The sequence below is a fragment of the Argopecten irradians genome, chromosome 12, assembly GCF_041381155.1.
Source record: "Argopecten irradians isolate NY chromosome 12, Ai_NY, whole genome shotgun sequence".
In the NCBI taxonomy this organism is placed as follows: domain Eukaryota; kingdom Metazoa; phylum Mollusca; class Bivalvia; order Pectinida; family Pectinidae; genus Argopecten; species Argopecten irradians.
The window spans coordinates 32,822,998-32,895,086 of NC_091145.1; the positions used below are offsets into that span (position 1 = coordinate 32,822,998).

The 72,089-nt window shown below is 34.9% G+C and overlaps 5 protein-coding genes across 7 annotated transcripts in view; 2 read left to right on the top strand and 3 right to left on the bottom strand.

The window, feature by feature from the left end:
• Positions 1-293: 293 nt before the first annotated feature.
• LOC138304641 (NXPE family member 4-like) lies at positions 294-8,619 on the bottom strand. Its single transcript, XM_069244816.1, has 4 exons — positions 8,493-8,619; positions 6,217-6,936; positions 5,608-5,657; positions 294-5,239 (listed from the first exon to the last, which is right to left on the bottom strand). Exons 1-4 carry the CDS (start codon positions 8,573-8,575, stop codon positions 4,461-4,463), a joined length of 1,632 nt encoding a protein of 543 aa, XP_069100917.1. The 5' UTR covers positions 8,576-8,619; the 3' UTR covers positions 294-4,460.
• A 2,093-nt stretch (positions 8,620-10,712) lies between these two features.
• LOC138305066 (uncharacterized) lies at positions 10,713-14,879 on the bottom strand. Its single transcript, XM_069245469.1, has 2 exons — positions 13,512-14,879; positions 10,713-10,760 (listed from the first exon to the last, which is right to left on the bottom strand). The coding sequence occupies exons 1-2, from the start codon at positions 14,877-14,879 to the stop codon at positions 10,713-10,715; spliced, it is 1,416 nt and encodes a 471-aa protein (XP_069101570.1).
• Positions 14,880-24,554: 9,675 nt separating this feature from the next.
• LOC138304644 (uncharacterized) lies at positions 24,555-31,145 on the top strand. The gene is made up of 3 exons (XM_069244824.1): positions 24,555-24,902; positions 27,616-27,837; positions 30,405-31,145. Exons 1-3 carry the CDS (start codon positions 24,569-24,571, stop codon positions 31,031-31,033), a joined length of 1,185 nt encoding a protein of 394 aa, XP_069100925.1. The 5' UTR covers positions 24,555-24,568; the 3' UTR covers positions 31,034-31,145.
• A 25,630-nt stretch (positions 31,146-56,775) lies between these two features.
• On the top strand, positions 56,776-71,083 carry LOC138304646 (metalloproteinase inhibitor 4-like). 3 transcript variants are annotated; one of them, XM_069244828.1, is made up of 6 exons: positions 56,776-56,926; positions 64,700-64,843; positions 65,265-65,359; positions 65,998-66,103; positions 67,296-67,415; positions 67,740-67,840. In XM_069244828.1, exons 2-6 carry the CDS (start codon positions 64,714-64,716, stop codon positions 67,751-67,753), a joined length of 465 nt encoding a protein of 154 aa, XP_069100929.1. In that variant the 5' UTR covers positions 56,776-56,926; positions 64,700-64,713; the 3' UTR covers positions 67,754-67,840. The 3 variants fall into 3 exon arrangements, with proteins under 3 accessions (XP_069100929.1, XP_069100928.1, XP_069100927.1); XM_069244827.1 differs by lacking the exons at positions 56,776-56,926; positions 67,740-67,840 and adding exons at positions 64,082-64,268; positions 70,984-71,083; XM_069244826.1 differs by lacking the exon at positions 56,776-56,926 and adding an exon at positions 64,098-64,268.
• Positions 71,084-71,864: 781 nt separating this feature from the next.
• The window catches only part of LOC138304647 (uncharacterized), a 5,653-nt gene continuing 5,428 nt past the window's right edge, over positions 71,865-72,089 (bottom strand). The window contains exon 6 of the mRNA XM_069244829.1: positions 71,865-72,089. This exon is cut by the window's right edge and continues 546 nt beyond it. The gene's annotated coding sequence lies outside the window, so the exon portion shown is untranslated.

Below are 72,089 nucleotides of genomic sequence, written 5' to 3' on the forward strand. Positions count from 1 at the left end.
CCAATTTTCAAGTTTAATAGATAATCTAACACGAAATATTGGTAAACACCGATTAATTAAGATTGGAGGAAAATGCTTGAACTAAACTGCAAAATAAGCAATACATTAAAATAATGTAACAGCAGAAGGGTCTTGATATTGTTACTCACCATTGCATTTCGTATTATACCGTTATAAATCATCATATGACGTAGTAAATTGTTACAAACCGTCATATGACATTGTTACACTCTGTAATATTGAGTTTTTTTGTATAAATGTATCTGGTGTAAAATGTAGAACTCCAACGCAGATTGAGTGGATGGTACGTTTATTGGAGTCTTAGGAATCGACCCTGTACAGAGATTATTGGCGAGTTAATATAGCAGTACACCGGGATAACAAATGTCAATATTTGGGTATGATATCCAATACCTGGAACAGTTGATATCAATGTAGCTGCTGTATAACATAGGGAAACATGGTTACACATTAGAACTTATCGTGTATTATAATTAACAACATGGTTATGTAATTAGTAGTTATACAATGACCCTAACAGAAGTTGGTTTCCAATAGACTCAACAGTCAAAACTGTTTTTCCGAGGTGTTGGGACAAACTTGAGGAACTGTTTCCCGAGGCCGCTTTTTATATAATATTTAAGGATTAACTTGAATAGATTTTTTATGTTATGGAGATATAACACAAAAATCTTAGTGTACTCTAAATAAACCGCGAAGCGGTTTATGATGAGAGTACACTCAGATTTTTGTGTTATATCTCCATAACATAAAAAATATATTCAAATTAATCCTTATAATTCAATTTACTAAAAAGATAATCTCTTCAATATTCAAAATTCATTTTGGGACTCTTTTGTCTATGAAATCATTACGCCGTCATCTCAGCCAATCAGAAGCAACGTTATAAACGGCGACGCCATTTTTTCCTTTATGGGCTGATAAAGTAAATTTTTAAGCCAATGAAAATGCTCGTAACAAGCAAAATAGAATTATTCTAGGCTAAACATCCTAATAGTAAACAACGAAACAAGAGTACATTTAGCTCCTCTTTTTACGCACTTTCGAACTCGAAAATCCGTTTGTCCTTGGCCTGGCAATACGACTCCAAAATCCTTACTGCCCCCTTAATCACATTTTTGGTATTCAATAAAACTCTTTTTTCAATCAGATCGAAAAATCCTTGATCGAAAATTTCTGGTTCTGACGCCATTTTACGTCCGTCAAAACTGCCGATCTCAAAGGCGGCGCGACAACTGAAAATTTGGCGCGGGGGCTCTCGTTTTCGTGACGTCAACAATTAAACGCGTGCAAACATTTTCAGCCGGTCAACAGTCAAAATAATGACCGGTCAATATTTTCTCAGGATTTGTTCCTTCCGGTGAAAACAGTCGAAATTACTTCATTTACATTTATATAGAGAGTCAGGTAGCATTTTGTCAATTGTTACACTCCGTCATATGACGTAGTAAATTATTACACTTCGTCGTATTCTGTAGTAAATTGTTACACTCCATCATATGACTGAGTGTAACAGACGTCGAATGGATCAATATGAAAGAAGTAGATATTAATTTGCGAATTTCGCGAATTAACTTGGGTCGCGACATTTAAACGCACTCAAAAAAAGCTGGTTTACTTACGTTGGAATACATTAAATTGTCTTTTCATGGTTTCTGTGCTCCATACTATATAAGTACAAATGTATGTAGTTATGGAGGATAGGGATACTATAAATCAACTGCCTTTCGCGGCTACTCAATTTCGCGATTTTAATTTCAAAACAAGTTCGGGAAGATTAACTTAAGCAAATTTCAATGCAATAAAAGTAAATCGACCGTGAAAAAAGTTGATATACAGAGGGTAAAATACGAAGTAAAATATAAAAAAAAATCAACAAAAAGATAAATATGGTTCTTTCTGTTCAATATTAATTTTTATTTACTTATAACTTTTATCTCGTTCATATCATTTTTATTTCATATTAAACCAATTCGGTTTTCTGGTTATTTTAGAACATTGACCGTCTTTATATCGGATGTTTCAACTTGTTTTATGTCAACAATGTGGTTCTCTTTACAGCTGAAAAATGTCTGATGTGACAGCCTTAAATAATTCACCTGGCTTAATGCAAAATATTGATTATAATTTTATTATATTGTTTGTTCTTTCCTTTTCGATGCAAAAATGAAAGGCGATCCGAAATACAAGTACCATTCATGGGTGCTTGGTCTATAAAATAACGTTGTGAATACGTCTATACGGATACTTAACCACATGATTGTTTGTGTATGAACACCGTACCGTTGCTTCCCCTTGCATTACCCTGCAAATGGAGTACAGCAGGCTTCTAAATAATAAATTGATAAAGTTCATTATAATTAGTAACACAATTGAAATACATGAATATCTCCCGAACAGTTATATTATGGAGTGTATATACGCGGAAGCATGCCAATAAATATCAATTTCATACATGACAAAACTTTTCCCATAACTATACTTGTTTCATAATTTCATAAGAAATGATAAATTCCATAGAATTTGGTTATCGTTTATGTTTGGTGTGTAAACATATAGGGCGCATATCACTGGTCAGTCTCCAATCTCACTTGATTCCGATTGATTTTCAGCTTTAGATTACTTTTCATCGCGCATTTTTTTAACGGAATAGTAAGGCACTATATTTTATAGCGGAGAGATACATGTACATGGTATTATTTAAGCATTGATGTCACTATTTTTTAATTTTATCGGGGTATGAAAAAAAAATTGTTTGCAAACTGTGTGAATCCGCGTAGCGGATTCTCGCAAAAGTTTGCAAACAATTTTTTTTTCATAACCCGATAAAATTAAAAAATAGTGACATCAATACTTATAATTAATTTTATACTCTATTTGATAAAATGAAGTATGTTTAAATGTAACATTATAGTGGTTTTTCAAGGGATTCTTTTTTCCGAATCAATACGCAACGTCAATGTCTCTATTGTGACGTCACGTTAACGTCGGGGTTTCGCGCCATTCTCGGATTTTTTTTTTTCATAGTGGTATGCAAAAAAAAATATTGGCCAATCAGAAAGCCAGATTTGGTATGAAAACAAAGAAAAATTAATTATAATGTGATATGTCGCAGTTAGCTTAGTTGAATATGACTAGAAACCACTGATCATCACGGCATAAATATATATGATGTTAGTTAAAGTTTATGGAATGAACAAGTTCTCCGACGCGTTACTGTTTATTATGTTTATCTAAGTTTCGTTAGTTAATTTTCAAATTTTAAAACCACTCTCGTTAAATCTATTGTCTTTTCAATATTTGAAAATTGATTAACTCTAGTTTGATCATCTGTCGGGGAACCTTTATAATCTAAACCACCACCAATGCAATAGATAAGAGACATGTGTACAATTATAACAAAATATGAAAATAAACGTGTCGTTCAATATGATATTTCAGAAGCATCTGTCTCACTTGACCTGATAGTTGTTAATCAGCTGGTCATAGATCAGACATAATCGATACAATACTCCCGGAGTTACTTTTACTGTCGTACATACTGACCAATCACAAGCAATCCAAAGAGACTTCTTTTGAAGATTATATAGAGCGACACCCGTCATCAAAGCCATGTCATACATCGTTAATCGAGTTTTTATAAATATCCAAGAACCAAACCTGTGTCTTCTCTTACCCTCAGATTTGCTAGGCCATATGCAGTGGGTAAACGCAGTGATAGTAACCTCTGTATTATCGAGGATACTTTAGGGGTAGATATAACAACAGTGATAGTAACCTCTGTATTATCGAGGATGATCCAGTGGTGGATATAACGACAGTGATAATAACCTCGGTATTATCGAGGATGATCCAGGGTTGGATATAAGGACAGTGATAGTAACCACTGTATTATCTAGGATGATCTAGGGGTGGATATAACGACAGTGATAGTAACCTCTGTATTATCGAGGATGATCCAGTGGTGGATATAACGACAGTGATAATAACCTCGGTATTATCGAGGATGATCCAGGGTTGGATATAAGGACAGTGATAGTAACCTCTGTATTATCTAGGATGATTCAGGGGTGGATATAACGACAGTGATAGTAACCTCTGTATTATCAAGGATGATCTAGGGGTGGATATAACGACAGTGATAGTAACCTCTGTATTATCGAGGATGACCCAGGGGTGGATATAAGGACAGTGGTAGTAACCTCTGTATTATCAAGGATGATTCAGGGGTGGATATAACGACAGTGATAATAACCTCTGTATTATCGAGGATGATTCAGGAGTTGATATAACGACAGTGACAGTAACACCTGGAATATTGAGGATAGGGAACAGACAACCCAGTGTATCGTAGCCCGGTTCAAATGCACGTTGGCTCTAAGGCTAATGGTTGATATTCGTACATAGTCTACCTAGCTGAATTGGCTATATATCGAAACCTAACTTCTACACAAATACCCAAATAAATCGTGGACCATATCGTTCACTGTTTTGTCACTTGGGTGAAGGTTGATATTCTCAATACCTGTCGTCAAATCCCATCCATTCAAATACACGATTTTATTTTGTAGCTCCTGCAGTTCCTCATACAAGATTTGTTCCAAACCTTTCCTTGCGTAATCAACAGGTAGATACGGCAAACGCGAGTTAATTGAAGAGTGAGGTCCTTTTATAAAAACCCTAGATTTCAAGTTGCGCTCAAACAATTTCATTAATCCTTGCTTAAGACTTCGAACATGCGCACGAAATGCCCTAGGCATGATTCTGATCACGTGGTAGGTGTAGTGAATCAAGACTATGACGTTTTTATGCGGAGGAATTTCATCTAGATGCCAGGCATTAGACTTAATATCTTTCCGAAAATAAACCTTGAGCCCACTATAGTATGGAATTTCGTGAGCGGCCCATGTCATTGTAATATTTAGATCTACACGTTCGGCCATCTTCCAAAAAACAGTTGAGTTCGCAAAAGTTTTTGATCTAGTTAGTTGTTGAACTCGCCAAAACCACGAACGTATGTTGGAATCTCCTAAGAATAGGAGATGACGGTTACGAAGGCAGTCCTCGTAGGATTTCCGGGAAGGCACGAAGGTGTTGTTACATGCACGGAGCTGCCATTTATTCCGGTAATAGAATCCAGCCGGAGATTCTCCAGTCCATGTGTCCTTGCTTGACCTTTTGTGGCATGGTAGAGTAGGAGATGGAACAACACCATATTCTGTTAACAGTAAAATTAAAATATGCTACACCGCCGACGAATGGTAAGTTTTAGCAGTTAACAGCAGGAGCAGATGCATTTTCTCAACAACATATCTTACTTATTTTTCACTATTACAATCATTAAAAAATGAACTTCTTATTGCACTTATAAAAATATTTAAACCAAATATTTGCATTCCAAAAAAATCCATGACACTACGCCCTAACAAGGTGGAAAGATTCATGAAATACCATATTTTTGTTTTTTAAAAACAAAAATGTTTTCCCGCCAAAACTAGATTTTTTTGTTCGGGTGAAAAACACAATATATTTTTCCACCACTAAACCTTATATCTCACTGCGAAAATGTTACAAGTGAACTCTTACCTCCAGTGATGTTCACGACAAGACTCTTTAGTGGTTGATGAACAAATGGCCTGTAAAAAAACCAGATAATCGTTTAAGAATTATATCCCATCAAATTCATCCAGTGAGTCCATTGTAGTTTTAAAATCCTCGGACTGTTAAATAAAAAGGTTATATAAAAACTGAACAAGCACTCATACAACACAATATATTTTGGGGAAAAGTTCGATCTAATAACTAATCAAATAAACATTTAAAACGGATGCATTCAAATAGGAAAACAGATATTCTGTATTTGCATATTACAGAATTGTCTGCCCGTGTGGGTAGGTATTGACTGTTACGACGAGTGTAACGTCATACTTTTCTGAGAAAACGAAGTGAATTTTGCTCACAAATCATAATGGATACCAACATACAAGGGCGGTAACTCTTTGTAAAGACGGGATAGAGTTTGGGTAAAGCGATACGGCGATTGATGTTCAGGATAATCTGATACGCTAATATTAAGTTTGTGTACACAATGTTGAAATGAATTGAATGTTAAAACACTCGGATGTTTCATGTAATGAATATTTTATGATAAACAAAAAACATAAGCAATTTGAAAAATAGTAATTATACCTTTACCTGACATTTTTGATTTCGTTGGGATTAATATCGTGCGTTATGATATCGTGCATTGTTATCCAGTCTGTACAGGTGAGGTTAGGGTTGGTGGGTCTCCCACAGTACAACTCATTGTCATAGTTTGCCTTAGTTAAGTTACACATATCTGTCAATCCATACACATCCGGCTTTACACTGCATGTCGTTTTCTCTACAACTTTATCATGTTTCCCGAATCCTCCAAGCATGGCGTACACCTGTCCGTGTTTCTCAATATGATTTTGAACGAGTGAAATTTGTTGTTTCGTATTTGCAATCGACGTTTTAATAACACTTTCACCAGTCCATAATGCCATCACGTGACCTGTGTATGACCCGTTAGCGTGATCTGTGACGTAACCATTCACGCTTGCGTTCTGGGATAGACCTGTCATCCAGATCCTGAGAACATCCCCTCCGATAGAAATGTGTTTACCGTATCCGTCACAGAGTTCGATTCTTACATGGATCATTTCTCCAAGTGGATATTTAGACCGATTAAACGTCAGATATATTTTCGAAAAAGCAGATGTTGCCACGGTTTTATAATCGTTAACATCTGCTCGTACGCAACAATTGTTATGTGTGTATAAATCTGGTTTGGAAAAAGACACAACGTCCTTTCCATCAAACTTATCATTTACACTATGAGTTGTTTTCTGTTTGATCGTGTTAGCACTGGTGACGAGGAAGTTGATATTGCTGAAAGAAATAAAATATGGAATAAACGATACAATAGAGCATACGATATATTTGTTATAATTGTGTGAGCGATGACGGAGTTACTTTATGTTAAATTGCTGTACATGTATTTACAATGTTACTGTGACATTAAATCAAGTAGTCTTATTACTTGTTTAAAGGGACAATTCATTCTACGAGAACATTAAAGTGAATAAGTCGGGCAAAGAAAACCAGTCTAAATGTGTTCATTGGCCTTCCAAAAGTTCTCACATATTAATACGATGGTCAAGTTCTGCTTACGTTTCCCAACTCTGACCATTGAAATAAAGAAAAGTTGAAATCATTGAAAGCGAGGCTGCGTGGAAATGCAACCACGGACATAGTCAGCTGGGAGGACGATTTAGGATTCCTATACTTTAAATTAATTTCTTCGTACGCAGACAGATTTTGACGAGAGAATTTATTTTTTCTATTTCATATGAAATTATACTGGATACATTCACACCATTTTTACCGACTTTAGCCATCATTGCCCGACTGTTCACTTTAAAATTTGCATATATATCAGAAAACCCCCAGTTCTAATGGAAATAAGATCAGTCGGTTTTACTGTGATATTTCAGAAAATCCCATGGTGGTGAAATGCGTGTGAAATGTTCAAACTCACTCGCTGTCCGCCATTACACATTGTGGTCGAATATCTTGTATGCCGAACCCTGTCCCTTGCTCGTAGAGTAATGCTACTTTTGTCTAGAACAGCTCAAATTGCTCTGACAGAAGTGTGTTTACCTTATTAGGTGAATTGTCTTGCCTAAAAAATCATTATATCACCTCCACAGTGGTTATGTAGTTCATTTGTTTAACATGCGTGACTTTGGCTCGGATATGGGTACAGCGTACATATTGTACCTGCTTAATCGTATTGATCAACGATTTGTAATTACAACGGTATCAATTAAAATACAGAACAATGACGAGGAATTTGTTAATATCTTATGTTATATATTTCATAAGAAATGTAGAACAATACATTTATGCCATATTTTGCTTCTTGGTTATGTAAAAGAATTAGCCTGAGTGAATTGTCCCTTTAATACGAATACGAAACAAGTTAAAAAAATCAATTTAGGTATTATTAAGATTTAAGTCTGCTATTGAATTATTTCATTATGTATTTAATGAAACATGATTGCAAGACATTAAAAAAGTATACCCCTTCACAGTTCAACTAGAATGCCTTTTTAATCACCAAATGCAGTATACAACCAAACAAGTTTACAGGAACGTATCGACTCGACAATGCAATATTAAACATATTGTTCGAATACTCATTCATCTGAAAACAAATGGGATAGGCAAAACATACTTCAAAATGTAAAATCTTAAGTATATTAGGTTTAATAGCTAACTAAATCATAGCTTGATATTGTCAAAACAATGACAGTAACACACTGTAAAAACAATTGATAGTACAAAACTGTAAAAAAAAACCTTTTATATTTGGATATTTTATATCATATCTTGAAAAAGTCAATACTGCATATTGTTTCAATATTCATATGCAATATACATACCTTTCAGGCGAAAGTGTAATACAAATAATCAATACATAAACTGTGCAAACAAGAAATCCCATAATACAGTATCGTTTACCCATGTTGGTAAAACATTCCCCTATACTCGTTACAGGTTTACCACGAAATAAGACAATGCGATTTGTCATTGTTGAAGCCATTGTTATGCCTGTTTTATTATGCTTAAACACACGTATTGGTTGAGTGGATCTATAATGCGACATTTAAACCACAGACACTATAATACAGCCATAACAAAACCTAATAGTTTAACAAAGGTAATCCTTTATATACCGTAAAGCTGACAATACAACTGTAAAAACATTCAACTGAGATAGAAAATGACTCTTAAATTCATGTTTTTTCAACTTGTATTGTCAGTTTTAACTGTGTCAGTTAATCTTGTCCGTTGCGTTAACAATTACCATTGTTTTCTTTTATAACATACCGCATTATCAAATATATAGAAATATATTTTGTTTCGATACATACACATACCTGATGTCGCAGAAACAACGAAATTCATTTTGAGACAAATAATCTCTCCAAGAACATGATATTTTAGTACATTTCTTTTAACTATTCCATACTGACTATCATTCCCTTGCTTTTTTATTGATTTTATTAATGAATGCATGTTTTTTATCGCCAAACTGATCATTAATTAATGAAGCGCAAATTATGGTCGTGGTTTAGAGAATTGTTTAGATTTACTGAAATAAAGAGAGGAAGCTTGAATCAACGCTGACGGCAATACAAGAACAAAACAACACAAACAGCATCGTTTGACCTTTAAGTCTTCTTATCTTATATTTTGAAGATCAAAAAACGTACAGCTCATCCTAAGATATGTTCATACAATATGAGGTTTATTATTTAGAGACCCAGAATGTCTGCATGAAATTGATGTCTTTTCAAAATATACCGACATATCCTGTTTATATCCTGTAAATATTTCTAAATATGAATATTAATTTCAGTATACTAACCTGCCTTGACCAGCCGTTGCTACTTATTTGATATAGTTTAACTGTTACTGTTACAGATGTACTCTTGTTGTATTAATTTATACCTATGTAGTTATTCTTATGATAGTATATGGATACACTATACATGTACAGTAATTTTATAACTATCATCATATAATTTATGCTTCATTCATCTAAGTGTAACATTTATATCAACACAACATGCATTACAGCTGCAATAGTTTCCATATACATTGCCACCAGACCCTATAAGTTGTTCATTAGACTGTCTCAGCTAAGTTCTTTACTAGTTTATCTCCCTTTAGATTGAAACTTAAAATGAGACATGTAGTAGAGACAAAAATAATCAAGCCAAATTTTAATATTTTTTTTTCAATATTTTTGAGATTGATGGCCAGTCTAAAGTAATCTACATGTAGTTTCAATACTATATACAGTGTCAATAGGCTTTCTTAAATGAAATAGTAAACAAAAATTATCATTTTAATGTTTATACAGTATACCTCGTGTTGTATTACTTATATTGTTGATAACCTCTTGTCTATATACCTCATTAATTCTATTCTCAATAATATTAAATGTATAACAGTCAACGTATCTATCATTCCAGAGGTATGCTAATCCAATTTTTGCTAGTTCATTTTTAATGCTGATTGACCACTCATCATTAGTTTCAATTCTAGTATCTAAACATTTTTTTAAAATACAGTTAGAAGTACCTTTTAGTTTTATTCAATACTTCAAAATTTTTAATTTTTCTGGTTATATACAAAGGCAACCTTCCTAGTTCTAAATAGACAAAATCATTACAAGTTGTTTTATTTACTCCAAGAACATTTTTGCAAAAGTTAGTGTGCACCTTTTCTACATCAGGAGCCTTATGATGTCCCCAAATTTCACTTGCATATCCCAGTATACTATTAATATATGTATCAAAAATTGAACACTGAGTCGAAATATTAGATGCATGATTTTTCAACTTACTACATATGGAAAAAATAAGCTTTTATTCCTTGATTTGCAACGTGAATTTGAGTTTTCCTATTTTTACCATTGTAATTAAATAACATACCAAGATAATTGAATTCGTCGACTACATCAATGTTAACATTATTGTAAGTCCAATATTCCTTTTCCCTCTGTCTACCCCCGTTTCTGAAAATCATTATTTTTGTCTTATCAACATTAAGAGTCAACTTACAATCGTTATTATATTTATATAACGTATCAATCATTTCTTGCAGAGCTTTGGGCGACTCAGCGAGTAGAACTGTATCATCTGCATACATAATCAAAAACAAATTAATCAAACCAATTTCTACTGATGGACAGTTCTCTCTAATACAACACATTTCACAATCATTGACATATAAACTGTACAAAATCGGTGACAAAATTTCGCCTTGGAATAGACCGATCGTGCTTCTGTAATATTCAGACAAAAATCCATTATAATTGATACAAGATTTCACATGTTGATGGCTTACATCGACGGTCACAGGAAAAGCAGATCAAAGATTTTTTTTATGATTACTTTTGAGCTTGAAGCTACAGACTTAGAATGTTCATTCATTCATTCATATCTTTATTCCTCCGTAAACGAAGAGTTACATGAACATATAAGAATACAAACAAAAAAAGGTGCAAGGTAATAACAAAACAAAAAAAGGTGAGATAGCATTAAGGAAAGGGAGAACACAAGGCAAAAAAGTAAAAAAGGAAATAGAATAGAAATAGTATCATTAATTGTAATCTATATGAATGCACAGGAAAGCATCAGTTTAACTTTGACTATCAACAAACATGTTGAATTGAATCTACTGTATTGCCACTAATTGAAAAGTAAGTATAAACTTACAAATACAGTTATGAGAAAAGACATCAAATAGCTACACTATACAGCGAATGGTATATAGAGCATTTAATTACTGAAAGGTCAATGCAGACACTTTATCTGCGAAACACAAACAATCTTGAACGAATGAATATACGGTATTATCATCACCGAGAGCTAGAATAATGTTCTCATTTGGGCGGCCAAGAATAATATGTATTTGTTCTTCCCTGTCCGCTTGGTCTAATAGAACATATACACGAACGGGATATATATTCACAACTTTTGTAAAAAACGTATCTCTAATTGCGACTATATCTATATTTCTACAATCTAAAGTACAATGGGCAACAGCGTCAGACACACATAAATTGCATTTGGCACAGTGTAACTCACAATCAGGGGGAGTAATCCATAATTTGGAGACGCGTTTACAGATACCAGAAAAAGATGGAGAAACTTTGGAAATTGACCACAAAATCGATGGAGAAAATTCCATGTGAATATTTCTGAACCTGCGCAATTCAGGGTTTAATGTCAGACGCTGTTTCCATTGATTACTTTCCTCAAGAAGTAAGACATTTTTAACAATATATTTCCATGTACGTTTGCTTGGAATCCAGGTTGACTCTAAGTAATCATAAACAAACGACTGCAAGTTGTATTTATGAAAAATATTCCATACGTCGAAAATAAAACCTGTTTTCGACTTATATATACCTAAATACATGTGGTATAGACGTAACAAAAACAACTGCTTCGCAGTACATACAGACTTGACATTACACAGAGCAGCAAAAAATCTTAACTTACATTGTTCAATATATACAGATAGAGATACTATACCTAACATTCCCAATGCAATATCTGATCTAGTACGTATTGGAAAATTCTGTATAAGTTTGGTACATAGATGATGGGTAGTCTCTAGTCGCCGCAAATCGGTTAAAGAAAGTGCAAACCAGAGCTCACAACCAAATAAAGCTCTAGAAAGAACAATAGACTTATAAAGTTTTAAATTTGTTAGGGGGTTAATCCCTGTGCCAAGCAAGTTGCACTGCATAAGCGCAAAGGTTTGTCCACGCAACTTATGCACAATTTCGTCCATTTCTGGACGACCAGGACGAAACTTGTCCACGTAAATACCAACATGTGTAGTATTAGAGGACTCTACTACCTCTTTTGGTCCAAGAAACCACTTACGTTTCGTATTGACAAAAGCACTTCTTTTTTTCATTAAAAAACAATAACAATAGATTTTGAAGCATTATATTCAAATCTCCAATTACAACTATATATATAACAAGTATACATTAAATTGTCAAGATCACGTTTAGATAGTGAAAGAAGAACTATATCGTCTGCTTGAGTAGGACAAGTGACGTTAACGTCTTGAATGAAAAAAGAAGACTTAGAAGAACATAATTCATTTAACAAATCATTAATGTACACAGAATAAAGCCAAGGAGAGAGAATACTCCCTTGTCGTGTTCCCTGACATATAGGAAACCATTTTGAAATAAAACCTTGATAAAGAACTGCACTGTACATATCATTATATAATGAGACAATGACATTAATAAAATCACGATTAAAACCAAGGGCTATAAGTTTGACAAACAGACCCTTATGCCAAACGCAATCGAAGGCTTTGGCAGCATCCAAAAAACAAGAAAACAATTTACTATTGTTTTCACCACAGTAAACAGCTGATTCATGTACAAGATATGACGTCATAGTGCTACTGACATTTTTCTGAAACCCATTTTGTAAAGGGTTAACGTGAAATACGTTTTCACTCACTAGTCTATTTAGAATCAGCTTTTCATATACTTTTAAAATAACAGGTAATAGGGAAATTGCTCGATAACTGTTAGGATCAGATTTTGGCTTATTATGACCTTTATAGAGTGTACAAATAATACCTCTTTTGAGGTCCATTGGAACAAAAAGTAATTTTTTAAAAGCATTAAAAAGATTACATAGACACTGGAAAATACAGTCATCTGCAAAAATAAGATGTTCGTAAACAATTAAGTCAACACCTGCAGCTTTTCCACGAGGGAGATTAACACAAATATTTTTTACTTCGTCAAAAGTAAAATCAATGAACGAAGTGTTATTACGGGATTCATTTTCCATAAAACATTTAAATGAGTTTTCAATTTCCTCTTTAAAAGAACCATTATAATTTACATTAGAAGATTCTGTATACATTTTTGAGAAATAATCTCCCCAGTGCAGGGCAAGGCTAGGTGGATCTCTTACAATAATGTTTGCAAATTTCATTTCTGCCCCCGAATTACCACACGAGTCACTACGTCGAGATTTAATCATTGACCAAAAAGATTTTTGATTTAAATCAGCAGCAGATTCTAACTCAATATTCAGGTTCACTAGATGAGACTCTGAAAGCTGTCTATGTTTTAACCTAAATTTTCTTTTTGCTTCCTTATATTGAGCAAACGAAACAGAGTTAGAGTCACGTGGCCGTCCATTTGAAACCCACACACAGCGAAGTCTCCACATCTCCTTATGCAATGCCTTCAGTTCACCCTTCCAATAGGGTTTCAGGAATGAGCGGAACTTACGTTTCTTCAGAGAAGACTCCGACGCCGCGTAAAGACAAGAAGCAATATCTCTGGTAAATCTTTCAATATCTTGTTCGGATGCTAAGACGCGTTTGCATATATCAGAATTTACCAAATGTGACTGGAGTGTTTGCCGATATATTTCGGAGTAATCAGAACCATCAGCTGAATTCCATTTAAATGAGGTATGCGGCATTTGTTCATACGATGTTGGAATGTCGACAGGAAAACACATTTCACAAATAATCGGACGATGATTAGATACATCAAGATAATAATCGTTGAGCACTCGGCATTCTTTGATAAGGTCATGTTTACTAGATTCAATGATCAGGTGATCGATCAAGGAAGATGAGCCGTCATCAGAGTGAACATAGGTATGGGTAGGACCATTGCACAACAAGGACGTTGTTACCGCGAAAAGTTGATGACGATTCAAGACTATTTGAAGTTGGTGACCACGGCTGTTCTCATATCCGTTGATTCTGGGACCACTTAAACGTGCATTAAGATCACCCATAATAATAACTGAACCTTCAGAAAGGAACGACGCGCAGAATTCGTTTAATTTTGCAACATATTCAGAAAAAGTATCTGCACCATAACGAGATGTCGGAAGATAAACTTGCATTATGAATACCACGCTTGAGTTCAAAGATAATTTCAGTATTGCGATTCGATCATCAGCAGAATCAATTACCGTCACCCGACTTGAAAGATCTTTGCGCCATAATAAAGCGACGCCTCCCTTGCGCCTTCTGTCATGAGCTAAAGGATGAAGTGAAAAGTCAGAGATGACATGACTGGCATAGTCACTATGTATACTCTGAAATAGATGTCTTTGCTCTTCAAGTAACCAATGCTCTGATATGCCACATATGTCGATGTTATGTGAAGTGAGGGCAGTGTTAAGGTGCGAAGCCGCTGACATAATGCCAGTAACATTCCATGACATAAACCGGATCGAAGCCATGACGAATAGAATAACAGATACATAAAGAGTCGTGGGCTTAACTGTCATTATTAACATTGGAGGATTCATCACTTTCACCGTAGTACTGGTTTTTTGAATACCATTTCCTGACTCGTAATCCGTTGGGCCAGAATTTTTCAGATTTTGTTCTCCCGACGTCAGACGAAAGTATGTTGACTTGAGCAGAAACGCTGTGCTTTATCTTACTTTTCATGATGCGAATGAAAGTAGCCGTTACCCCGCGTTCGCTTAGATAAGATTGAATATCATTGAATGTACATGACGCTGACATGCCGCAAAGAAAAAGACGGGTAGTCTTATTTCTCACCACGGCGACGAATCCACTCGAAGAGGGAGGATCTTGAGGTTTGCAAGTGATATGCTTACCAGAAGATGCTGGCGAAGGAGAGACAGGAACAGAATGATCACCATGATGACGAGAAGAGGTCAAAGACTTCTTACTGCTATCCTTGTTCATAGTAGAATTCTTAGGGTCTACCAAACTCCGACCTTTAACTGGAGTATCGTGAAGAGTTTTGGACGACAAGGAATGATTACCAGCCACTGGTACGCTTGGAGATTCCTTACTCTCTGAGGCAACAGATGACCATGAAACATCACTCGGACGAGGTGTTTTTGTCGTAATCTTTATTGGCGGAGTAGAGTCGGGAGATGACTCAGAAGAAATAAGAGCTTCAGATACAAACTTCCGAACTTCAACTAATTGAGCACCTATTTCTTCAGCGAAACCATTGATAGCTGCGTCGACTTTTCTTTGGGATTGTTCCTGAATCTCCTGAATATTAGCATCTGTTGTCTTCACACGCGATTTCACTGACGAAACAGAGTCGGAAACGGAAGAAATGGATGACTTGCAGACAGACAAATCACTTTCAACACACGATAGTTTACCTTTGATTTCCTTTACGTCGTTGTGTAGTGATTTTACGTTGGCGAAGCGTTCATCGTTAATTCTAGTTAACCCAAGAGTATTCTCTTTAACAGACTGGTTGATATCGGTGATATCGCCCCCAACAGACTTCCTGAAACGGTCTAACGACAAGGTTTTTGACGCGATCAGATGTAACCTATCAGACAAACCTTTCATCTCGGCACAGTTTGCAATATCATTAGCGAAGACTTTGTCTATCACTCGAATGGAAGAATTCAAATCATTTTGGAGCACCTCCATGTCTGATACAATGGATTTTTGATCGTTCACAATCTTTTCCACTTGAACATTGAGATGCTCTTGCAACTCGTGTGTGATTTTCCTTAGGTTTGCCATTTCATATTTGATAGAGTCAATATCAGCACACATACCTGATACACTATTATCTACGAAAACAGGAGTTTCATGTTGACTGTTCTTTAAAGAGTTCGTAGACAGCTTTTGTGATGAAAATAACTCATTCAGATCACCATCATGGTCCCCTTGCAGAAACTGATGAAGGACAAAACAGTCACGAGCATATTTCACCTGAGCTGAAGACTTTGTGGTAGACTTTCTAGAAACAAGGCGAGTTGAAGGACAATCTTTCATGTGCTTTGCATTATCGTATAGTATAGCACGGTACCATGCGATTTTACTTTCAGAGTTACCGGCGAGCTGTAGTAGTGTCGTAATATAGACATCTTTGGGAAGACCAAGAAGTGCATTGTCAAAGGCACTCGACTCATCTACATGTGAGCCACAAATACTGTCATTAAGTCTCTCTTTAGTAGAAGAGCAAACGGGCAAACTGACAGGAACGAGTTCCGTATATGAGACACTGGAGTCACAATGTTCGTCCATTTTCAAGCGTAAGACTTTCAGCACCGTGAGAGAATTATGTCAACTAGAGCGTGACGATTTTTCGACCGTACATTGCCTAAGGCACAGTTCTTGTATGTAAGCTTATACAGGTAAGGCTATTAATAGCTCAATACATGTCCAACGATATAGTCTATTGTCATTCAAAATCATCAAAAATGCCACAAGATCAATAAAGTTCCAAAAAATAGAAATCACAATTGAATGCAGACATGCTTTACGAACCTCTGTGCAAAAATCCAGAAGTGGAAACGTTGAATTTCTGTCTGTATAACACAATGAGCTGGGAGCTCGTGCACACCTGTGATCGTCACCATATATCAATCGTACAGCTCATCCTAAGATATGTTCATACAATATGAGGTTTATTATTTAGAGACCCAGAATGTCTGCATGAAATTGATGTCTTTTCAAAATATACCGACATATCCTGTTTATATCCTGTAAATATTTCTAAATATGAATATTAATTTCAGTATACTAACCTGCCTTGACCAGCCGTTGCTACTTATTTGATATAGTTTAACTGTTACTGTTACAGATGTACTCTTGTTGTATTAATTTATACCTATGTAGTTATTCTTATGATAGTATATGGATACACTATACATGTACAGTAATTTTATAACTATCATCATATAATTTATGCTTCATTCATCTAAGTGTAACATTTATATCAACACAACATGCATTACAGCTGCAATAGTTTCCATATACATTGCCACCAGACCCTATAAGTTGTTCATTAGACTGTCTCAGCTAAGTTCTTTACTAGTTTATCTCCCTTTAGATTGAAACTTAAAATGAGACATGTAGTAGAGACAAAAATAATCAAGCCAAATTTTAATATTTTTTTTTCAATATTTTTGAGATTGATGGCCAGTCTAAAGTAATCTACATGTAGTTTCAATACTATATACAGTGTCAATAGGCTTTCTTAAATGAAATAGTAAACAAAAATTATCATTTTAATGTTTATACAGTATACCTCGTGTTGTATTACTTATATTGTTGATAACCTCTTGTCTATATACCTCATTAATTCTATTCTCAATAATATTAAATGTATAACAGTCAACGTATCTATCATTCCAGAGGTATGCTAATCCAATTTTTGCTAGTTCATTTTTAATGCTGATTGACCACTCATCATTAGTTTCAATTCTAGTATCTAAACATTTTTTTAAAATACAGTTAGAAGTACCTTTTAGTTTTATTCAATACTTCAAAATTTTTAATTTTTCTGGTTATATACAAAGGCAACCTTCCTAGTTCTAAATAGACAAAATCATTACAAGTTGTTTTATTTACTCCAAGAACATTTTTGCAAAAGTTAGTGTGCACCTTTTCTACATCAGGAGCCTTATGATGTCCCCAAATTTCACTTGCATATCCCAGTATACTATTAATATATGTATCAAAAATTGAACACTGAGTCGAAATATTAGATGCATGATTTTTCAACTTACTACATATGGAAAAAATAAGCTTTTATTCCTTGATTTGCAACGTGAATTTGAGTTTTCCTATTTTTACCATTGTAATTAAATAACATACCAAGATAATTGAATTCGTCGACTACATCAATGTTAACATTATTGTAAGTCCAATATTCCTTTTCCCTCTGTCTACCCCCGTTTCTGAAAATCATTATTTTTGTCTTATCAACATTAAGAGTCAACTTACAATCGTTATTATATTTATATAACGTATCAATCATTTCTTGCAGAGCTTTGGGCGACTCAGCGAGTAGAACTGTATCATCTGCATACATAATCAAAAACAAATTAATCAAACCAATTTCTACTGATGGACAGTTCTCTCTAATACAACACATTTCACAATCATTGACATATAAACTGTACAAAATCGGTGACAAAATTTCGCCTTGGAATAGACCGATCGTGCTTCTGTAATATTCAGACAAAAATTCCATTATAATTGATACAAGATTTCACATGTTGATGGCTTACATCGACGGTCACAGGAAAAGCAGATCAAAGATTTTTTTTATGATTACTTTTGAGTGAAGTTAATCGTACAATAACTTTGGCTTGAATATAAATAACTAAAAGAGTGATATTCGATGTTTCAAATACTCTAATTTATGCTCTAATAGCATGTATCTTCGCGTAATCATGAAAGAAAATCCACACAAAAAATAAAATAAAATCGATATACGAGTAGATACACCGATATTATAAATATATAATTGGCCATGCCTTTGGTTTGATGGTTATGTAATACCTTGACCAGGATGTTATTTACCTGTACACAACGCCATTCATAAAACTCACCTGTAATTACCTGGCCGCGGGCAATTTGCTATTCGGTGGACTATATCGGGAATTTGTCTTACTGTCAGTCAGGTTAGGACATCCGTTAATTGGATTGTGATTTGAATTATGGAAACCACGTACATCTATGCACTAGGTTTTTTATTGTCACCTCCATTTTTAAAATGAAGATGAAAAAGCAAATGGAAATAAAATATACCTGATCTTACCTAGGAATGTATATTACATACACACATATATATGTCATACACAGGTAAAACAAAAATGGAAGGTGACTTATTCAGAAACAAAAATGGTTCTAAGAACTATTTCAACTAAAGGTTTAACCTTAAAAATTATTCCAGTTTAGTACTGTAATTACGGAATCGTGGCATATAGCAATCTTCCGTTATTTCTAAGGTACTAGTAAAAATTCAAAGCATTTATTTTCACCGTTTCGAATCTAAATGTACATGACAATTGTATGGTCATACAAGAAGGGTTACAACATCATCACACTAAATATACTTATTTGAATATCAATTAGTTTATTTTTAAAAAGGTACAATATATTATATCTATTTATAATGCCTGTATACAAGTAATTTCAATTTCATTTGAACACTTTATGTGGTTACTTTTTGGATTATATGATAAATGTTCATATATCATACTATTAAATCTCGGCATGATATACAAAACGGTCGACAATGAATATACTATTTTAAGGATTTAGTATAATTTTGAAATAATGAATTTAAATCTACACTTAAACTGTAATTTAGGAACATATATCAGAAATATCATTGATGTATTTCTGCTTTTTAGTAAACGTTATGGATAAAGTTTCAAAGGCAACAATATAGATATACATATTATTTTCGGTATAAATTCGGTACTGTTACTCCAATATCACATAACTGATAACCGTCCACATTTTATTTTTACTCAAAAACTGTGCCGTGTTTGCATCGTTATAGCAGAAGTTTGAAATAAAAACACAGATTATAGATATATTCATGCTAAATTTTGGGATTTTACTCGTAAAAAGATAGTTTTACATTATACTGGTTTTTTATAACACTGAAATTTACATCATATGCTATCTAAATCTCAGTCCAGACTGATCCGAACATCATTTTGATATCGCTATCAGATTGGACTGATTATCTAATCTAAAGTTAGATATATGCTTGTTTGAATTTTTGAAGTGGTGTAAATGGAATGTTTTGAAACTGAAAATATCTACATTATAAATCTAGAATAACCATTTACTCGAAAAACTCAAATGGAATATCAAATGTATACGTATATATGCTGTATACATGTATAGTACTAGGCTTACCTTGACAAGACCACGTGACCACCTAGCTCATTATCTCTTAACCGTAGTCGACACTACCCGTAAATCACGACCAAAACCAACCGATAGCGCTAAAAGCTAGGCGCAGAAACATATATACATAGAGATTGGAAACTCCTTCTTTGTCTTTGTTGACAGGCAGCGAGACCTCCGGTTTATAGGCATTTTCCCTTGGCTAACTACTTTCAAGTGTATTCTTTTAAACATAATATTTTTGCATCAATACAAAGTTTAAACATCATATCATGGTTTGATGTGACCAGTTTTTTCCAAAAGATGTTATTTAATATGTTTTTTTGAAAGCATGAAAATCGGCAATTTTACCTGGTTTTTCGAAAATCAGACATTCAAAACCGAAAGTGCATTTTGTTTTATTAATATATAAGTTAAAATATTTTTCTTTCCAAAATCGTCCTCAAACCATCTGAAAATTACTGAACTTTTATAACATTTCAAAGTTATTCTTTAACTATTTAAAAATTTATCTAAAATCCCCTAAGCACATACAGAGGTACATCTGCTGATCGTAAAAATGGCGGAGTTGCCAATCTCTCTGTATATATGTTTCTGCTAGGCGATTCATTGGGTGGGACTTAATTTTTCATTTATCTAAAGCAATATCCTGACGTATTATCAAAAAAAATTGGCTGCAAAAATCCTTTAATATGACTGAAGGCAAGGCCTTAAAGGGCGCAGCCGGATGATTTTATATGAATCATGCACGGTATGGGAAGAGCGAAGCTCTACTTGTTTAATTTATATTTCATGTAGAAAACACAATTTAGAAATAAAAGGACGCACTTTAAACTATAGAAGTATATAATGTAGTAATTGTCTAGTATAAACTTAAAGAAATGAACTCAAAGATTCGGATTTATCTGTGTCCATTCAAGGCCTGGAGTGCCGCGTATGCGAATCCTATAATTTCGCGCCATTTGTTGACGTTATGTGACGTCATGACTCTTTGTGCTCATCATCTTCGCCTTGGTGGATATTTTGACTGCATTCCATAGCTTATAATTTTCAATTGTTATTATTATTATTTTTAAAAAAAAATAAAAGAAAATGTTTAATTTCTCTTGTTATGCATTTGCATTACTTAAATATATATTTACTGGGGAAAGCAGTACCGGAGCAACGCACACCTCCCCATATGTATGAAATATTGACGGCCGCAAACTGAAGCTGTCAGTGTGTAACTGTTAGGATTGATTTTTGAAGATTTTCGGGCACGAAGGGCTGCGCCCTTAAAACGATACCACCTGACCTTTTCTTACATTTCTGTTTGTGTTTAGCATGAACATATAACCATGTCAGTTTTAGATTCAGCACATAATATTAACGGACGCTATTCTATTTATCTGCCACCCAGATTGCATTTATTATCTTCAATGATAAGGAAAATGAAGAAATTTTGTCATTTTTGCGAAGTTTTTCATCTCGACTACAGAGCGCATCCTTGAATCTGTAGTACCAACACATAATGAACAAGAGGCCCAGAGGGCCTGTATCGCTCACCTGGTTTTTTGTTAGTAATTATTACAAGAATCTGACAATTAGAGAAATAAGCAAAATTGACTCCCAAAGTTTAATTTTGAATCACAACCATACAATGATGCTATTGATACCATACAAATATGCTATCCAATACATAGGTTCAGAGACAAAGTAATTTATATGAAAATAGTAGCCTAATTGACCTTTTTGACCTCGCATCTATTGCCGTTTAAGGCCCCGGGGGTCAGCCCTATCATTTGTACAATTTCAAATCCCAACCCTATAAGGATGCTGCCATTGCATTATAAGTGCTCTTCCATTCTTAGTTGCAGAGAAGAAGTCGTTTATATGGAAATAGCTAAATTGACCCCTTTTGACCCCACCCTTCAGGCTCCTGGGGGGGGGGGGGGGGGGGGTCAGCCCCATCATTTGCAAAATTTTGAATCCAAACCCTTTAAGGATGTAACCATTGCATTATGAGCGCAATCCCATGTTAAGTTGCAGAGAAAAAGTCATTTATATGGAAATTGACCACTTTTGACCCCGCCCCTCAGGCCCCCGGGGGTCAGCCCTATCATTTGCTCAATTTGGAATCCCCAGCCTACAAGGATGCTACCATTGCATTATGGGTGCTATACCATGCTTAGTTGCAGAGAAGAAGTCGTTTATATGGAAATAGCCAAATTGGCCCCTTTTGACCCCGCCTCTCAGGCCCCCGGAGGGTCAGCCCCATTATTTGTACAATTTTGAATCCCAACCCTATGAGGATGATATCATTGCATTATGGGTGCTATCCCATGCTTGGTTTCAGAGAAGAAGTCGTTTATATGGAAAAAGCCAAATTGAGCCCTTTTGACCCCGCCCCTCAGCCCCCCCCCCTCCCGGGAGTCAGCCCCATCATTTGTACAATTTTGAATCTCAACCCTATAACGATACTACAATTGCATTATGAGTGCTATCTCATGCTTAGTTTCAGAGAAGAAGTCGTTTATATGGAAATAGCCAAATTGACCCCATTTGACCCCGCCCCTCAGGCCCCCGGGGGGTCAGCCCCATCATTTGTACAATTTTGAATCCCCACCCTATAAGGATGCTACCATTGCATTATGGGTGCTATCCCATGCTTGGTTTCAGAGAAGAAGTCGTTTATATGGAAATAGCCAAATTGACCCCTTTCGGCCCCGCCCCTCAGGCCCCCGGGGGGTCAGCCCCATCATTTGTACAATTTTCAGTTAGTAGCCCATAAGGATGCTACCAGTCAAATTTTATTGAAATCCGACCAGCGGTTATGGAGAAGAAGTCGATTGTTGACGGACGACGGACGACGGACGACGGACGCCGGACGCTGCGGTATCCCATAAGCTCACCTCGGTCCTTTGGACCAGGTGAGCTAATAAATATAAGTTTTGTTCAAGATTTCAATTTTACTTTATCAGCCCATAAAGGAAAAAATGGCGTCGCCGTGTGTGACGTTGCTTCTGATTGGCTGATATGACGGCGTAATGATTTCATAGACAAAGAGTCCCCAAATGAATTTTGAGTATTGAAGATATTATCTTTAGTAAATTGAATTATAATGATTAATTTGAATAAATTGTTTATGTTATGGAGATATAACACAAAAATCTGAGTGTACTCTCATCATAAACCGCTTCGCGGTATATTTAGAGTATACTCAGACTTTTGTGTTATATTTCCATAACATAAAAAAAATCTATTCAAGTTGATCCTTAATTAGACAAAAACTAGACTACAAATAAAATAAAATGGCAAAATAGATAATTTTCAAATTCAGTTAATTTATGCATATTACTAACATGCATGCATACACTCATAACTTTTGGAACTCTACAAGACTAATTTTAATGTTAGGCCTAAGCCTAGATTAAAAATAAAAACTGTTTTGGTTAGGTATGTCTACCTAACCAAAACAGATTTTATTTATGTATCTGCTGTAACGTTACACGTTTGTAACTGCATAATATTTGCGCCTTCAAAATAAGTATTTTTTGTTTAAAGTTATATGTGCCGTAACTGGGCAAAAATTTTGGCATGTTGATTTTTCTTCGTTAATCTATTGTAAATCATATGGTTTGATTAATTAAGCCAGATATTTATATAGTATATTTAAATCTCTGATTAAGCCAAGAAAATCATTAAAATGGCTTCAAATGCCTTATAAACGTTAGTTACAACACAGAAATTATGTACTGGAAAGTTTTTATATGCCTTATGTATATTTAGATGGAAACTTTCCTACAAAAATCACTTTATAATTACTAATACATTGTAAAAATGTGAAATGAAATTGGAGGCCACAATTTGGCTTCATGGTCTGACCGTAAAGGCACTCATGTACATGTACGTATACTGATTTTTGAGAGTACTTCTAAAAATCATTTTCTGCTCCTATTTATAGTTGTGAAATTAAAACCAATGCATTGAAAGTACTTTAATTTTCAAAATGTTAATAACTTTTGGTGATGAATAACATATTAAAATCTTATCTTGATTCGTGAGTATGAAAAATACTTTAAACGTTAGTTTATCAGAATCACATTAATACACAAACGGAGTATTCGTATTATATTGTTAATATATTTGTTTTAAAAATTAAAAAGAAACGAATTAATATTCAGGTCTTCATGAACATCATTTCGTAATAATAATAACGTTCCCAGAGACGTCTCTGGTTATCAGCGGTTTCAGTCAGATTTTAGAATCACCATATTTACCGGAAATGGCGGATATTTCGATAAACAACAACACAGAAACTGTCAATAGACAAATAACTCAGTTTCTGGAGAATGGAGGAAAACACGAACTTGCATTTCAGGAAATATTCAATTGTAGTGCGTCATGTGGTGGATCAGAATTCACGAAAGCAGTTTTTAGAATGCCCTACTTTGGAATATTTGAACGCCAGAAATCAGACCCTCGAGAACCGTGGATGAGCACCTTGTGTAGAACGAAAGATATTTTTGACTATAACATTCTTTCAAAGTTGGTCGACGACCCAGACTTCGATGATGAAGTGAAACTAACATACGCAGATCTCAAAAAATTTATTGAAGGTATCAATATAAAAAGACTCGGTTAAGGCATAGGTATTTAGAACGCTGGTAAGTCAAAGACCCTTGTATATACAGTAGAGATATTATACATATACTCTATGATTATAGGGCCTAGAGATATTAGTCTATAGTGAGTCTTTGACTTACCAGCGTGCTAAAAAGTAAATACCTATGGTTAAGGTGCGATGTTTCGGTACAGAAAATGTATATACACTCAACAAATTAAGTTAAGGGTCAAAAGTTTTGAGTATATTATTTTTTTTACCAAACACTTAGAACATGATTTTTATATTAATTTATTATCATTAACATTTCATTCATTCATTGGAAACGATTTTTGGCGGGAAAACAAGACATTTTTCAAACTACAGGCATCCGACAAGGCATACCCCTATTTTCAAAGTGAAATCACATATGGTGATGAAAAGTCAATTTCATTCTGGGGAGTTCATTCGATTATCAGTACTTAGTGTGACCTCCTCTGGCCTGAATAACGGCACGACAACGCCTGCTGAAGCTGCGGATGAGTCTACGGATGGTCAATTGTGCCAGGTTACGCCATTCCTCTAACAGTGCGATTTCCAGTTCAGGAATTGACGCCGGTTGAACGGCCCGCTTCTGAATCTGTCTCTGAAGGACATCCCAGATGTGTTCTATAGGATTTAAGTCGGGAGAAACCGCGGGCCAGTCCATGCGCTCGATAGTTTCCGCTTCAAGGTACTCATTTACGATCCTAGCACGATGAGGACGCGCATTATCATCCATGAGTACAAAATCGGGACCTAATGCACCCGCGAATGGTCACACAATAGGGTCTAGGATTTCGTCCCTATAACGTTGTCCAGTCAGCGTTCCGTTCCGAATGATATACAGCTCTGTTTTTCCGTCGAGAGAGATGCCACCCCAAACCATTACTGAACCTCCACCAAAACGATTGTGCTGCGTCACACAGCAGTCACGATATCGTTCGTTTTTCTCTCGCCACACTCGCCTCCTACCATCGTGAAAGTCCACACAAAATTTCGACTCGTCGGTGAACAGTATTGGTCGAATATGAACATGATTTGTGCAAAAATCAAGTCTTGCTGCTCTGTGTCTCGCGGTCAAAATGGGCCTCACAGCTGGCCGACGAGCCCGCAGGTTAGCTTGGTGGAGACAATTTCTATAGGTTTGAGAGGAAATACGCAGTCCCTGGTGGTTGCGCAGGTCTGTATTCAGCTCAACACCAGACGAAAACCGATTACGTTTTGCTTGTAGGACAATGGTACGGTCCTCACGGGCTGTTGTACATCGTTGTCTTTCATTCTGGGTCGCTGATGTACCGAACCAGTTGCCTGGAAGCGTTGACACAGTCTCCTGATGACACTTTGACTCACATTGAAATTTTGAGCAACAATTCGTTGAGTCATTCCAGACTGAAGCATACCTATAGCAGTACCTGAATCTTGTTCACTCAAGTGACGTCTTTGAGGCATTTCGTGTTAATGTCACTTTGAATGACGTTCAAAAATGCAAAAACTGTGCAATTCCAATGATTTACCCACATGTCACAATCACTGTCCCATTCGGCTACCAAACTGTATATCGGGGTACCTTTACTCGGCCGAGTGTACTGCCTACGTGGCCTGACCTTCACCTTTTTACTCACGTGTAAATCATGGTCAAATGAATGCTTGAAAAAGTTATATCAAGTAGACATATTCCCTTTATATATTTTATTAATTTTTATTACCCCAAAGATGTGACCCTTAACTTATTTTGCTGAGTATATATATGTACCTCCAAAACAAAGAGTTCATAATTTAGTCTTTTGAAAGAGCTTTCATACTGCAATGTGTTATCAATCGTGACGTATTTATTTTGTTATAAAAAAAATATGTTGGTTTTTTTGCAAGTATATGCTTACCTACAAGGGCAGACAACTCTGTAATATCAGGCCAGACTGGGGCTGAAACCTTGTCCACCAATGTTCGAGGTACAGTACTAGTGTATAGCACGATGAGACACTTTTGAAACATTGTCTAACCTCTAATTTATACCTTGATGCTGAGGGTTACATATTCAAAGTTGGGATTGTTACAATATAAAATATTTCAATTACATTTAAAGGCCCTCTAACTTTCCGGAGCAAAACATATAGGTTTCTTAAAAGCAATAATAGATGCCTAACATCAGAAAATATATACTGATGGCCTAAGATGAGGTTACAACACCAAACATATATGTATGCAAGATTTCCTGCGTAGTGTATATGATAAAATTATGAATACTAATAACGCTCTCCTGCATGCCATATGGCTTTATTATAATCATCTCTCTTCAGTGCATGGTTAAATATAGTTTATAATGTAAAGGATGATCAGGTGGTATACTGGTTAAACCATTTGTCTTAAGCTTTAACCTATAGCCATATGCAAAAATCTGGGGTCACCTGCTGGTGCCCCCCGGCCCTCTCAAATATGTTTATCACGACATGAAGCCCCATCGCATGCTTACATGCGGGCAATTCATGAAGGATAGCGGTAATTGTAAACAAAGTTAAAGCGAATAGTCGGGCAAATGAATGTTAAAATTGGTATTATGGTGTTAATATATCCGGTGTAATTTCTTATGAATTAGAAAAATAAATTTCCTGTTGGTCAAAATTGCTCTGCATGCAGAGAAACTAATAATATTAATAGTTTAAAAATGCCAATTATTGTTTATGTTTCAGATAAAACCCAACACGAAGCGTGTCTCCAGAAATTGCGTCAGTCTCTGACAAGTGAGGGAGTTCTAACAGAGACTGATGTTGCCTATGCCTTAGCTGTACATGTATATGCTCCTTTAAGTAACAAGCAGACAAGCTGCATCCTTAATAGCCACACCAAGGGGTTCCCCATGAGTTGTCCAGGAGGATGCGGCAGATCAGTAACAAAAGGAACTACTGGCATCGGTGTGTAACTATATCATGACTTTGTGATTTACATTTCAAATTTTCCATTACTCAGAAAAAAGCTCTAACTTATACTTTGACTGTATCACACAGTCTTCTTCAGCCATAGAAGAATATATGACTCTTTCATATGTACATATGTAGGATAGAACTATTCCACCCGAGGGTACAGAATTTTGGGTCAGAACTGAGGCTTGCCGAAGTTTCTGACCCAAAATTCTGTACCTGAGGTTGGAATAGTTCTATCCTACATAATTTACATATGAAAGAGTTATTTTCTCACATTGCTTGTCGAATTACTTGCACGAAAGGTGAGGCAGCCATTTTGTGACAAAATCTTAACTTCTTAAATAATCGATCGATTTCAAAAATAAGAACGCCATTCGAAAGAGCTCATCAAAGTTTGGTTTATATTGAAAATATAAACAAGAAATCTTAGGTAAAACGGTTTGAAATGCAAATTAAACAAATGAAATGGTAAATAAATCTGATAAATCAATCGAAATAGAAGAAAAATGACGTCAACTTTGGCTGACATGACGTCAATCTCATTGTTTTTTCAATTGTGACGTCACAGCTATGTAAGATAGATTTATCTTACATAGTTGTCTTTCATGGGACAACTCTATCTTACATGGCTAGCTATGTGAGAAAGCCATAATACAGACGAAGTATCCTGTAAATTAGAACTTTTTAGGTCACTTGAGACGAAAGTGACCTATTCTAATCGCCTTTTGTCCATCGTCCATGAGTCAGACTTTGTTAGAATTATTAGCCTGAGATAGTATTTTAACATCATATCCATATTGGTCCTGGCCGACCCCCAGGGGCTAGAAGGTGGGACCAAAATTGGTCAAGTCTCCTTCTGAATTTACAAATTTGATGGAACCAAATACTCTTCATAGATTGGAAGGTCTTTTTAAGGCCCTGTACAAAAATTGTGAATTTCATGGCCCTGGCATCTCAGACTTTCCCCTGAGTAGGGGTCAAATCTATTTTAATTTATATTGGAAAAACACATTTTTGAGCATTATTTGCTTAATTTTCATAGGAAACAGTCAAACTTGGTTAGAATTATTACACTGTGATAGCATTTTAGCATCATATCCATATTGGTCCTGGCCAACCTCCAGGGGTAGATGGGCGGGGCCAAAAGGGGTCAAAATGGCTAAAATAAGAAAAAAAAATCTTCTGAATTCACAGATTTGATGGAACCAGATACTCTTCATAGATTGAAAAGTCAGTTATAAAATCACTGACTGGTTTCAAGGGCCTAATGGACCAATATATAGTGTTTTTGTGTCTTTGTTTCATTCTGTATCCGAACTCAGGTGACCGCTAAGGCCCATGGGCCTCTTGTTCTGGGTAATGGAAGATTTGAAATCTAATGCAATTTCAAAGAAAGAGAACAATCTCTATAGTTGTATTATGTAAATGTTTACTTATTTTCAATTGCTCTGAATTTTGAAAAAAAAAACCTTCAGTACATGGTACATCACTGGTTTATTTACATATCTGTCCTTTTGATATACAGTAAAACCCCGTTATATTGCCACCCGTTTGACCGCCAAACTCGCTTATCGCCATGAATTTATTCAGAACGGATTTCCCTCCGGGCGGGAATTTCCCGTGATAAAAAATATCATATATTTTACACACATAAAGCTGACATATTTATTGAAAGACTACTATCGAAATTACTTTAATTTTGGAACTGTTCATATTACAAAATACGAAGTGGCCGTACACTACACAGACTGACTAGAAAGTCTGTTTCAGTACGGCACCGGGGGACTACCTATATTTAGGCCTAAATAAGATTTCAACGACAAATCCGATATACCGCCAAACTCGATATATCGCCAAAATCTAGGAAAACAGAAGGTGGCGATATAACGGGGTTTTACTGTATATGCTGATGAATTTTTAAAAATAGAATTAAGAAATACAGTTGAATTTGAAAGATTTATCACACATTCAAGTCAACTGTAATCAAATGTTATTTATCTGAGAGTAATTAGCCTTTTCTCTATCCTTTTTAAGGTCACCTGTACAACTGCTTTTGTTTTTGTTTTAAAAAAATCAAAGCACTGAAGCAATATTCTAAAACTTTAGACATATGCCAATCCTTTAATAGATGTTTTTCCCCCAATATCTGCATCATATTATTTATTTGCAATTCAACAGATCACATGGTTCACATAAAGAAAGGATAACAAATACACATTATATACAATGCAACATGAATAGAAAATATCACCGTTTAGAAGTTAAACAAAAATTAGACAATTAAAGATATGTAGATCTATTATCTGCTACAGTTATGCGTCTTTTAAAGATATATTTGGAATATTAGAATGTATAAAGAAGATCTTAAAATATTGCAAGTTCTTACATGATCAGACCTGTTTTAAAAGAGTAAGAGTTATGCCCCTTACTTTAGAAATCATGTCTATTATAAATCAGACCTGATGTTCAATATCTTTTTGGCATTCTGATGAGCATACCTTGTCAGGTCAATGATAATTAATCAATTCACATTTTTCAAATTAATACTTGATTTTCAGGAGCTGTACAGACATGGCATGGATATGCAGATGTTATTACCAATAATGCTGTTCCAGTGAAATTCTTTTTTGATGAACCTTATGACCTTAATACAGATGAAGAGCTACAAGAAAAAAATGACAGCAAGGATTCACTTGACTCTTTCCCTGAAACCAGACTGGGATTTTATCAAAGTGAGGATCCAATATCTGAAATTTTAGCTCTGACTATTACAAACAGCTTTGCACAAGTGAATAGAGACAGTTCACTTAAAAATGGTTTAATTCCATCTATTGCATGCTCTATGGAAGATGTAATGCTCTTTTGTTACGACTCTGAAAGCGATTTACTTGCATGCGTTCCTGAACATTTTAGACTCTGGAGTAGGACTAACACACAGCAGTTTGACCTAGCTTCAATTGTACGAATATGGCTGTATATGAATTTTAGGACATTTATGCTACCATCAGTTTCTGATAGATTCCTTATAGAAAAATCAAATTTTCACAAGATAGCACCTCTTCGTCATTACAAGCATTATACAAAGTGTGGAGTAAATGAGTTCAGGAGCAAAGACAATAGACCACGTGTACGTGGAACACGGTCTCCAAGAAAAAGAAAATTGTCTTCAGATGAGGAATCCTGTTGAATTTGTATCATGATAGAATATAATGGAATGATTACTATAATAATTGCAATACATATGATTTCTTCATTGATGATAGCTAAAGAAAAATTAAAAAAAGTTGACAAGGAATGAACCTGTGTTTATGACATATTTTTAGGTCATCTGACCCGAAAGGGTCGGGATGACCTATTGTCATCATGCACCGTCCGTCGTCGTGCGCTGTCCGCTGTCCGCCGTGCGTAAACTTTTCATTCAAACGACTTCTTCTCAATAACCGAAAGGCCCAGGGTACTAATATTTGGCGTGTAGCATGCTGGGATGAAGGGCTACCAAGTTTGTTCAAATGAATGACCTTGACCTTCATTCAAGGTCACAGAGGTCAAAAAGGCTAAAATCTTTAAACGACTTCTTCTCAAGACCCAGAAGGCCCAGGGTACTGATATTTGGCGTGTAGCATGCTGGGATGAAGGGCTACCAAGTTTGTTCAAGTGAATGACATTGACCTTCATTTAAGGTCACAGGGGTCAAATAGGCTAAAAATCCTTTAAACAACTTCTTGTGAATAAATAAGAGGCCTAGAGACCTGATATTATACCTGTAACATGCTTGGATGAAGGGCTATCAAGTTTGTTCAAATGAATGACCTTGACTTTCATTCAAGGTCACAGGGGTCAAAAAGGCTAATATCTTTAAACAACTTCTTCTCAAGAACCAGCAGGCCCAGGGTACTGATAATGGGCATGTAGTATGCTGGGATGAAGGGCTACCGTGTTTGTTCAAATGAATGACCTTGATCTTCATTCAAGGTCACAGAGGTCAAATAGGCTAAAATCTTTAAACAACTTCTTCTTAAGAACCGAAAGGCCCAGGATACTCATATTGGGCCTGCAGCATGCTGGGATGAAATGCTATCAAGTTTGTTCAAACAAATGACCTTGACCTTCATTCAAGGTCATAGGGGTCAAATAGGCTAAAAATCCTATAAACAACTTCTTGTGAATAACTAAGAGGCCTAGAGACCTGATATTGAGCCTGTGACATGTTTGGATGAAGGGCTATCAAGTTTGTTCAAATGAATTACCTTGATCTTCATTGAAGGTCACGAGAGGTCAAATTGGCTAAAATATTTTAAACGACTTCTTGAGAATAACTAGGAGGTCTAGAGACATGATATTGGGCCGGTGACATGCTGGGATGAAGGGCTACTAAGTTTGTTCAAATGAATGACCTTGATCTTCATTCAAGGTCACAGGGGTCAAATAGGCTTAAATCTTAAAACAACTTCTTCTCAAGAACCAAAAGGCCTAGGATACTCATATTGGGCCTCCAGCATGCCGTGATGAAGGGCTACCAAGTTTGTTCAAACAAATGACCATGACCTTCATTCAAGGTCACAGAGGTCAAATAGGTTAAAAAATTTAAACGACTTCTTGAGAATAACTAGAAGGGCTAGAGACCTGATATTGGGCTTGTGACATGCTGGGATGAAGGGCTACTAAGTTTGTTCAAATGAATGACCTTGATCTTCATTCAAGGTCACAGAGGTCAAATAGGCTGGAATCTAGAAACAACTTCTTTTCAAGAACAGAAATGCCAGGATACTCATATTGGACCTGCAGCATGCTGAGATGAAGGGCTACCAAGTTTGTTCAAATAAATGAACTTGACCTTCATTCAAGGTCACAGGGGTCAAATAGGTTAATATCTTTAAACGACTTCTTGAGAATAACTAGGAGGTCTAGAGACCTGATATTGGGCCTGTGACATGCTGGGATGAAGGGCTACCGAATTTGTTCAAATGAATGATCTTGGTCTTTATTCAAGGTCACAGAGGTCAAATACAAAAAAGTGTATACTAAAATCTTTAAACCACTACGTTGTATTGTGCTAATAGTCAGATGACCGTTAAGGCCCATGGGCCTCTTGAATTATTTTTTTACTTTGATAGTAAACAATTCGCTGCTGGTAAAATATATTGTCTTATTGTTATGGAATCACTTTGGTGTTGGTGTCGGCATCAGCCTTGGAAATCCAATGTTAAGGTTTTGATGCAAGAGTTGTAATCCAATTGTCATCACAACTGCAATAAATTTCTGCAATGATTTTGAACTACAGTTGTTTTGATGGGTATGAACACTTCAGGGAGCAAAATGCTGGAATTTGAGAATTTCAAGAGACCCTATGGCCCGAAAAAGCGAGGTTATGGTTATGGTGCATGTGCTGTATGAATTATAATTGTTGTGATGAGGATGGACAATCATATTAATGTACAAGTAAATTACAAGGAATCTAAATTAAATCAACAAACCTCCATAGGAAAGTTGTGCTGTTCTCAAACAGCTCTTGTTATACATATGTTTCAGGTTGTTTTTGGACGAATACATTTAATTGTAAGTGATAAGAACCCTATCATCAAATGATTACACGGAAAAGTTCTTAAATAGGATTGGACAAGCAACTTTGTGTTTTGTTTAGATTAACGTTTTGTCATGGCAATTCTTCTGCACAATGAATAATCCTCGATACTCCATGGGTTACTGTCGGTGCCATTATATACACTCTAGAATATGTCGGTGACACTGAAGGCCATAGATCTAGAAGACACATGTAATTTAGTCCTTGGATGTACAACAAAAGAATCGTATAACGGTACACTGTGGATGACTTTGTGGCTTTGTAGTTGGGTTTTACTCTCTCTGTAGTCTTGAAAGGAAGTCTACAGGCCTGTAATTGGTTCAGAGTTTTTCTGCTGAGCTGCCTCCAGTTTTACTATGAGATAGGTCAGGGGTAGATATAATGTCAGTGATAGTAACCTCTGGAGTATCAAGGATGTAAAGGAAGCGATTGCATTGGAAGGAAAACATTTTAGGTTTGTAAATTGAATTAAGATGCGCATAATAAGATAAAATATATATATAAAAAAATTATCACCATGTGTTAAAACTAAATATGTTTAATTGTTTCATATTTGTTTGGCATTTTTGTACAATTTCAGTTGGAATTTTAAGCTCACCTGCTACGAAGGACCAAGGTGAAATAATGTGATACTGTGGTGTTCGTCTTCTGTCCGTCCTTCAACAATCGACTTCTCCTCCATAACCTCTGGTCGGAATTCAACAAAATTTGATTGGTAGCATCCTTATGTGTTACTGACTTAATACTGTAGAAATGATGGGGCTGACCCCCAGGTGCCCGAGGGGGAGGGTCAAAAGTGGTCAATTTGGCTATTTCCATATAAACGACTTTTTCTGTGAAACAGCATGGGACAGCACTCATAATGCAAAGGTAGCATCCTTATAGGGTGGGAATTTAAAATTGTCCAAATGATGGGGCTGACCCCCCAGGGGCCTGAGGGGCAGGGTCAAAAGGGGTCAATTTGGCTATTTCCAAATAAAATACTTCTCAGAAACTAAGCATGGAATGACACTAATAATGCAATGGTAGCATCTTTATAGGGTGGGGATTCAAAAATGTACAAATGATGGGGCTGCCCCTCTGGGGCTTGAGAGGCGTAGTCAAAAGTGGTCAATTTGGCTATTTCCATATAAAAGACTTCTTCTCTGCAACTAAGCATTGGAGAGCACTCATAATGCAATGGTAGCATCCTTATAGGGTGGGGATTCAAAATTTTACAAATGATGTGACTGACCCCCAGGGGCCTGAGGGGCGGGGTCAAAAGGGGCCAATTTGGCTATTTCCATATAAACGATTTCTTCTCTGCAAGTATTCACGGGAAAGCACTCATAATGCAACGGTAGCATTCTCCGGGCGTCTTGTATATTGTTATTGATAAATGATGACATTTGGGGAAATAAAGTTTACCAAGCCTGAAATCAACAGACAACACATGTACTAAAAATAGCATTGTCCTTAGTTGAACTATTAACTGTTATACAGGAAATGTCAACGCCTTCCATGTGACATCTGTTATGATGTTACCATAATTATGTTGCCATAGGCAACTCGACAGATTGCCATCAAAGTAACGGTCCTATTACTATATACATGATAAATATATCGATGTATTAATTACACTTTATAATTTTAAAAATCCACAAAGCAACTACGCTAATATGTATAGAATTGTGAATTTAAGTGCGAAAAGGTGACTTCCTATGATCATTGCAAAGAGCGCAGGTTCAGCTCGTTCATGCTACATTGACATGAAATATGTACCATCATATTGTTTACTGTATGAGAAAGGACATTGAAACTAAATTGTTATTTCTGTCGATGTTAAGGCAAAATGGAATATATGAAATTGTACTGCTTAAAAACAAACTACTTTCTCTGAGTACTCCGGCTTCCTTCTAAACCTAACATGGGCTTTAATTCCCGTAGCTGATTGTGGGATGTTTTAAATGTCAATGATACCAAAGTCTATACTGGTTAATACAGCTAGCAAACCATCTAAGAACAAAATTATTACCTTAGCAAAGAAAGTCCACTGTGAACACAAACTCGCTGCATGGTTTAAAACGCTTTGATAAAAAGTATTTGGTCTATAATTGCCATTTATTAAATTTCTTAATAACCGGGATGTATTTATGGTAAATTAGTTATTTTTACTGCCTGTTGTACATTCATGCAGGTTCTATTGGGCCTATTATATTTAAAAAAAAAATTCTGTACTAAAAATAAGAGCAAAATTATTGATAAGTTTTGAATAACGCTAATTGGGTTTCTTTTGTGTTATAATATTCCGATCGTAGAGGAAACTCTTCCACAGAAATATCCTATCATATCACCGACCATTTCGTTCACTGATTTGTCACTTGGATGGACGTCAACATTTTGATACCTGTCATTAAATCCCAGCCATCCAAATATACGATTTTATTATGTAGCTCTCACAGTTCCTCATACAAAATTTGTTCCAAAATTGTCCTGGTATAATCAACAGGCATATATGGCAAACGTGAGGTAGTTGAAGAGTGAGATCCTTTTATAAAGACTTTCGCGTTTGCATTGCGTTTAAATAATCTTATTAATCCTTGCTTCAAATTTCGGATATGTGCACGAACTACCTTCTGTGTGATCCTAATGACGTGATATGTGTAATGTATAACGACAAGTATTTTTTTACGCGGAGGAATTTGATCTAAATGCCAGGCAGTTGACATGATATTCTTCCGACTGTAACTCTTTTGTCCACTATAATATGGCTTTTCATGGCACGCCAACGTCATGGTAATGTTAAGATCCTCCCTTTTAGCAAGCAGCAAGCAATTTTCTCTGGTATAACGTTTATCTCGTGTCACAAATTCATTTGTGAGATTTTGAATCTTCCAAAACCACGACCGCACATTTGAATCGCCCAGAAAAAGCAAGTGGTGATTTCGGAAGCAGTTTTCATAAGATTTCTTGGAAGGTATGAAGGCGCTCCTACAGGCTCGGAGTTGCCATTTATTTCGGTAATGGAATCCTACCGGAGATTCTTCATTCCATGTATCGACACGAGGTCTTCTGTGACATGGTCGAGTTGAAAGTGTAACGATGTTCTGATCTAAAATCAGAGAAAATAAACTAAAGTTAGAGCAAGAATCGTCTTTACATCGTTGTTTTATCTTTTAGATATGGGATTATGTTTTATATTTTTACATGTGTGTTTATGTTTTATTTTTACATGTGTGTTTATGTTTTATTTTTACATGTGTGATTATGTTTTATTATGTTTTATTTTTACATGTGTGTTTATGTTTTATTTTTACATGTGTCTTTATGTTTTATTTTTACATGTGTGTTTATGTTTTATTTTTACATGTGTGTTTATGTTTTATTTTTACATGTGTGTTTATGTTTTATTTTTACATGTGTGTTTATGTTTTATTTTTACATGTGTGATTATGTTTTATTTTTACATGTGTCTTTATGTTTTATTTTTACATGTGTGTTTATGTTTTATTTTTACATGTGTGATTATGTTTTATTTTTACATGTGTCTTTATGTTTTATTTTTACATGTGTGTTTATGTTTTATTTTTACATGTGTGATTATGTTTTATTTTTACATGTGTCTTTATGTTTTATTTTTACATGTGTTTTATGTTTTATTTTTACATGTGTCTTTATGTTTTATTTTTACATGTGTCTTTATGTTTTATTTTTACATGTGTGTTTATGTTTTATTTTTACATATGTGTTTATGTTTTATTTTTACATGTGTGTTTATGTTTTATTTTTACATGTGTGATTATGTTTTATTTTTACATGTGTCTTTATGTTTTATTTTTACATGTGTGTTTATGTTTTATTTTTACATGTGTGTTTATGTTATATTTTTACATGTGTGTTTATGTTTTATTTTTACATGTGTGTTTATGTTTTATTTTTACATGTGTCTTTATGTTTTATTTTTACATGTGTGTTTATGTTTTATTTTTACATGTGTTTTATGTTTTATTTTTACATGTGTCTTTATGTTTTATTTTTACATATGTCTTTATGTTTTATTTTTACATGTGTGTTTATGTCTTATTTTTACATGTGTGTTTATGTTTTATTTTTACATGTGTGTTTATGTTTTATTTTTACATGTGTGATTATGTCTTATTTTTACATGTGAGTTTATGTTTGATTTTTACATGTGTGTTTATGTTTTATTTTTTCATGTGTGATTATGTTTTATTTCTACATGTGTGATTATGTTTTATTTTTACATGCGTGATTATGTTTTATTTTTACATGTGTGTTTATGTTTTATTTTTACATGTGTGTTTATGTTTTATTTTTACATGTTTTTTTACATGTTTCTTTACATGTTTTTTATGTTTTTATTACATGTGTGATTATGTTTTATTTTTACATGTGTGTTTATGTTTTATTTTTACATGTGTGATTATGTTTTATTTTTACATGTGTGTTTATGTTTTATTTTTACATGTGTGTTTATGTTTTATTTTTACATGTGTGATTATGTTTTATTTTTACATGTGTGATTATGTTTTATTTTTACATGTGTGATAATGTTTTATTTTTACATGTGTGTTTATGTTTTATTTTTACATGTGTGTTTATGTTTTATTTTTACATGTGTGTTTATGTTTTATTTTTACATGTGTGATAATGTTTTATTTTTACATGTGTGTTTATGTTTTATTTTTACATGTGTGTTTATGTTTTATTTTATATTTTATTAGAATATTTACCCGAGCCAAAGTATTGTCCAGATATTGTATATAGATGAATATCTTTGAGCCACTTTCTGAAAAAAATATTGATTTTGCCACAAGGAAATTTTAGCGCAAGGTGATCTTGAACAAGCTAGCGCAGTTTTGAATACACACAATCATCAATATAATGTTTCACAGTAATTAGAGTCCCACCACCTAAACAGCCTCCCTTTTACTGGAAATGGAGTTGGAATTGTATTAACGCTCACTTTCATGGACTTACTGATCTTTTACAACACATGGTTACGCTATTATCAGTATTGTATAACATATTACATGAACTTGCGAGTCTTTTACGACACAATAAAGCGTCTCAAAGGTTAAAAGTCATACGCATATTTACTGTAACAAATTAATGTATCATGAGCACAGAAGAGTTAAAATATGACTCACTTTTTGTCCACAACTTCCGTTTTGATTTACTAATAAGCTCCCCCCGTTACATTTTTAAGCGCCTTGGTTATCTGAGCTTTGTCCCCACTTGGGTGTCTTATAACTATATCCTCCTATCATTAGTCCAAGTACCAGATATGTGACCCGACTGTTTTAGGAATTTTGCCTTTGATAAAAAATCCACCTTGTCAAATATTTTACAATTTCACCGATCGGATTCTGAATTTGTTCATTAGATTGAAATATGCCAGGTAACAAACTCTGGCTCAAACATTTTAATTGGCTGTACATACATTCCACCGGAAAATACTGTTTATTCATAAGAAAATGCTTTTACATTAAGATGTAGAAGAAGAGCTAATTATTTATGGTAATGGAATAAACAATGTAATGTTGACTGGAGATTTCAACGCTAGAACTTCCACAACTCCTAATTATGTATTACCTGATGAATTATTATTTGATATTTTAAATGTGGCGGAAAGTTAAAATGATGTAGAAAATTTGTACTCTGCACATGAATTAGGAACAAGTATCCAAACTGATATGTTAAAACTGTAAAATGGGATACTTCTAAAATGGGCAAATTTGTAGAAAAAATTCAATTTGAATGAAAATATTAATTTGCGTGCATTTCGAAAGTCTAGACCAGCTGATTGGTAGTAATGAGGTTGATATTGACCAAATCATAAGTATTTAGCAATAAGTATTGAGTATAAGTCAAAACCCCACTATAGACTAATATTTCTATATATTACAGTGGCGTAAGAAGATGAAACGTAAGGTGGCGGGGGGGGGGGGGGGGGGGGGGGGGGCAAAGGTCCTCAATATTTTGTAACACACACCCCCCACCACCACCCCCTCTGGAGGAGACTAATTCAACACACAAGTTTTTTAGAATGGCTGAGATGAATTTGCGCGATATTTTGGTATTTGTTGGTTCCGGATGTCACCCCGGGAGAATTATTACGATTTAAAATGGATGAAGTGAGTTTTACGATGTGTTTTGATGATTCTAAAGCGTTCTTAAAATGGTAATTTTTCGATTTAAAGTTACATGCATTTAGAAATGATAATTGGGTTGTCATATTATGACACAACCCAGCTCGATCTGAACATACCGGCTTCACAGCATCGACACATTGTTGAGTAACTCAAAATACTAATGAATTAATTGTCTTGCTAAGAAATATAAACAATTCAATTTTTTAAGAGACATTTTTTGAAATAGTAGAATCCCTTCATGGACATCTTAGACTAGTTCATGTGTAATCATAATATGCTTGAACGTTTTAGGAAATGCGCCACGCAGCGGAAATCTTTTTTAAATGAAGTACAAAAAATGTGAAGGAGAACCTTTTTTTCCTTTCAAATGTGCATTTTTAAAACATTTCGGCGAAAATGGGGGGGGGGGGGGGGGGGCAAAAAGACATGTTTGCCACCCCGTCCTGGGGAATGGGGGGGGGGGGGGGAGGAAATTGTCCCCTGCTCCCTCGCTTCCTAAGCCGGGGTGTTCTCTGAACGCCAACATATTTATCAACAATAGGTAGGTGTTGTTTTAGGAAACAATAGGAAGGCAATTATATACTGTTTCATATAACCTGTCTTTATTTTCACCTGTAAAGTCACCTGAGATTTATCTGTATTTCAATCAGTATCATAGGTAACATTGGTGGGTTTTGGAAAATGATTCCTTCAATATTCCGTATAATATACAATGTTAATTATTAATTAAAGATAATCAGTGCTTTAATATACATAAAATCGTGAACATTGCAAATGCTAATGCTAGGTTTACACTAAGTTCCCGGCGGCCACGGCAGCCCCGTTTCAGACCACCGTGGACAAAACGTGGTGACCGCGAGACAACGTGAGACAACGCAGAAGGACGTGATAGACAAACGTGAGCGGTCGTGATTACCGTGGATGCCACGGCAGTCACGGTACAGATGGTGAACGCCACAGAACGTAATAAAACGGGATTGACGTAACAAAACGTAACAGTGCGTTCGAGACCGTAACAAAACTTCAAGACGGTCCGTGGTGGAACGGGCAGCAAGCACGTTCCCCGGAATCTTACGGTGATTTCAAGTTTTGTGACGTTCTGTTGAGTTTTTTCACGTTTTATCACGGTTGATGCAGATTGGCTGCACGTTTTGTGCCGTTTTGTCCAGGTTTGTCAAGGTTTTGACGGCAAACCATGGTGAATGATAACCGCTTTGATACGTTCTGTCCAGGCACATCACGGCTTGTAGCGGTTGAAATCCCGACGTGATACGGCGTGTTACGTCTTATTACGGTCTTACGTTGCAAGCAATATATAAGTAGTGGAGTATCATTGCCTGGCCTGGTACATATTTGCTACTTCATGGAATTATTTGTATTAATAAATAGAAATAGTCATTATCAAACACGTTTAAACCATCAAAGTATACCAAAGCTATTATTGCAAAAGTGGGAACCATTACAGAAAAAAAATATTTGCGTAGACACACTTGGCTATATTAATTATATATTTATACCAAATATAATTAAGATTTTCTTTTTTTAAACACATTTTGTAATCAAAAGGTGTTTGAAATGACATTTTCGACAATAGGTATTGTTTCATTTGCTCCAAAAAGCACGGCATCAGACTTTCATCCCTAGTAAGCCTTGGCGGACCGTGTAAACGTATCGGAGCTTGATCAAAACAGAGTGTCGCTAAGCACAGTGCGAAGGAGACTTTATGAGCGTGGCATCCGTGCGTACCGCCCGATTAAAAGACCCTTGTTATCTCGACAGCACATGCGAGCAAGACGAGATTGGTGTTTCACCCGACAAAATTGGAATTTACGAACTTGGCGCCGCGTGCATTGGTCGGACGAAAGTCGGTTCATGTTACACGTAACGGACGGTCTCGAGCGTGTGTGGCGTGAGCGCCGGACTGCTTATCTTCAAGGAAACATCCAACCGACTGTTGCCTTCGGTGGTGGCACTGTAATGATACTGGGGTTGCGTGTCGTACGATTGTAAGATAGACCTCATCACTGTGCAAGGGACATTAAATGGCCAGCAATACCAAAATGTCGTCCTCAATGGCGCCGTAGTGCCTCATTTCGATAATCACGCACTAGCAACTCGCCCTAAATTCATGGACGACAACGCGAGACCGCATCGCGCACGCGCTGTCATCGACTTCCTGAACAACAACGCCATTGCCACTCTTCCATGGCCCGCGAAGAGCCCCGATCTCAACCCTATAGAGCATTTATGGGATCAGTTGGGGTGTCAAGTTAGGACTAGGGATCCCCCAGTACAAACACTCCAAGAATTAGCGGCACCACTGCACGAGGAGTGGCGAAGAATCCCGATGATCCGCATACGACGCCTGGTACACAGCAAGAGGAGACGTGTCGCGGAAACGCCGAATGTGAACGGTGGATACACCAGATATTAAAGGACACTGGATGGACATAAACTAATGAAGTCAGTTAACATTTCTCACACACTTTTGGATGTATAGAACTTCCCATTTGCGTGTGGCGCCAATACTTTTCCAGTTCCCGTTTTTTGCAGTTTTGTCGAACTTTTTCTAATACCGGAAGAATATGCTAAATTAACATTATGCTAATTAAATTTAATGAAATTAAAATTATTATGTATCTATTGATTCATATTAAAAGACAAATATCACGAAAACCATGTCGTTTTCGTTTCCTTTTACTTTTAGTTTTACCTACACATGAAAAATAAGGTGGTGCTTAATTATTGATGCGGTGTATATGATATTTTATAAACATTGGTACTATATGTATTTTAGATACAAAATATTTTTAGAAGTCACTAAATAATGTAAAAATACTAAATGAAATGAGATTGAAGACTGTTACTTCGGGTCTTACCCATATTCATTTTAATACACATTATAGATGTTTATGTTGCAATACTGGCAAAATTATTTCAAGTCCATATGTTGTAGGTCTTGTAATTCTCAAAATGTTGCAAACTTTTAGTGCTCAGAATACCAAATTAACAGTTTTCTTATTTTTCTGTTTAAGGATTATAGTACATATACCAATTTATCTGCACCTTTAACACTCCTATTTAATGAATCCCTAAACACCTCTGTATTTCCTGACTTATGGAAACTCGCCCACGTGACACCTATTTTCAAAAAGGGGAACCTGAATTGTCAAATAACTACAGACCCATATCCCTACTTAGCTGCATAGGCAAACCTTTCGAACGAATAATCCACAAGCACATTTACAATTTTTTTCTTCCAAAACAAACTTCTATATAATTTGCAGTCTGGCTTCCTACCTAATCACTCTACAACTCACCAACTTATAGAACTCTATCACACCATACTTACAGCAATGGAGAATCATGAATATACTGCTCTTGTTTTCTGTGACTTTTCCAAAGCTTTCGACCGTGTCTGGCACAAAGGGTTACTGATTAAATTAGGAAACTACGGGATAAAGGGTAAACTACTTAATTGGATAAAAAATTACTTAAGCAATAGAAGCCAGTCAGTCGTAAATATGTTATATCCTCTGAAGTACCTATCAAAGCCGGAGTCCCCCAGGGCTCAGTTTTAGGACCACTTCTTTTTCTTGTTTACATTAACGATATTTCAAATACATTATTATCAATTACTAGACTTTTTGCAGACGACACAACATTAGCGTACTCCTATCACAAAGAATTTTGTGATAAATTTTAAAGTGCTTTGAACTTGCGTTAATAGTTGCTTAATTTTAACATCAATTATCAGTTAATACTATTGATTGTAATTTGACATTCCTAAGGTTATATTCTTGATCATATTTACGTTTGTGACATTTGAGATAAAACCCCATATGTGTGATAACTGTGTATATCCTCTGGCAATTTACTTTGATACCTTTTCTGAAAGATTTTAAGTTCCATTCTATTACGTAACCGGATTAATGTCACGGCCATCCTAATTGCCTAAAGGACACTGACCGCGGCTGATTAATCTGCCAATGAGCGATATCTGTCAATCATAATTCTGTAATTTTATTGTATGTACATTATTTAAGCATGAAATATTTTATTTGTAAAGCAGTTAGGTCCCAGACTTTGTACGTAACACATCGGGTACATTCTGGATACTCCAGAATAGCCCTCCGTCAAGTCAAACGTATCGTTATTAAATTTTAAAGTTAAACTTCAACATTCTCTTACGTCATCTTTACATCGTGACAAAACGTGCGGAAGTTTCCGTATGTTAATTGGTGGAGATAATCCTGGTAGTACCCACTTCTACGCTAGGTACGCTTTCCCGAAACCTCAACTGCCAAGCAAGTATTTCCCGCGAGTGACTCAAAGAAGGACCAACTCTATTCGGAATCACACGGACTGGATTTTAACCAAGACTGTGTTCGCCATACTTTGGAGTTAACCAGGGTAACGTTTTGACTGTAACCATTCAGGATGGCATTATGCTATAGATGTGGAGGCCACTTCGCCCCAAACCATCCGATGTGTTGTCCAGCAAACGAATGTTACTGTTTCCGATGTGGAAACATTGGCCACTTTTCGAGAATGTGTTTTAATCGAACCGGACATTGTACTACAAATGTTGGTACAACAGGATATTATCCCTGGACCAGTCAGCGACAACTGCCTATCCATCCTGTTCCTGTCCCGAAAAACTCTTCGGACAGTAAGTCCGTTATTCGCACTGCACCAAAGAAAAAGGCCAAGTCAACATCTAAACGGCGGCGAGATTCTGAACGTCTCAGGAAATTCCGAGAAACCAAAAAGGTATTGTGTATTTTTCCATTCAGTAACATTGAAAATAGTGAACTTCAAAACGATTTCCAGAAAGACTCTAACTACAGCAACCAGATAATTTCATTACAGTCAAAACTTGTTCGTACCAAAATTACCATCTCCAAAATATCAGAAAAGTGTGCAAAATTACAAAGATCAAACGAAATTCTAGAAGAGGAATGTGCGCGCGTCAAAAATGTGAATATAACCAATTATGTGTCTCAAATTAAGGAACTAGAAAAAGCATTGGACAACAGAAAGAAAATTATGAAAAGCAAAGACGAAACAATCAGTACATTACAAACAACCGCGAAACAAAAAGAACAGACACAACGACAGATTGCGAATTTAAAGTTCAAAATTTCGGAGAAGGACGAGGAATTAAAACAGAAACAAAACATAACCACAAGCCTCCAAAAACAACTTAGTTACTACAGCGCTCCAAATACTACCAGACCGAATACTTTTCCCGGACCACGAAATTAACCACAAAATAATTCACGACGCCAGCGACCACACATTTCCTATGAAAACCGAGCGAATAGACTCCATCAAAACAGAGGACAGTTTAATTAAGACGCGGGACGCGTCTTTCCCGGAGCGGAATGAAGTTATCACAAAGAATTTTGTGATAAATTTTAAAGTGCTTTGAACTTGCGTTAATAGTTGCTTAATTTTAACATCAATTATCAGTTAATACTATTGATTGTAATTTGACATTCCTAAGGTTATATTCTTGATCATATTTACGTTTGTGACATTTGAGATAAAACCCCATATGTGTGATAACTGTGTATATCCTCTGGCAATTTACTTTGATACCTTTTCTGAAAGATTTTAAGTTCCATTCTATTACGTAACCGGATTAATGTCACGGCCATCCTAATTGCCTAAAGGACACTGACCACGGCTGATTAATCTGCCAATGAGCGATATCTGTCAATCATAATTCTGTAATTTTATTGTATGTACATTATTTAAGCATGAAATATTTTATTTGTAAAGCAGTTAGGACCCAGACTTTGTACGTAACACATCGGGTACATTCTGGATACTCCAGAATAGCCCTCCGTCAAGTCAAACGTATCGTTATTAAATTTTAAAGTTAAACTTCAACATTCTCTTACGTCATCTTTACATCGTGACAAAACGTGCGGAAGTTTCCGTATGTTACTCCTCTAAAAACGTTCATGACATAACACAAGTAATAAACTATGACATGGAACAACTACACCTCTGGTCACAGAAATGGCTAATGAACTTTAATCCTAACAAAACAGAAATACTCCTAGTCTCTAACATGCATATTCCTGCAAACCCCCAATTTATTTTCAATAACACATCTTTACCTATTGTTAGAAATCACAAACACCTAGGAGTCATTATGAATGACAACGGTACATGGAACACCCATATTGAACACATACTATCAAATTCTATACCAAGTATATTGCAACTCTAAGGAAACTAAAATGCATCCTAAATAGAAAAAAACATAGAAAAAATATTCCTTGTTTTTATAAGCCACTTTTTGAATATGCCTGCGAAGTATGGGATAATTGTAATATAACACTCTCGAATAAATTAGAAAACATGCAGTACGAAGCTGGTCGAATCATAACCGGTTTACCAATATTCTCGAAAAAAGAATTTATTTACAGAGAGCTTGGATGGAAAACATTATCAGATAGGCGTAAGGACAGAAAATTATCATTTTTTTACAATATTTATTTAATAACGCTCCTTCATATCTTAAATCCCACCACTTGTTCAAACTTCACCAACTATAATCTTAGAAACAATAATAACTTCCAAAACTCACACTACAGACTGCAAATCACAAAATCATCCTTCATACCAAACACTTCAAACTCCTGAACAACCTACCAACAGAAACAAAGTCATCTGACTCTATCAAACAATTCAAAACTCTTCTTCGACCTCAGAACACCATACTTCCTCACATATAAATGCTTTCTTGAATATGTCCTAGAAAAACTAACATTTTACATTGTCAACTACGAAATCGCTGCAGCCCTCTACATTACGACCTCTATAAAGCTAATCTTCGAGACGACTCATATTGCGACTGCGGACAATACCCAGAAGATGCTTCCCACTTCTTACTATACTGTAAAAATCACGATCAGTCCCGCATCTTAATGCTCCTGTCTCTTAACTGGTACAAGGAAATCACTGTGGAACACCTTCTTTTTGGAGATACAAATCTAGACGCTAATCTAAATATTCAAATATGTAGATCTGTCCAACTTTTTATTTCTAACTCTAAACGGTTTAACATGTAACTCCCACCAACCATACCGGACGGCCAGGATACTCTCAGCTTTATCTGCCCAAATCTAGGCCCTACTCTCCCTCCCCTCTCCTCTTTAGCACCAACGTCTCCCACTTTTACTTCAAGCTCGTAGATTACTTATTAAATGTAAATATAACAAATTTATTTATTTTCATAAATTTATCCAACAATAAAGAGCGTGTGCCTGGTTGATCTTATCTAGTCGGCTAAGTACGAAAGACAGGAATTCGTAAGGACCCGGAGTATCATGGTGAAAGGCAAACGCGGCACGGGATGTGACTGAACATTAGAAAAGCAGAAGGCTATGTGTGTGTAGACAAGGATTATACTTACGCCGCCTAGTTAAGAATAACCACTCACACGTTCTAAGCAAAACCCTCTATAACAAACATAAATATGCGTTGGTGTCTCTAATCCCTCCTTTATCTCTTTAGCTATATCCTAATTTGTAACCTTTTGAAAATCACGTTTCAACAGGCAAAAGGCTTATATTATTTCAAACTTTTAATCGAATTGGTTTTACACTAAGTTGAAATAGGATAATTCCTTTTTAGATTTTTTTCTTTGATATTACTGAATGGAAAGTTACTTCCATGTGAAAAGTGTTTCAAAGAATTTTGCTTGATTTTAGTATCAATCTGTTGAAAATCTAATGAGATTTATACCAGAGGTTTTAGATATATAAAGGAAATCTTTAAAAGTCTTGAAATAAGATCATTGTGAATTTAATTTAATTTCATTCATAAATTCTATTGTTATATTTTCATAGATATTGACAGAAACATATATTATGTATATATGTATCTGATATTAAATATGAACACTTATTGAAATAAAAATTAATCAATATACCCCTAAGCCCTTGTACTAGTCTATAGTGGGTCTTTGACTTACCAGCGTGCTAAATACCTAAGGACCAATTCAATGATGTTGTCGCAGGTATTTGTCAATTTCTAAAAAGGGCGGCCAACAAAGTATTTGTGTCTCAGACGGTAAGGCATAAACAAAAAAGCAAGCATGGTTTGATAAAGAATGTGGTTTGACACGAACTGATTTTAACAAAAGTTCTTTGTCATAAAACAACTCTAAAGAATTTTGGAAAACTATAAATAAATTTTCGTCAGTGATAAAAAGAAAATTGATGTACCAATAGATTCACTGTACCAGTATTTCAAGACCCTGAATAATGATGGTGATGATGATGATGTATTCAACGATGACAATGATGATGATATATTGAACGACGATATGATAATGATGATGATGATGACGGTGATGATGATGATGATGATGATGACGGTGATGATGATAATAATGATATATATATACGACCAAAAAAAATATATATGTCTGTTTAGGGTTACATTTGTAAAAAAAGGTAGAGTCGGTAGGTCGGCACCCTTTTTAAGTGTCCTTCACTCTAAGATAATGGCCGGAACCGAAGTCTGAGATCGAAATCCCGAATTAATATTTTTTTCGTAGAAAATTAGGGTCGGTCGGTTAACCTAAACAGACATACATTTTTTTGGCATAATATAATGAAGAAACGGCAGATGAAATGAAGTTTAAAAAACGATCGGGCATATATCATCTGAATTACAGCTTTTTATTGAAATCTTCGTCTTGTTATATGTCGACGATACACTTCTGATTGCAGAAACTCCCAAAGGAAAAAAAAGCGTTGGATGTTTTCCAAAATTATTGTGAATTTTGAAACTGAAGATAAATGTCGACAAAACTAAAGTTATGATTTTCTGTAAGTAGAAGTCAATACAAAACATTGAGTTTTATTTGCAAACTGAAATACTTGAAATTGTGGATAATTCTATATATCTTGGTGTAATACTTAAAATTACAATGGAAACTTTTTAAATGCAAAAGTTCGACTTATGGATCAGGCGCAAAATCCCTTTTTGCATTATGTAAAAAATGTAACTAGGCTATTCCAATTGACTTACAATTAAAGATTTTCGATTCGGCCAATTCTCTTGTACAGCTCGAAAGTCTGGGGGTTTGAAAATCTAAAATGCATTTGAAATTCTGTAAAAGGAAATAGAGAGTAATGATCTAGCAGCCCTAATTTTATTCATGGTGTATTGAAAACTTGAACGGTTTCCGTTGGAATTAAATGTCAAACTTCGAACGGCTCGTTTTTTTAATTAGTTGTTAAGTAATGACGTTTAGGTAGCATTTTAATGAGTTAAGCTCTTTGTCTACATGAAAATGGAACTCATTCCTTCAAGTAGATAAGCAAAATTAAAAGTATATTTGATGAAACTGGTTTTTTATCCATACTTGAAAATAAAATTATCATACATAAGTTTGTTTTTCAAACACTATTTGAAACAAAGACTCCAAGACCGGTTCATCCAAAACTGATTTTCTGATGTCCACAACTCATCGAGAGGACAATTCTATTTGATTTTTAAAACTGGATTTTGAAAATATTGTCCGAAAATAACAGATTGCTAATAACCAAACTGTGTAACTTAAAGTTTCCAATTGAAACAGGCAGATGGCAAACTATTCCTAAAGAAGATCGACTTTGTAATATGTGCTTAGAACATGTTGGAAATCAGTTTCATTATTTGTTTATTTGTAATAATTCTATTGTCCAAACTTTGCAAAGGAAGTATGTTCCAAACTACTTCCGAATTAACCCAAATAAAAATAAGATGAAAGGTTTGCTGTCAGTATGTAATAAGTGTGCTCTTAATGGACTCTCACTCTTTCTTAAAAAAACTTTATCCTCTGCTTTAATCGTAATAATTATGCTAATACTATACAATCAAAATATTCTACATTTATCATTTAGTTTTTTTTGCTAATTGAACCATGAATGAAATAAGTATATTTTGTGTTTCATACATGCGTAATGTACAAATGCTAAATGTAATAGCTATATATTAATATTATGTATAGTTAAGGATTATATAGATAGTCCATGTATATGGTGACAAACAATTTTTCCTCAATTTCTAATAGTAATGCTGTTCCTATTATGACTAGTTATATAATGCTATACAATGGTATGCCATATCCGGGGTACAGCAGGGAGACCCAGTCTATGTACATTGTAGGTTCTGTAATAAGTCCAGAGTATGGGCCTAATTTCTAGGTCACTGATTGGTCAGTAGATTCTGGATCACCATTATTATATAGCAGAGCAGCTGTGGCAGCATCAGTATCTTTACCAGTTTATTCGGACAATTATTCTAACATCATCCTACCACAACTAAATATTCCACACGGAATCATCATCTACGATTTGGAACACACATCTGACTATATTTGTGAGATATCAGACTATCGATAAAAGAATCGAAGGGACCGTTCAGTTTCGCGTAATATGCCACGGATTTCTCAAAACCCAGCGAACTGGACTTCGACTCAAATACGAGAAAAACTGTTGGACTTAGGTATAGAAATGTCAAACAATATGAGTAAGAATGTCTTAAAGAGTGTTTACTTGGAAAACATCGGCAGAGATCGTCGTCGATCGACACGTCGATCTGGAACCGAACGCGTGCTGCAGTTCACACTGCCACTAGTATCAATACGCAACCACAGACAATAATGACATCAGCCGTAAACATGGCCGCCCCCAGCCCCATGGAGAGTACGAACACAAACATTCAATCGCTGATTTCCGTAGTGCAAAATATGCAACAGACTATGTTAAGTCTTCAACATACAGTGAAAGACATTGTCGAGAAACAGAATACACCGCCGCCACACAAGATCGAGCCAAATGTCGTACCAGATACGAGCGGATCTATATCTAACACAGGTGCGTATAATATTCTTTGCCTAGAACTAAGTTCGGAGTTCCTTTAGAGGCTCTACCTCACCTCGACATAATTCCTGCCAAACTGAAAAAAAACGAATTTGGGAAGGCCACGACTTTAATCTTGCACACTTATTAATGCCAAAATACGAGAACCGGGAATCCGACGATAGGGATAACAACGCAATCAACACCAACATTAATGACATGGAGGAACCACGTCTATTAAAATATCTAACTATCAGCGAGTTCATAACCGCGTTTGGGAAATTTAAAAGAACTAAATGCCAAAAGCTCCTCTAAGAAGGGTTGAACTAGACAGATACGAGGCCAACATTATCGAGATTTACAACGTATACGGAAACCGATTTTATAATTACCACTGTCAGTTTTCGGCACGGGCAGCAACAGCTCTCAGAGACAATATAGCCAAAGTAGACTGGTCTGTCAGGGACAATGGCCTGTTGGCCATGATAGTTGGGAATACTAAAGTCAACACCTGTCAACTGTGCAATTTGACGTCGCACAACGCCTCCTTTTGTCTCAACAAAGATATAACAGGACTATACAAAACTCAAACAATAAGAATCACAACCAAAACGACAATGACAGGTATGGACGACCAAAAACAAAGATTAATGGCCGTGAAATGTGTAACAATTTCAATGCTGGGAAATGTACCCGTGGAGAAAACTGCTCGTTTTACCACGCGTGTCATTCATGTAAAACTACGACCCACGGTGCTGACATGTGCAAAAATAATTCGATCAGGCAGACCAAAACAGGTAATGGGTCTCAACAATGACAACAAATTACAGAACATAGTGTCAACGTGGATACTCCAGTCAATATCTCTAGGTTACGCCAAGAACTTGCCTCACACCATGATCATGATTTTGTTCAGTACCTATGTGAGGGTTTATCCAACGGTTTCGATACCATGCTTTCGCAGACTGGACTGCCGACAAAGGGAATGTAATAATCTTAGATCGCTTACCACACAACCAGAAAAAGTAGACTTATTCAATCGGAGGTGGAAAAGGGATTTTTTGAAGGACCATACGAACAATTACCGTTTGAAAGCTATAGGGTTGGACCTATCGGTGTGTCATTCGGGAAGTACTCGGGGAGACCCCGCCTTATTGTCGACTTTTCAGCACCACATGATGATGAAGCCAATCCTAGTGTTAACGAACTAATTGATAAGGATTCCTGTTCGTTGTCATACGTTAGCATTGATGACGCAATTAAGAAAATCATGGAACTTGGGAAAGGGACTTCTATGTGTAAGACTGACATATCGGACGCGTTTAAGATCATTACAATACTACCGTCGCAATGGCATATGTTCTGTTTGTGTTAAATGGAAGGACAAGTTTTATTTTTATAATAAATTAGCTTTCGGGCTGCCGCTCTAGTCCAAAGATTTTTGACAACTTGTCACAGGCAGTTTGTTGGATAGCGCAACATAGATACGGTATCAAACACATCTTACATGTTTTGGATGATTTTATCACCTTTGAACATCCGATAAAGTGTGGCGACAGGAACATGGCCATGTTGCACCTCATCTTCCAGCGACTAGGTATTCCTATGACTAATCATAAAACATGTGGTCCTAATACTGTGATGGAATATCTCGGTATTGTATTAGACTCGCACAAGATGGAAGCTAGACTACCTATGGACAAGTTAAACAGGATTGCTGAACTCTTTAAATCATTCCAATTAATGAACCTCGTGTACTAAGAAAAAATTACTTCATCTTCTCGGCCATCTTAATTTCGCCAGTCGTGTGGTACTTCAGGGTAGATCATTTGTCTCACATCTAATTAGATTGTCCACTACAGCTAGGGAATTGCACCACTACGTTAAGCTGAACAACGAATGCAGAGAAGATATCCGCTTATGGCTATATTTTGTAGCTAACTGGATTGATGTCTACATATTTCCATGCTACAGAAATATCTTCAGATGATATGCGGCTCTACAAAGATGCCTCGGGTACTTTAGGTTATGACGGCAATTATCAAGTACTTTGGTTTGTGGAACCATGGTCAATGGACCTTCTCAAATATTTGCGATTGCGACTGTTTCTGTATCAATAAACTATGTTGTAGCAGATCTGTTTATATCCCAATAACTTGAATACAGTACTTAAATGACATTGCAGACTCTTTATCTCGGTTGCAGATAGCACGCTTCAGACGTCTCGCACCCCAAGCCAACTTACTTCCCTGCAGAGTACCCCGCCGACAGTCGTACTGTAGGACTCGAATCAACAATACATGATTTTTGGTCAGCATCTATAGCTCAGTCAACCAGAAGAGCATATCAAACGAGATTCGATAAGTACATACACTTTCTACTGTTCTCTGGATTGATCGTAAGTGTAATTCTACCACAATTACCAGTGTCAGAGGACTATTTAATCCAATTTGTAGCCTACTGCTTCAGTGGCAAATATTTCCTACACTACAACTAAACTGTACATCTGTGGTATCAGGTTCATGTGTCTCGAGCAGAACATTACATATCCATTGTCGTCAGAGATGCCGCGACTGCATGTGATCTTAAACGGTGTAGAAAAGTCTAAAATTAAACGGCCTTCAACTAGATTGCCCATTACCTTTTCAATTTTAGAAAGTATATGTCACTATCTGCGCAACACATCAAAAGATTTGATGCTAGAAACTGTGTGTACCATAGTTTTCTTCGGCTTTCTCTGTTGTGGCGAATTTACTGTATCAAGTAGTATTGATGCATCTGTGCCATATATACCATATACCATATGTTGCAGGTATATGGAACAACGACTTGGTACATGTCCAAATCCTCTTGAACCCTTATTTGTTAATAGTGTTGGACAAGTGTTATCAAGGCAATGTTCATAGAGATGCTCAAACATACCTTAGATTGTATTAGCCTAGACTCGAGTGCATATAACGGTCATTCGTTTCGCACAGGCAAAGCAACATTTGCCTCTTCCGTACATGTGGAAGACCACATGATCAAGACACTTGGTCGTTGGTCTTCAGACGCTAGTCCGCTAAACCTGCCTATATTATTAGGTTTTTTTTAATTTTTTTTTTTTTTGCCTAATATATAGTCAGCTCGCGGTACCTCTTAAAAATGTGAAATCGTAGGCCAGATTTGGCCTACGCTACGTCAGCGGCATATTTCTAATATATCGTCCATGCAATGCCGGGAAAACGTACATGTACATACCTTTATATTGGGATCTTATGTACTCCTTTGCCCCCATGTTACATCCCATTTATGAAATTAAACAACTGTGTACAATGAAATACTTCCGAGACCCTTCTATTTCACACATTTGTAATGGCCGCCGTATACACATTTAGTAGAGCAAACGGCAGCCAATCAACTTCGCTTCCGGTTTTATTTTTAAAAAAAACACGTGTAATTGAAAGATAAACAAAATGCTAGCCAGTTAGAGTTTTTAAAGTAAAATCATGGTCGACATACACGACATGTTGTCAAATATTCAAATTGAACACGACTATTGCTAGTACCGCATAACTTTCGCGATATTCACGTTGCATATACATGTAGCATATACACGGTAGAATTTTGTTTATCTTTCAACTACACGTGGATATTTAAAAATAAAACCGGAAGCGAAGTTGATTGGCTGCCGTTTGCTCTACTAAATGTGTATACGGCGGCCATTACAAATGTGTGAAATAGAAGGGTCTCGGAAGTATTTCATTGTAGGCTATACAGTTGTTTAATTTCATAAATGGGATGTAACATGGGGGCAAAGGAGTACATAAGATCCCAATATAAAGGTATGTGTACGTTTTCCCGGCATTGCATGGACGATATATTAGAAATATGCCGCTGACGTAGCGTAGGCCAAATCTGGCCTACGATTTCACATTTTTAAGAGGTACCGCGAGCTGACTATATATTAGGCAAAAAAAAAAAATTAAAAAAAAGCCTAATAATATAGGCAGGTTTAGCGGACTATTCAGACGCCTACTTACGATACATCAGAATATCTATTGAAACTATCAAAACTGCACAAAGAGCTATGGTCATGATTTAGCTTTTTTAATTACATATATCATATCTCAACATCTTTATCAATAATATTCAATATCATACAAATTTTGGGGAAACTCAGGCTATTCCATATGTCATATTTATAATCCATATGTCATTTCCCTCGTCTTTTGGCTATTTCAAATATTAATTAGTAACCAGAAATTATAATTAATTATTCAATGCCCCAAAATATATATTACAATTATATATAATTATAATTCCGCATGCATGTTCTCTTCAGGCTCTTGTAGCAACAGTTGTTACACCGAGTTGAGGACATTCTTCTTCTGTCCCCCTCCTCTTTCGGCTCTTGAAAGCTACCTACGCTACACCGAGTTGAGGCCGGGGCGACGTTCAATTCAGAATTCATGTGGGCATATCCCTCTTCCGGCTCTTGTAGTACTGCGCGTGCCTATACCAAGTTGGGGAATATAGATTCAAGATTTCTCTTCCGGATCTTGTGGGCCTAGAGCTATATATGCGCGTGGTGTGTCGACTACCCCTATATGGCCTAGCACATTTACATGTCTGCACCGAGTTGAGAGCTATTGAATTTACCCAGCTAGCACGACCCTAATGTTCTTTAGTTTATTCAAATGTTTACTTGTATATATGTACTTTTTGACACATTTATCCAAGTTGTACAACTTAAGGGATATCAGGGTCATTGTTTTCCATTGTTTATGGATATAGCTCCAGTGTTTGCCCTTATGCCAAATATGTGTTGTGTTATGTATAATGTCTTCTGTACATATTTATGATATATTAATAAACATGTTGTAAATAATGTTGCTATTCTCCTAGAAGGTTGTTCTTCATAAATATACATACTTGTCTACTGTGTCATGCCTATACATTTGTATTTGTTATATTCCTCCTGTTACACATTATCATGTGTCTGGATGTAAAATAAAATCGTATTTTAGATTTTACGAGCACAGGTCCAACGGAACTGACCGCCTGTACATATTAAAAATACATATTGGCATGTCAGCAACTCCCAACCCCATCCATCCCCCATCCCTCCCCCCCCCCCCCACCACCAAAAAAAAAACCACACACACAAAACAAGAAACAAACAAGAAAATGATATAAGTAATTTTGAGCGGTCGCAGTATCAATCGTACAAAAATCAAGTTAATAACCAATCCATGCATGTATGGCGTACTGGATGTTTAGAATGATGCAGCTGAAAAGATGTCACAGGTCTGACCAACTTTTCTTTCCCGCTACTAGCTTATACCAGTATGCCATACATGTGTTAAAATTACGATAACGATATAGATTTTTCGTATTATTGACTGATCCAATTGTTTGTTTGAAATGGGGTTTATCATTTATAATTTGATAAATGCAATTACATGTAAATATATACAGCATATGTATCCATCAATTTTGAAAAGAAGTTGGTAAATAAACAACGATGCATTTTAAAGCGCCAAAATGGAGATACAAAATTACATGAATCCTTCATTTTTTATAGATTTACATCTTAATGTTCTAAAGAATAAACCGGAAGCATACATTAAAGCAAGTTAGATAGCGCAAATTATACAATCATTGTCCTGGTGCTAGGGAGACGAGACGATTTGTTTACCCGCGGAAAGTTATATTTTCCGCGGTCTACTTCGGCCTCGGGAAATGTGGTAAGCAAATCGTCATGTCTCCCTACCGCCAGGGCAAGAAATTGTTTGTCACACAAAAAAATCGCGCCAGAATACAAGTCTACCGTAATGGCTAAAATTTAAGTTGTTTGCCAAAACATCATTGGGCTAACGTTACAGTTATTGTTCAGAAGTTAGACCTCACCTACCGTACATCTTTCAACCAAAATGAACTCCCTTAACATGTAATGTCATACAAATATCACATCGAGTGTAACTGTGTTATCTGTGTCTTTTTTTCATAAGAATATTACTAATTTCCTCGGTGAAAGACGGACGGACGCGTCGTCTGCCATCCATTTTGTTTGTTATCGGAATAACTCAGTGAGTTTCGTTACTTGAACAACAACTCTTGCCAATTACGAGGGATGGGGGAATCATGATTTTTGAACATGACATTCAGGGGAATACACAATGTTTTGTCGCCCTAACACGTTACGTTTCTCGACAAATCATGAGTGGGGTACACTAAGAGATAATGTTGCATAGCAACCGTTCCATCATGTCACATATTTCATACACAAGTGAATTTCCGTTTACATATAATTATTCATCGCTGTATGTATACTAGATATGTGTCGGTCACTTTCGAAATAGGCGGGGTCTAGCACAAAGTAGAATAACTCGTCCGGACCGTCTTGAGCCCTGGTAGTGCAACTGCAGTACTTTGGCTGTGATATCGTCATAGTAAACAACACAGAATCTAGCCACTGTTCCAAAAACGTAAGTAATTTGTTGTTCATATAGTTTACAAAATATGATACATACATTAATATCCACATTTATATCCATGCGACGTAAATAACATATTTGCTATTCCTTACACAATCTGTTTGCAAAAATATTTTCGTTCATGCTACAACGTAACAGTACATGCATTAATTGATATTGGTTGGCGACCAATTCTCACCATTGTAAGTGTACTGAACGATTACTTGAGAGAAAAAAGTTTTAATTAAGCATAGTTTTAGTAAAAAAAATAATTGTGTGAACATTAATTTATAAAAAAAAAGAAAATGTAAAGATTCCGTGCATCTAATTAAAAGCCTAATATTATCCGAAAAAATCTTTAACAGACATTCATAAATTCCGTGTCATGAAGACAATTTATAAACTTAATTTTTTTTCGTTCCTAGAATAACAGAGCTACACTTGACTCATGCTAAGACTATTGTGCGTTACAACAACCTGTCGCTCGAGCTGCGCCAGCTGTCGTATAGCCCGTGGTCATTAATTGGTTCATTGTAGTACGTTATGTCAGAGATATAGATAGTATACAATCTAAATATCTGACTATATTTCAATATAGATTTATATGGATATACATATAAAATAGGTTTTTTATTATTATTTTTTTTTTACTAATAAATGATTTTGCGCACTCCGGGTAAATGACGATCTGAGAGAAGAGAATGGATTTGGTGTGTGGTAAAGGGTATTCGTCATTCGCTTCTATTTAAAAATAGAAAAGTGATAATAAATTAACAACATTAGTCTTTTGATACTTAAAGAAAGCATAATTTAATTATATGATTCCAATATGCATTTCACATTTATCTAAATTGAAACGAATTTTTTTCCAGCTTCAACCCGATTCTGATTTTACCATTGCGAATAGCGGGGAAATTATTATTGAGGATTGATGTTTTTAAAGTTATGTGGGACATGGAAAGCATGATTAAAAAAATGAACAGTTGTTGGTTTTTTTCTGAAGATATCTATTAAAACCCAAAAGTTTTAATGAAATGTGTTGTAAAAATCATTAAAAGTCACAACAAACATAAATGATGCCTTATAAACAAAAGGGTTACGATATGATACAGACTTAACACAATATAACACCATATAACACATTATAACACCATATAAAAACCCTGTCGTCCCGTCAGTACGGCATAAGATTCCGATGTTTCGTTTTCAAAATATCATTATTTTTGTTCACCACTTAAAACTTCATGACGTCGTTTCATTCTCTGTTCTTACCAACAATGGAAACGTTTTGTTTAGTAAAACAATCGTATTTCTCAAAACGTACATAAAGGAAAATTATACAAATATTATGAGTTGTAAGAGAAGAAGATTTTCTATAGGTATATTAAATTTGGTTGAAATCCGTCAAACTATGAGATCAGGAAAAAAATTTTAAAAAAAATGTGCTAATACATAGAATATATGCTCCTGTTTCCAATTGATGCTGTTACAACAACCTGTAGCTCTAGCTGCGCCAGCTGTCGGATAGCCCGTGGTCATTAATTGGTTCATTGTAGTACGTTATGTCAGATATATAGATAGTATACAATCAAAATATCTGACTATATTTCAATATAATAACTTTGGCTATACATATAAAATAGGTTTTTATTATTATTTTTATTTACTAACAAGCTAACCGATACTTACATTATATATATAATTGGCTTCTTAGATAAAATATGTGTTTTCGTTTAAAAATCACATACAGTGTATATAACAATAATGACAATAAAAAAGCTAACCTAACATATATATAATATATATAATTCATTTTTTACAAAAAGATAATACGGGCAGCCACATGAAACGTCATGATATATACACGTGCATATCAAAAGGTCTCCAATACTTTAAAATGATATACGTATCAAATTACTAGTAAACGTTTCTGTCATAATTTGCGTGCCCCTGTGTTTTGGCTGAGGTGATCAAGATTGCATTTTACGGCCTCGGAATAGCAGTTGAGACTGCTTGTTTTACACATGTTCATAGAAATTTAACTGTCGAAAACAGATATATCTAGATTTAATATCCCATGAAAAGTTACATTAATATAAGACCACGATCGAGAGCATCGTGACTAGCGATAGGCCAAGGTCGTCTCCTTGCAGGCGGTGTATGGGATTCGCAAATTATTTAGTCTAGATGAAATAAATGATTATTCTAATAACTGGTTTATGTAAATAATGAATGTACTTGCAATATTTCCAACGTTGGACATTTTTATTTTGCTATAATTAATATCGATGCTGCTATCGTTTTTCCGATGAGATGAGATGAGGAGGTTTTGCGGAGTAATCTCTGTTTTCCCTGTCGACACCAAAATAAAACTTGTATTGTAAGATAGTGACCAGGCATTCTGTTTATCCTGTAACTTTTTCATTATACATACAGAAGATGGTATTCAAAACGAAAGCAAATTGTCTGTTATTTACACGATTTCGCTTAAAGCGGAACGCTTCTTTGATGTTCAATAAAAGTTGCATTCACTAAACCGAATGAGTGTGTACTCCTTTTTACTACCGTGGGAAATATGTAAGCGACGTCATTCCGATGATTGTGACGTCACTGTTTGGCGGGACTGACTGCCGTTTCATTCACTCCTGCTAAAAGTGACGTCACTGGAATGTTGGGGATCAAGTCATCAAATTTAGAAATTGAATCAAATGAAAGAACTTGAACATTTATTTACTGATATCGTAATATTTTCCTATTGCAACTATTACAGGAAATTCTTATTATCCGATATCGGGTTTTGTGCCCGACTAATGTCGATATTAGAGCTGAAAATGCATTGTTTCTTGATATTATTCCTCTCCTTTTGTTGATTTTAAATTCGTAAAATGAACTTAACCCGCGAAGGGCGTCAGAACGCTTGTTTTCAACGTGAATAAACACCGTAGTGATAAAGACCTTCCAAGTGAAAATTTGCATCAGGGAAATTGGGACACAAAAAGACGATTTTCTCCAAAAGTAAGTAAGTTACACTACTTTAATTTTGCTGGAACACTTAAAAAATCGTTCTGATTTCAGAACAATTGGAATTATGAAGATATCTCTTACAATGTTTTTATTATTATTATTATATATAATGTAAGTTAACAAACTAACCGATACTTACATTATATATATAATTGGCTTCTTAGGTAAAATATGTGTTTTCGTTTAAATATCACATACAGTGTATATAACAATAATGACAATAAAAAGCTAACCTAATTTTATAACATATATGTATAATTCATTTTTCACAAAAAAAATTCGGGCAGCCACTTGAAACATCATGATATACACGTGCATATCAAAAGGTATCCAATACTTTTAAATGACATACGTTTCAAATTGCTAGTAAACGTTTCTGCTACTATCGTTTGTGCGATGAAATGAGGTGAGGAGGTTTTGCCGAGTCATCTCGGTTTTCAGTGTCGACATCAAGATGAAAATTGTATCGTAAGATAGTGACCGTGTATTCTGTTTATCCTGCAACTTTTTCATTATACATACAGAAGATGGTATTCAAAACGAAAGCAAATTGCCTGTTATTTGCATTCACTATGAGTGTGTAATCCTTTTTACTACCGTGGGAAATATGTAAGCGACGTCATTTCGGTGATTGTGACGTCACTGTTTGGCGGGACTGACTGCCGTTTCATTCACTCCTACTAAAAGTGACGTCACTGGAATGTTCGGGATCAAGTCATCAAATTTAGAAATTGAATCAAACGAAAGAAATTAAACATTTATTTACTGACATCGTAATATTGTCCTATTGCAACTATTACAGGAAATTCTTATTATCCGGTATCGAGTTTTGTGCCCGACTAATATCGATATTAGAGCCGAAAATGCATTGTTTCTTGATATTGTTCCGCTTCTTTTGTTGACTTTATATTCGTAAAATGAACTTAACCCGCGAAGGGCGTCAGAACGTTTGTTTTCAACGGGAATAAACAGCGTAGTGATAAAGACCTTCCAAGTATGGCAAAAGTGAATATTTGCATCAGGGAAATAGGGACACAAAAAGTCGAATTTATCCAAAAGTAAGTAAGTAACACTACATTAATTTTGCTGGAACACTTAAAAAATCGTTCTGATTTCAGAACAATTGGAATTATGAAGATACCTCTTACAGTATTTTTATTATTATTATTATATATAATGTAAGTTAATAATAAATGATTTTGCGCACTCCGGGTATGATTACATAACTAAATGACGATATGAGAGAAGAGAATGGATTTGGTGTGTGGTAAAGGGTATTCGTCATTCGCTTCTATTTAAAAATAGAAAAGTGATAATAAATGAACAACATTAGTCTTTTGATACTTAAAGAAAGCATAATTTAATTATATGATTTTATCCAACACTGTAGTGCAACTAGTACGGCAACGATATTTTGATCCGTTTCCGGTATCGCTTCGATATACGAGTACCGAGCAGGTAGGTTCCAACTTGTGGAGTTTAAATACATTGCGCATGGCGTTGCAGACCGATATGCAGCTCAAGTGTTAATTAGATATCCTACCTTGTATTAAGATCGCGGTTTCACGCAAATTACTCCTATTTATCATACAATTGTGACACTTACATACAGCTTGATGCGAGTTCCTAGCAAAAACTTCAAGTTTTCATCTGAATCTTGCTTATTATCCAAAATATTCACAAAATATGACTGAGAAACAAATTATTAGGTTCATATGTATCAATCTGATATGCGCTTTGCTATATTTGATGAAGAATAAAGAGTGTTTGACACATTGTTTACATCGTTGTGTCAGTCTTTGCGCAACGGTTTTGATCGATGATATCGCGAAAAAGTGTACGGTTTGGAGTTTGAGATTGCAACGGTTTGGTATTATTTATATGATAGCATCTCCATGCGTAATAGAATCCAATCGTAACGTATTAAGCACAGGGATAATTAGTTACAGTTTATATAATTATGGACCCACCAGAGTGCCAATAGACTAATTTTAGACGTTTTAGGGACCCAGATAAAAAAAAAAAAAATCGGTTAACTCACATTCTACAAAGTATGCATATATTGCGAAGGGGTTAAGCGGCCAAAAATCGTATTTCTAGGAAGTCTTAAGAAACAGATTACTACCGTTGGAAAGAGCGATACTTTTTCCGTGTAATATTTTTCCATGTATCACTAGTGTAATTAAGCATTCGTTGTTATATTTTGACATGCATTGGTGCGGATATATGTTAAAACACAGTCACATGATATATATATTTCTTTTATGGTGCGCTAATTCACACCAAGTATTTATACGTATACGTAAGTCCTTGTGCGTGCTATTTGATATGCTTTTGTTTTTTTAATTACAATAGCCGATGTATGCAAAAATATGACATGAACAAGGTTATTGTATATAAAGCGCATTACGGGATAAACTAGTACATGTATACCCATTTCTAGTCTACTCCAAAATTAAGATAGCATTACTTTACTTGAAGCTTTCCTAAATCGTCTAACTGCGTACACGTCAAATATTATGTCTAATGAATTTAATTCTAATAATATTACACAAATTGGTCTATTTTCATGACATTATCTGAAAGAAAGAAATCCAAACCGTACACTCACTTTTGTTTTTAACTTGTGTCTCAACCGTACAGTACTGAAATTCAAAACCGTTGCGACACTAGTCTGATATCGAACACTAATGATTAAATTTCATAAGTATTTTTAACATTATTGTAAACAAATTATATACCAATGGAAACGGGAAAGTCTAAATATTTCCAATATTAAATCACAGTAAAACTATACCTCAATATAAGTCGACAAATCGAAGCTGAACGAAAAATCTAGCTGTGTTTTCTGTCAAGTGTTATATTCAAATGCATTTTTTGGAATATAAGAAAACAGATAATAATACATTTTTTTGGTTTGGTTGAAACTTATCATGCTCTTCAGCAATCACTACATACCATGAATCATGGTATCATCCGTAACGCCAGCAAATTAGTGATACAAAGCACAGTACCGTGGTCTTCATGTCGCCGAAGCGATACCGGAAACGGATCAAAACATCGTTGCCGTACTAGTTGCACTACAGTGAATATGTATTTTACATTTATCTAAATTGAAACGAAATTTTTCCAGCTTCAACCCGATTCTGATTTTACCATTGCGAATAGCGGGGAAATTATTATTGAGGATTGATGTTTTTAAAGTTATGTGGGACATGGAAAGGATGATTGAAAAAAAATGAACAGTTGTTGGTTTTTTTCTGAAGATATCTATTAAAACCCAAAAGTTTTAATGAAACGTGTTATAAAAATCATTAAAAGTCACAACAAACATAGATGATGCCTTATAAACAAAAGGGTTACGATATAATACAGACATAACACAATATAACACCATATAACACATTATAACACCATATAAAAACACTGTCGTCCCGTCAGTACGGCATAATTTTCCGATGTTTTGTTTTCAAAATATCAGAACTTCATGACGTCGTTTCATTCTCTGTTCTTACCAAAATCACAATGGAAACGTTTTGTTTGGTAAAAAATCGTCTTTTTCAAAACGAACATAAATGAAAATTATGCAAATATTATGAGCTGAAAGAGTAGACGATTTTCTATAAGTATATCAAATTTGGTTGAAATCCGTCAATCGATGAGATCAGGAAAAAATCAAAGAAAAATAAGCTAATACATAGAATGTATAGGGTAAAATGACAATTCCGAATAATTTTGTCCATTGACTGTATCTCTGATAGATCAGTTTGTATACCAATTCTTGGTCCTTTGGTTTCTGTATCCCCCTTATTATACAATGGATACCGCCATAATTTCATCAACATTGAGGATTTATGCAAGTTATCCATAAAGCTCTACTGAAGTTAAGGAAATTCTTTAAGATTTCCCTTTTAACTTCTGTAATGCTTTTCTATGAAGAATTCCTTACAGCTGAAGAATGTTGACGAAAACGGGAACAAATATTATGACTTAATACCAATGTCGCATTTTAATTTATCATATAGAATTATTTTTATTTGTCGTTGTAACTTGCACATGCATTGTAAGTATTGTTCTCTAAATTTTGTGCTTTCGATATGTTGATTTGAATTTAACGGTGCGTATGAATTTTAAATTGCTAACGTGGCATTATGGAACATATGTTACATCCGATTAGAATACGCTCATAGATTTGATTAATTATATCTTGTCATTTATGATTAACAACGGTAAATTAAAATGCTTATAAAACTGAACGCGGAACAAATAAAAAAATACAAACCCAACACTGATAAACAAGTAGACTATAGTTGGACAGCAAGACGGAAAGGTACAGTACATATGCATGTTTGTTTTAAACTACAGAGACGTAACGCTTCCAAACAATCAATTTCTTATTTGTTTTCATACTGAATCTTACTTTCTAATTGGCAAATTCTATTTCTTCGTACTGCTTTTTATATGGGCACAACATTTGCAATTATTTGTGCGAGTTACATTTTTCACGCTACGATTTCTTTTATATGTTTTTTATGATATTATATTGCAACATATTGAGAACGAATTAGATTTAACAAAAATTTTAATGAGTTAGTTATTATAATATTATAAATATACTGAAAGTTCTGAAAATCTTTTAATCATTTCGATAGTGTTTGAAAGGAAATTTGAAATGCACAATTATATATAGGTAACGGAATAATTCCATACTCTTGCCTTAGCAATCGACACCACATTAAGACTTTGTCTAATCCTTTACAGGTACACTTGGTAAAATGGGTGAAGTCATGAAGAAGTCAGCAGTCTTTGCTGCGTTTGCAGTACTGTCGGTACTCGTTAATGTTATCCACGGCTGCTACTGTCCACCATCGGATTTTCGAACTCATTTCTGTGGATCACCATTTGGTAAGTTCCGTAATTTCTAACGAAAAGCTATAGGTTGAATGTACTATTTAAAACAACAATAGAGACATGTAGTTAATATAATCCACAGTTATTAATAGGTAGTGTTATCATTGTTGTCTGTAATTAATTTAGTTGTGAAATTCTGTCAAAATGTTGCAATATAGGCTCAGGTATGGGGTAACCGTAATTATGTAATCGTAATCAATTTTGATTCATTACATTTCTCAAGTAATCGTAATCGATTAAAGTGAATTTACTGTGTAATTGTAGCATATACATATAGTTAATTTTACATAGTGCATAATCTTCTTTTATTTATCAAAGGAATATTTTTTCTTTTGAATTTCGACAGTTATAAAACATCTGGCATGTTGGGTCACCTTGGGATATTTTTTTATTTACTTTGTTTCTGTTTCCCTAGCAATAAAAGGGTTTCTACAGTCTGAAGAGGCAATCTCGTCATCCTATGGAAGAATTTATACTCGTTACACCGTTAATGTTGAAAAGGTGTACAGGGTAAGGTCATGCATACAGATGTTCATACTCGCGAATTCAGAAGAGATGTTAACGTGTTTGTTAGCACCAAAAGTAAAACTTTCAGGATTACGATACTTACAATGCATACAAAAATTGAATACGAGTTCAATTTTGGCAGTATTGCTAAAAAATCATTATGTTTACTTCTACAGTTCAATACAAAAAAGTATACACGGTGAAACCAAGAAACCAAGTTGTGGTCTACCATATTTAATATTTTTACAGTCATTTTATGAATTATATAATGACTTCTATCTACCGGTTTTCATCTAAGCATAAAAACATACAGTGTGTAAATTCTGTGTTGTAACTAGCGTTTATAAGGCATCGTTCATCGCTAGTTTACAAGTTGTTTCACGAGTTAAATGAAAAATGTTAATAAAATTCATGGCCAAAAAAAAATTGTATAGGATATATTTGTATATGGATGTATGGCATTATAACAACAACAGTAGAAATGAAAAAAATATCAATCACAAGTTATTAACAAAACAATGTCCCTGGCTGTTAATACGGCGTTAATCTAACCAACACATGATTGTGATTGTCTATGTTATCTCGCCCAAGAGTCTCTTAGTAAAACTGCCGTTGCCATCGCGTTCATTTTATCATTGTAGAAGCCTGCTGATGAGACAATAGGTGACACTCTTGTCATTTCGGTGCCGTATCAATCATCAATGTGTGGAATGCTCCTCACCACAGGCCAGGACTACTTCATTACAGGTCAGTCGGCAATAGCAACTCCTCGGATGTAACTGTCGTACATTGACCTGTTGACACAAGAGCATCCACTTTGAAACTAAGGGACTCTTTTCATAATAACAGATTGTCTTAAAATGTCCTAAAATACGACTATAGAAATTCAACATTTCTTTTTTCATTGTCTTATACACAGTTAGGGCGTTATTAGGTTTTCCGGCAAAGAAAATGTTTGATTTTTTAACATAGTCTACACCTATCATATCTGAGATTATGTTTTACATGCGAAGAGTTCCGATTGGGTCAGTTGAATATCTTCGTATGTCTGCATGTGAAATTTCACTACATACCTATTCGCGTTCTTGTGTACAGTAAATCAATTTCTTTCATCATTTTCGTTATTTAAACTTCATGATTTCCAATTCAACGCAAGTTCGTAAGGATTAACATGTGCGGTTTTGAAAATTGACTGGAAATTCTTTCAACATGGATGGTGTAGATATTACTTCGCGGAGATAAACTTTCCCGAATTTACTCTATCTATAAAAAAAGTCCGCGAAAAGAAAACGCAGTTGAAAGATAGTTTGTTTTCAGTAATCGAAACCCAATGTATAGTGGGTTCAAATGTTTCCAATGCTTGCTCCCTCACTCAAAAAAATTCTTTTGAATAAAAAAAATTCGTTGAATCATAATTAATATGTTCAACCATCTTCATATCACTTCACAGAAGAAAAAGATACGCTTTTGGATAAAATAGTTTCTTTGTCAATATCAAACATGAACTTAAAAGAATTATATATTCATTTACAACTAAACATGAAATGTACAATTGAAGATTCCTTTTCTCTCTTGAGTAAATAAAAAAGTTTCCTATTCCAAACATCGCAAAAGTTACAATCTTAGTTTTAATGAGTCTCAATCATCACGACAACAAAGCATTTCTAAAATATTACAATGTTATTCACCATATATTATTAAACTTGTATATAAATCCCACTTTGCTCTGCCAATATATAAATTTCAGCCATTCAGAAATCTCCATTTCATTTTGTGCTATGGGCAGTTCCAATGGGGGGTTTTAACATTAGCTCGACCGCCACCTTTTCGAGACCTCACCAATATCCGGCCAAATCACGAACATACCCCATCCTCATCCACCCAAGCATCCGACTGTACTGCTAACCAATGTATATCCAGTGATTATCTTTATTTTTAGGGTGGTTTTACCCTGGTGATAATGAAAAATACCACGTGAACGGATGTGAGTTGACCACATATTATTCTAGTTTGACTGAGGCACAAAAGGCTGGTATTGACGGTGGCTATGGGTGTAATAGTAAGTACTATGTGTTAATCCTGAAAACTGAAAACTGATTGATTTTCAAAACTTTTTAAGTTTGGTTTTTATGTCGAACTGTTTTTGTATATTATTGTTTTATTGTAAATAAGGTTAAGCTTTACGGACCAAATAGTGATTTATTGTTGAAAAGTAGATATGATATATTCGGATTTTCGGTATCTATATATCACTAATCACCACAGTGCATAAAACATTTGTGGAAATACAGATAATGAAACCGGAATCAACTTAATCAAAATATTAAACAATTAACAAATTTGTAAAATCGTTTAAGTATTTGATTTATTCGTGTCTTTACAGCGCAAGTGGCGTAAAGAAAAAGTGAGGGAATTCCATCTGATACAAAACGGTCTAAAATCAAAGGGCAAAGAATAACATGAAATAAATATTAATGAACCGTTCATTTATCTCACTTTGTTGTTATGAGTACTTGACCTGTAGAGATTGAATGTTACAAAGTAATCTATCACATGTTGGTTATCAAAGACCCTATTAAAACTAGTGATTTTTTGTACGCCAACTAGTATATATCACTTCTTAAGCGTACTTGAACATAACGTAATTGATATAAAGTGTCTATGCATCCATCTTAACCTTAAATATTACAGTTGACTCGTAGATTGTTATGTTGTAAAATTTGGCAAAATATGCAAAACATTGTACATTTCATTTCGAAATGGGCATGGTCATGCAGAATAACTCGCCAGGGCCGTCTTGAGCCCTGGTAGTGTTTCAAGATAACAACAGTACTTGGACTGTGATATTGTCATAGTAAAGTGTACAGAAGCAAGTCACTGTTCCAAGTACTTTGCTGTAAATATAGTTTAGCCAATATGACGCATAGATTTATTTCCATGCGACGTACATGTAAATAACATATTTATTATTCTTTACACAATACTTTGCGAAAATGTGTTTGCTCATACTACAACAGCACATGTGTTATTTGATATTGGTTGGCGACCAATTCTCACCATTGAAAGTGTCCTGAACAACTACATGCGAAGAAAAGTCAGTTGCTGATAGACGACATTACTAAACAGAATTTTACAAAAAAAACATGTGAGAAAATGTATGTGCAGTCATACTAATTGGTCCTCAGTCTGTTAAGGGTCAATGCATCGAAAATCCTAATATTGTTCTAAGAATTCTTTTAAAAGACATTGATCAATTACTTGACACGAAGAAAATATATAAACTAAACATTTCTGCATTCAAAGAATAATAAACTACATTTATTGCTTTGACATGCGTAGACTAGTACACATGCTCCTGTTTCCAATTGATGCTGTTACAACTATCTGTCGCCCAAATGTGTATGGTACTAGGGAAACAAGTCGTTTCGGTATATTGTACGATCGTTTCGCGGCGTTCGGTGCTTTTATGTAGTTTCGCTAGTGTTACTTTACGAATAAATAATAATTATTTTTAACATAGATTTAGATATATAGATGTATTACATACAATTTAAAACCCTCAATTAAAACAAAACTTATACTCAAATGATACAACTTAAATTTATTCATCTCTCTTGATAAAACTATTTTAAATTGAAATAAAAATGATTAAAGAGGCAAACAGTTACATTTCATTTTCAAATAAAATATGTATAGTCTAAAAAGAATACCAGCAACACAAAGGCTACAATTCAGCATTGTGGTAAAGTATAAGAAATATTTACTAAATTCCATTAGAACAGCGATAATATTCAGAATGAGTATTTCAGTAGGTACTATCTTATACTGTTACCATTGATTGCATACAATTGAGACATTACCTTAAAAAAGTCATAATTGTAATTTCAGTTATACTATAAAAGTTGCTTTATGTCGCTCACTGCTCAATATAGATTCAGAGACCCAAGATTTGTAGTGGTTTTGCGTTTTCACAGTCTGGAGAAATTCATTTAAACGTAACGTACTAAATATTATAGAACATTTCTTACATAACGTAAGTAATTTGTTACATATTTCTTTCATTAATAAGATTTATTATATGCCCTTACAAGAGGATAGCATGTAGGTATTTTCTATTCTTTATATACAAATGTAACACGTTTCCAATTCTCAAATTTACGTTAAAAAAATTTCGATTAATAAATAAAATTGCTTCATATTTTCCAAGTAGGAAAACAAACTTTTAACAGTTACATGTTTTCAATAAGGACTAAGGAAACACGAGCAAAATGCGTACTTTAATAATTAGATAAAATTAGTAGCTATGTAATTAATCTTGCATACAACGTATATTAAACTTTAATGACACTAATCTGTGAAACGTAAATAATAAAAAGGTTTACTTAACATGTCTCCTGCATTTATAGTTCTAGCTGTTAAAACTGGTGTACGAAATATGCTGACTATAGTAGACTTAATTTTACGCTCACATTGTGGCGCTATCAAATGTTTCCATCGAATAGCATGGGTCAATAATTATGTACTTTAATCTATTCCGTCTTTGCATATTACAGAGTAAGCTCCCTTGCGGATAGCTATCGATTGTTACGTCATTACTTTGTGAGCACAATTCATGTCGTTTTCTCCAAAAAGTATGACGTTACACTCGCAAGAACATGACGTCACAATCAATACATATCCTCTGTAATATGTAAATATATAATAAGCAAATCATAAAGGGATATAGCTTTAACCTTCTATATGATTCAACCATATTTTTTTATATATCGCGAATCAAACTTTCGCGATCATGGCGATGTTCCTCGAAATCGGGAAAATGTCATCACAGCCGGCTATACTGTATTTTAAAAACATTACATTTGTACTTTTTTATATTTAACTTATTACATATATCAAAATTAAAAATGATTAAAGTGTATTTATATGTTTTTAATAATGCATTATAACATGTTATAAAGAGGATTTCATACCACACAAGAGTATATTATTTCTGTTGTAACAAAAGACACGATAATTAGGGAGAGTTTAAACCACGTGATGTATAAAAGATATCGCTAATATCAGCAGGTGGAATGATAAATTCATGGAGTTAAATAACAACAACCTATTGTTAATATGTAAAATTGTCATATAAAATTAATTGACTGATCGCTAGGCGGTATGTAGCCACACCTTGTGCTCGCTCACGCACGTGAACCTATTGAATCTGTCAAGGCATAAATACTTTTAAATGCAAAGTCACGTATTGTTTGTCTGACAGCTGGCAAATTGTCAGTTAACAACACTATCTTTTAATATGTAATTATACGTACATTGTAACCTATGGTTATACGATATTGTATTTTTGAAATAGTTTCTCTGTATTTTTTTTTATTGAATAATTTCTAGCTACAAATCACTCCAAGTTCCTACAACTACAAAACTATTAGTTTTGTAATATATCAGTGCCAAGAAGCATGGATTGATAATGCGACACTTTGAAACATACGTTAGATAGGCTTTCATGCATAGGCGTGGTACTATCTCGTAATAGACTTTATTTGTAAAACAAAAACTCCGACTCCTATCTAATCAGCGAGAATAAAAATAACCAATCTAATTACGTTTTTTTACGAATGCCTTTACAGATTAGGAGATCGAATCCATCCGATTCCAACCAATACACACGACGTCCGGCAAAATACTAGAGTTCAAGTCTAAAATGAAATAAAACTTTAAGCCTTTTTATTATCTTAGTTATTCGTTATCTCTTAACGACAATTTCATTTGTTTAAAATAGGTTGATGCGTGCAAGATGACACTTTAGTTAATTATCTCTATTTGGAACACAAATTTCTATATAGACTATATCGTCATTCATACTTCATGAATGTACATATTTTGTCATATTTACACGCTTATATCAATTATATATTAATTATTTACCGTTATTAAGAACAATAGGTTGTTGTACTCCTTGATATAATGACCAAGGATACGGATATATCCCTTTATTTGGATGTATCACCACCAAAAGTACTATAAAAAGTTTAAGTAACAAAACGTAGATTTCGAAGATTTATTTGCTGATAGTGAAGAGGCATGTGAAGAGCATGTCAAAACTGTCCTGGTTACTCTAATCTAAGTTTCATTCTATTCATAATTTTTCAAACTAATTCAAATAAAGATATTTTGTAAATTATACCTCATTCTATTAGAATACAAAAAGCAGATTTCATTGGTTCATCTAATCATGTGATAGATGATAAACAGTTATAAGTTCAAACAGCATTTCTGCTTATGTAAATAAGTGCTAAATTTACAGCAGTGGTTATTTTATAAAACAAATCCTGCGAAATGTCCCAGAGCGAGAACTTTAAAACATAAGATAGTAATATACATCAAAAGCAATATTTCATATTCAGTATACAAACTTCGAAACTTTATATCGAAAATGAGGAAGCACATTTAGTTTTTGCAATAGTCGCTTGATATTAAGAGAATTAAAAGAATAAAACTTGAATAAAAATGAAATTTACCATTCTTTAATTATAAGCATAAAACACAAGAAAAAAAATAGGTGTAAACATATTTCACAGTAAGCAATTCTGTATATTACAGTAAAGTGTTAGCCATTAATATACTCGATTCTCTACCGTTGCCAATGGCAATATTGTCTAAATGTCACCACGCCATTGGTAATTTATGTATCATATTTAGTGGCGACATAGGCCGCAATATGTTTGGGTCAATA

Bases quoted from the DNA above. Each gene is read 5' to 3' on its own strand.
- LOC138304641 (XM_069244816.1), bottom strand. From the start codon at position 8,575: ATGGGTAAACGATACTGTATTATGGGATTTCTTGTTTGCACAGTTTAT. The intron at 6,937-8,492 runs GTATGTATATTG...TATTTCTTTCAG, and splicing joins ATTACACTTTCGCCTGAAAG to CAATATCAACTTCCTCGTCA. The intron at 5,240-5,607 runs GTAAGAGTTCAC...TACTGTTAACAG, and splicing joins TGTCGTGAACATCACTGGAG to AATATGGTGTTGTTCCATCT.
- LOC138305066 (XM_069245469.1), bottom strand. From the start codon at position 14,879: ATGGCTTCGATCCGGTTTATGTCATGGAATGTTACTGGCATTATGTCA. The intron at 10,761-13,511 runs GTAAATTATAAT...TTATGTATGCAG, and splicing joins TGTATACAGAATCTTCTAAT to ATGATACAGTTCTACTCGCT.
- LOC138304644 (XM_069244824.1), top strand. From the start codon at position 24,569: ATGGCGGATATTTCGATAAACAACAACACAGAAACTGTCAATAGACAA. The intron at 24,903-27,615 runs GTATCAATATAA...TTTATGTTTCAG, and splicing joins TCTCAAAAAATTTATTGAAG to ATAAAACCCAACACGAAGCG. The intron at 27,838-30,404 runs GTGTGTAACTAT...CTTGATTTTCAG, and splicing joins AAAAGGAACTACTGGCATCG to GAGCTGTACAGACATGGCAT.
- LOC138304646 (XM_069244826.1), top strand. From the start codon at position 64,178: ATGCTTATAAAACTGAACGCGGAACAAATAAAAAAATACAAACCCAAC. The intron at 64,269-64,699 runs GTACAGTACATA...AATCCTTTACAG, and splicing joins TTGGACAGCAAGACGGAAAG to GTACACTTGGTAAAATGGGT. The intron at 64,844-65,264 runs GTAAGTTCCGTA...CTGTTTCCCTAG, and splicing joins TTTCTGTGGATCACCATTTG to CAATAAAAGGGTTTCTACAG.